Below are 72,089 nucleotides of genomic sequence, written 5' to 3' on the forward strand. Positions count from 1 at the left end.
TTGGCATTGCATGCTAGTTGTTATGATAGTCTGAGAGTGGTTATGCATGCTAGTTGTTATAATAGCTAGTTAGATCTGTAGGACTACATGTGATATGGTGTAACGATCGAAAAATTCCAACCAAATTAAAATTTTCAAAAACAACCCTATCCCTAGCCTATCACTAGCATGTTGTTCTAACAAAGCTCAAAAACAAATATCATGTATGGTATTTTGCGGGTTACTTACTGGCTCCGGCTGATCGTACCACCGCGTCCTCCTTTACTCATTTTGAAAACCATTTTAAATTCTCTTTTGAAAACTCTCCTCGATTTGAGACGGGAGTCACACGAGTGTTCCTCCAATTCAATCAAACCAAGGCTCTGATACCAACTTGTAACGACCAAAAAATTCCAACCAAATTAAATTTTTCAAAAACAACCCGATTCCATTAAAGTTATTACAAAAAGGTTTTCAATACAAATTATTTAAAGTATTCCCAGAATCACATCACGACAAAACATGAGGAGCGGTACGATCACGCCTTCGCCTTGCCACGGTCTCCTAAAGAACCTGAAAAACATTAAACCACAACTGTAAGCCCGAAAGCTTAGTGAGATATCCCCAAAATACCAACCACATATACCATACACGCATAACATGCCATATCATATCCGATCACAGAACAGCCATGCACTTCGGGTCTATTGTGTGACTGGTCCGCCGCACCGGCCAACAGTCCACCTGGTCCACCCTCCGAGTCTAGCCATATACCTCGAGTCTGCAGTGTGATTGGTCCGCCCGCACCGGGCCTTCAATCCACCTGGTCCACTCTCCGAATCTAGCCACATACATCGAGTCTGCAGTGTGATTGGTCCGCCCGCACCGGGCCTTCAATCCACCTGGTCCACTCTCTGAGTCTATAGTATGGCTGGTCTGCCCGCACCGGGTCTTCAGTCGGCCTGGTCCACTCTCCGAGCCTCGGCACGTCTGGTCCGCCCTCTTGGGGCCTACAGCCTATCCGGACCGTTTGCTGGGCCTTCGGGACAACTGGTCCACCCTGGGTATCTTGGCCTACAGCACAAAGCAGGACCCGCCTCAACCCAACTCCAGTCCAAACAACCATGTACACATAAACATACAATCATATAAAAATTCACAGTCAACAAACCAATCAACAAATCACATAACATATCATCATCCTAACCAGGATACCGACCTAACCGGTCACTAGCATAGCATCACCCTACATCTCAGGATAACGATCTCAACCAGGTCTCTAACATATACCATCCTAGCTACCAGGATGCAACATATCAAAGCAATAACATACAACAAATACCCGGATCTCAATCCGATAAAGGGCCGGCCTTGGTGCCTTAGACCTTGTTGATATAGTGAGGATAACTCACCTCGAAACTGCCGACTGAACAGATAACCCAAGCTGCTCCGATCACTAATACGATCTCCACCACTGGACAACCACCAAGGCACTAAACTCAAAACAATATCCAACAATTACCAAAATGCCCCTAGAATCACTGGTCAACCCTTGGTCAAAGTCAAAGTCAAAGTCAACCCCTGACTGACTCTACTCGCCGAGTCAACCCGATGACTCGCCGAGTCCCCATGCTCAAAAGTTCCCCAATCCACGACTCAACTCGCCGAGTCACCCCGAGACTCACCGAGTTCAACCATTATGAGTCCACTCGCGCACAACTCACCGAGTCATCCCTTGACTCACCCATTCTCGGCTCAACCAGAAAAGATTGGGACCTCACGACCAGACTCGCCGAGTCCAAGAACAGACTCGCCGTGTCTAAGGCTATCTTCAACCTACTCGTCGAGTTGTTCTTCCAACTCGCCGAGTTCCAGCCTATCTTCAAGCAACTCGCCGAGTTCACCTTTGTGACTCGCCGAGTGCCTCTCGATCTCATTCCATACAGAAGCATTCCAGGCCATGCAATTGATCCAAAACGTAGATCTACCCTTCCTAACGCCATCCATCACGTAAAGTGGCAAACTTTACGTGAATCCAAGGAGATCTAGGCATTTTCACTCTAGGGTTTGGGTTTGGGACAAGATAGCTCCTTCAATCACTCATAAACAGGGACTTTTATTCATTCTAACCCTTTTCCATTCCAGATCTGAGGTAGCAACCTCAGATCTAACCTCTAAGCTCCAATACATCAAAAGATATGATCTCTAACACCTCCAAAATGATGTATCTTAGTATCTATATGAATAACAGCCCAAGAACGAGATAATACCTCAAAAGGAAGCCCCAATAGCAATGAAACCCGAATCTAAGCAAAGCCCCAGGCTCCAAGCCTCCTAACCTTCAAGATTTCCTCAACAATCAATTCTTCAAGCCTCCAAATGCACTTGATCCTCTCACACACGACAACTAGGGTTTCTGGACTTAAGAGAGAGTAGAGAGGCTGGGGGGAAAAGGATGTTATGTTCTTTATATAAGGCTTAACCCCGAGAAATAAGGTTTTCTCCACTCAGCGCCTACTCGCCGAGTCCATCCGCTGACTCGCCGAGTCGGCCACTTAACACGCGACCAAAGTCGCGACCCTACTCGCCGAGTCCACCCATGGACTCGTCGAGTTTCCCTTCCCAATTTACTCTTTTAGCCCTTCAACTTTACTCTTGATATTCCGGGATGTTACATATGGCCTGATTATCTGTATGCATAGTTAGTATTATATGTCGACATGTTATGTGGGTAGGGTTGAGGTTGCAACGCTCTGTGCAGTGACCAACAAACCCTGGAGTATGCCAAATATGATCTGAGGGCCAGGGAGAGCATGCCAGACTCATACTGAGGACTCCTAAGCATTCCAGATGTGAGCTGATGGCCAGGAGCGCATACTAGACTCGCACTGAGGGCTAGTCATTTCATTACAGTCCAAGGACTGAGGGAGCAAGCCAGATATGAGTTGTGGGCCTGTAGGGCAAGCCAGAATCATATTGTGGGCTCAGGGGTGATCCAGTTTGTAGAGCTGTGGACCCATTACATGTTGTTATTATATGTGCTATTTGTTATGTATTTGTAACACCTGATTCCTGGTATGTATCTTATTTAAGTAATTTTGCATTTTTGGCCTGGGACTCGACGAGTTGAAGGCCCAACTCATCGAGTTGGGTCCCAGACTCGACGAGTAGGCTCTGACTGGACAAAACCCTAATCTGAGGGTTTGCACCCTATTTAAACAACCTTATACAGCCTCCATCGCCGCTTTATGCTCCCATAAACCCTCCATAGAAAACCCTAAGTGTTTTGGTGCAATATCTAAGGCTTTTGAGTGATTTTTGTGGGTTTTGACCTCAAGGAAGAAGGAAGAGCATAGAAGGATTAAGAGGATAGTGAAGGATTCGAGTTTGGTTCATCATTTGCAATCTTTGAAAGGTATAAAGTTTGTACCTTACTTGCTTGTTTGTTAGATCCCTTTTTGGGAAGGATTTAGGGCTTTTTAAGCCATATGAGGTAGCCAACCATGATTGCAAACATGGTTGGGGGTCAAGACTTCGTATCTAGCACTTGGGGAGGGTCACAAGGCAGATTTGGGTTGCTTTTGCACCCAAGGAAGGCCCCTTGCAACAAAAGAGCCATTTTAGAGCCTTTTTGGCTCAAAAATCCCATGCATGCACGTAAAGTTTGTAACTTTTCATGCTAGATCGAGCTTAGGGGCTTGGATCTATCATTTGGACAAGTGTTGTACATCAGAAATCGAGGATTTAGGGTGTGGACGACATCGACTCGGCGGGTCCGTTCTTGGGACTCAACGAGTCCAAGGCTTTGAGTCCCATATCTGTTGAGGGTCAAAGGACTCAACTGGGTGTTAGAAGAGTTGTAGCAGGATAGAGAGAGTGACCCAATGCATTGGACTTAGTTTTAGACCTGGATTTCATGGGACTCGAGGAGTGCTAGAACAGACTCGGCGAGTCCAAGGAAGTCTTCTTATGTTTGAAGATGAACTCGACGAGTTGTTCATACAACTAAGCGAGTCAAGGTTAGGACTTGTTCATCAGATGAAGGTGAACTCGATGAGTGTTCATCCGACTCGGCGAGTCGGAAGAAGGTTCATTGATGTTCGTAAAGGAGGGGAACTCGTCAAGTTGTTGCCAAACACAACGAGTCAAGTCGTGGATAAGGACGAGTAAAGGAAAGGGACTCGACGAGTTGATGGCCCAACTCGGCGAGTCGGGTCATCTGGAAGTTGACTTTGACTTGGACTTGGTTGGGGGTAAAATAGTCATTTTACCCTAAGAGTAGATATCAGTTTCTAACTGAGTGTTCTGTGGGGATTGTAGCCGGAGGATTTCCGGAGCAGCAGCAGACAGAGGTTTCTCGCACAGATTATCAGCAGCTACTCGTACGAGGTGAGTTACCTTCCAGTAGTGGTGGGTCTACGGCCACAACGCCGGCCCACCAGTAGGAGTTGTATGATTAGATGATTGTCTTTGTGATATCATCTAGGTTTGCTACTACCTGATATGTTATATGCTGACATGATATGTTATATGTGATAGTAGTAGAGTTCGGTTGTTAGGACCGAAGGGTAGGTTAGACACCCCAGATATGTCTAACAGTATGTGATGATATGTTTATATGCTAGCATGATACGTTATATGTGATAGTGGTAGTAGGAAGGGAATAGTCCCCAAGTTCGGTTGTTAGGACCGAAGGGTAGTTCGGACACCCCATATATGTATGATAGTATGTTTACGTTATGATATATGTGATAGTAGCAGTAGGGGGTGGAATAGTCCTCGAGGGTCGGTTGTTAGGACCGACGGGTAGGTCAACACCCCAAAATGGCTTGACATGGGTAGGACGGCACCCCAGAATGGCCGTACGGGTGGGTCGGCACCCCATAATGGCCGTACAGGTAGGTCGGCACCCCAGAATGGCCCGACAGTATGTATGTTATGTGATTGTATGGTATGTGGTACGATGGGGGAACTCACTAAGCTTCGTGCTTACAGTTTACAGTTTTTGGTTTCAGGTACCTCTTCAGCGAACGGGAAGGAGCTAGCGCGGTAGCGGCACATCATACACACACTCTTTGTTTTTCCGCACTATGGATATTCTGGGATTGTACTCTGACATGTTACTACTTTTATGACTTGGGTTTTCAGACATGATACATTGTTTTATGAAACGATGTGATTTCACAGTATTTTCTTATGAATGTTTTATGAGTCAGCTAAACAAAAATGAAATTTTTGGACTTGAAAATTGGGTCGTTACAAGTTAGGATCAGAGCCCTGGTTTGAGGGATTCGAACACACCCTTGGGGGTTTCTGGACTCAAATCGAGGGATTAAAAGATTTTTACAAGAAAAATGGTTTCCTAAAAGCTAAGATAAAAGAGTTTTGGGAAAGAATAAAGTGTGTGTTGTGCGCGACCGGTCGAGTTCAAGTAAGTGTTACCAAAAGTACCCATACAAGTTATATTATGTTTATCAGTTTCAGTAGAACACCATGCTACAATAGGACTAAGGATCTAGGAATGATGCCTTATGTGCTCCAACTTATGAGAATTGCATGCTAGTATTGAGTAGACAGTAGTAGGATAGCCTGTTTAGGTTATGCCTGGTAGTATGAGCTCAACATTGTATGCTGGTACAGTTTCTCGTTAGGAGAATAGAGTTGCTTGAGTAGTTTCCTGTGTCCGAATGTTACTTGCTTCGTGCTTGTAGGGCTCTGAATGATGGGAGTTAGCCATTAGGTGAGTACATCGCGTCACATGTGATTAGGGTTGAATAATCTCAGAGTGGTGGATTTGGCCCTATTGCGCAGCTCTTGTTTGAGTCTAACCGTTGTAGGGACGAGTCTTTTACTTGAAGGATTATATGAGCCTCGTTACATGTGATGGTATTCAGGTGATGGATAGTTGGCATCACAAGGAATCCTTTAGCAGCTGAGGACCGGTTTGGGAGGAGTCAGAGGTTCCCTAGGGTAAGCCTAGGATGAGAGTAGCAGAGATCATCAGTGGTAAAAGGGACTAGGTGGAGTCAAGGCAGTCCTTAAGGAAAGTACGGATAGATGTGGAAGGTAGTATGTGATGGGTTTGAGCCATAAGAACATTCCTATGTGCACATGCAAACCCTAATGTGTGGATCTAGGTTTCTCTAATGAACATGTTTTTCATCCAAGACTTACAAACCCTAGATCTATGATATACAATTCGAAATTGACAAGACAAAGTAGATCTATATGATTACCTCTTTCTTGGAAGCTTGAATCTTGTTATCCTTGGAGCTTAGAGTCATAATTGTCACTCCTCTAATGGCTTACAAACACCAAGAAGCAAGAGGATGATATGGAGAGAGGTTGAGGGCACAAAATCGTCTCTAGGAACTCCTTAGGGTTTCTGGTGGTCGATTTCTGTAGCCCTGGGTCCTTTAAATACATAAGCTGCTAGGGTTACAGCCTGAAACCCTAATTGGATTACTTAGGCCCTAAGCAGTCCTAGGATCCTTCTAGATTAGGGATTGGATGATTTCAAGGAGCCCATGCACCTTATTTTCGTCCACCCCATAATCCATAAGGATCCACAGCCCAAAACCAACTATCACACAATTGACAGTTCTAGTCCCATTTATTTAATTAATCTCTTTTAGCCACACAATTAATTCTTGTCTAATATTAATTAAACTATATGATTTCTCTTTTAATATATTAATCATATAATATATTAATAAATCATAATAAACTATTTATTTATAAATCATCTTATCATGTTGCTCTGGTGAAGGCAACCCAAAAGGACCATGCACAACTGGGTCAATTGCTTACCAAATATAGTTACAGGCTTAGACACTAATCCAACAGTCTCGCAGTTGGATAAGTCTAGTAACTATAATGTAAGTATATTCGGATTAGCAATCGTAGCTCTCAAAGACGTTGTCGAAATCTGATCTTATCAGTAACCTGTCCTTTAGATATGGGATCGTACAGTCCTCTGTTCTAGATATCGTGCGGACAATCACATGGAACATAGTCATACTTATTGTCCAGAAGTTTTTTTTTCTCAATCTCAGATTCATTTGACATAGAACTTAATTGAACACATCAATTCAGTCCTGACCGGGCCCGACACATAAGTCAAATCAAATCATCGAAGGGCCCTGATATCGCTTTAACCCTCTTAGAATTGAGGAAGGATGAGGCAAGACCAAGGAACTTGTGATGGATGTGATCCCTCTAGATGTACCAGTATCACTAACGATTGTCATGATGTATTGCAGAATGGTGGTACTACATTCGAGGCCAGTAGTTGGTAGCTCAGGAGAGGGATCGGGTTTGGGATCAGGCTCCGAACCAGTGGATGAGAAGCTACGCGAGTTCATCACGTCTGAGATCACTCGAGGCATCCTTGATGTGACCCCAGTCATCTTTGGGTCGATCAAGGAAGGGATTGTCGAGTTGATGGAGGATCGCCTTAGGGCGTTCAGGAGTGACATGGCGACCAGCCAGTCAGGATCCCACACACTATCCTTTAAGGACTTCAGGGGCAGTGGCACGCCGGACTTCCACGGGGCGAAGGACCCCATTGCTGCCAGATAATGGATTGCGGGCATTGACTCTGCACAGTTTACCAGCTTTTGCCCCGAGGGGTTGAATGTGAGATATGCAGCAGGGTGCTTGAGAGACAGAGCTAGAGATTGGTGGGAGTCTGTTGGTGACTCATTGGGAGCCTTGGCTGTTGAGGCTATGACCTGGTCAGACTTTGTGACCAGATTTAGGGCGGAGTTTGCACCAGTTGTAGAGCTTCAGCAGCTGGCCAGAAAATTTTTGGACATGAGACAGACTACGGAGACTGTGGCAGAGATCACCGCCAAGTTCTGGGAGAGGGCGTTGCTGGTGCTCCAGTATGCGGGAGATGAGGGCATGAGGAGGACCCACTATCATGACGTGCTGCAAGCCGACATTCGGGAGCATGTTAGTTTTTCAGATTGCCCTACCCTGGAGTCCATGATTGCCAGGGCAAGGGAGAAGGAGATCTATCTGGAGCATGTCCGGAAAAGGAAGGTAGAGGAGGGGCAGACGACTGGGGCTTTGGGGAAGAAGCCTAAGGGATCAGATGGTAGGCCAAAAGGCCAGAAAGGACCAGGCCGTTGTAGGAAATGCAGTAGGTCACATGAGGGGGCGTGTAGATTGGGATCGTCGGGTTGCTACAAGTGCGGCAAGATGGGGCACTTCAGCAGGGATTGCACCACCCCTGTGCCGGTTATTCAGACATCTGAGTTCCTGTGTTTCCACTGCAACCAGAGGGGCCACAAGAAGGCCAACTCAGTTGACAGCAACAGCGCCAGTGAAGGCGCCAACTCCAGTGACCTTGCGGATTACTGATGGCCGGCAGGCCAAGGCTGAGGCTCCAGTGGTGAGGAGCCGGGCCTTCCAGTTGACTACCGAGGAGGCACGCGCTGCACCCGATGTGGTGACGAGTATGACTTCTTATTTATTCTATTATGATATGTTGCTGTGATTTTGATATGTTATGTATGTGCTATGTTTAGGATCGTTCCATGTGAACGGTATCCCAGTTCATGTATTTTTTGATTCGGGCGCTACCCGATCATTTGTCTCTCTTGCGCTTAGCAAGAAGTTTCCTGAGTCTTCGGGAATGTTGGATTTCCCTTTAGAGGTCGAGATTGCGGATAACCGGTCGGTGTGAGCATCAGAGTCTTCTAAGATTGTGTTTTGAGATTGTTCGAGGAGCGTTACCTGGCAGACTTGGTTCCCATACCCTTGCGGGGGAACAATGTTATTATCAGCATGGATTGGCTAAGCCCCAATGGGGCAGTGATAGATTGCGCACCGCAGTTGGTGCGAGTCAGGACCCCAGGAGGGGGAGAGTTAGTGATTCAGGGTGAGAGGCCACAACGAGGGCCAACTTTGTGTTTGGCAGCAAGGGCAAGGCGTTACCTTCAGCAGGGTTGCATAGGATATGTCGCTTATGTCATGGACACCCGGGAGGCGGGAAAGGCGACAGTGGGCGATGTGCCCGTGGTACGAGAGTTTGCGGATGTATTCCTCGAGGAGTTGCCTGGGATACCTCCGGAGTGACAGGTGGAGTTCAGGATCGACCTAGTCCCTGGTGCGACTCTGATAGCCAAGGCACCGTATCGGTTGGCTCCTCCTGAGATGCAGAAGTTGTCTACACAACTGCAGGAGCGGTTGGACAAGGGATTCATTAGACCGGGTAGTTCTCTCTGGGGAACCCCAATTTTGTTTGTGAAGAAGAAGGACGGGTCGTATCGGATGTGTATAGATTATCGGGAGCTAAATAAGGTAACGGTGAAGAACTGTTACCCACTCTCGAGGATTGATGACCTCTTTGACCAGCTACAGGGAGCATCTTAGTTCTCCAAGGTTGATATGCGTTCAGGATATCATCAGACGAGGGTCGGAGAGGAGGATGTACAGAAGACTACATTCCGGACGCGCTATGGCCACTATGAGTTCGTGGTGATGCCTTTCGGTGTCACCAATGCTCCTGCCGTGTTCATGGATCTCATGAACCGCATGTGCAGACCAATGTTGGATCGGTCTGTGATAGTTTTCATCGATGATATCTTGGTCTATTCCAAGACGCAGGAGGAGCACGAGGAGCATCTGCGACAAGTCCTGGAAACTTTGAAAAGGGAGAACTTGTATGCTAAGTTCTCCAAGTGTGAGTTTTGGTTGCGCGAGGTGCAGTTTCTTGGGCACCTTGTCAACCAGAACGGGATTTCGGTAGATCCGGCCAAAGTGGAGGCCGTGATGAGATGGGAGCTTCCGAGGTCTCCATCTGAGATTCGGAGTTTCCTAGGATTAGCCGGCTACTACCGGAGATTCATCCAAGATTTCTCCAAGATAGTCGTACCCCTGACCAGGCTAATGAGGAAGGCCATGGTCTTTCGTTGGGGGTCTGAGCAGCAGGCTGCATTCGAGACTTTGAGGCAGAGATTGTGCGAGGCGCCAATCTTAGCCCTGCCAGAGGGCATGGAGGATTTCGTCGTGTACTGTGACGCGTCCATCTCGGGATTGGGCGCAGTATTGATGCAGAGAGGGCATGTCATTGCTTACGCTTCGAGGCAGCTGAAGCCTCACAAGGCGAACTACCCGCCGCATTATTTGGAGCTGGGGGGTGTTGTGTTTACCCTCAAGATTTGGCGTCATTACCTATATGGGGTTCGTTGTATGATTTACACGAACCAAAAGAGCTTGAGGTATCTCATGGATCAGCCAAATCTGAATATGAGGCAGCGTCGGTGGCTTGATGTGGTAAAGGATTATGACTGTGAGATCCTCTACCACCCGGGGAAGGCCAATGTGGTGGCCGACGCGCATAGCCGCAAGGCAGCGCCGATCAGGGATATCTGCCTGAGGATGACAGTGGTGACTCCGTTGTTGGAGCGGATTCGGGAGGCCCATCAGGAGGCCATGAAGGAGGAACATCGGAAGAGCGAGCAGATTGTGGGGCAGGTTTCCTCCTTCAACTATGACACTCGAGGATTACTGACACTACACCGTAGGGTGTGGACTGTGGGTGCCATACCGCGGGGGTGTGCGCCAAGTTCTTATGGAGGAGGTGCACAAATATCGATTCTCTATTCATCCCGGGCGACAAAGATGTATAGGGATCTTCGTCTGGACTATTAGTGGCCCTACATGAAGCGGGAAGTAGCATTGTACGTGGAGCGGTGCTTGACCTGCAGGAAGGTCAAGGCCGAGCACCAGAGGCCACACGGCAAGATGCAGCCGTTGGATATCCTGCTGTGGAAATGGGAAGACGTTACGATGGATTTTATCACAAAGCTTCCCAGGACCGCGCGGGGAGTGGATTCGAATTGGGTCATCGTCGATCGATTGACCAAGAGCGCTCATTTTATTCCAATCCAGGAGGGCATTTTGGCAGAAAAGTTGGCCGACATCTATATCAGAGAGGTAGTGGCATGGCACGGGGTGCCAGTATCGGTGATTTCAGACAGGGATGTGCGGCTCATTTCCAGGTTTTGGAGGAAGTTTCATGACAAGCTGGGTACTCGTCTACATTTTAGCACCGCCTTTCACCCACTGACGGGTGGTCAGAGCAAGCGGACCATCCAAACATTAGAGGATATGCTGCGGGCATGTGTTTTAGACTTCGGAGGTAGCTGGGATACCTACCTTCCGTTGGCGGAGTTCTCATATAATAATAGCTATCATGCGAGTATTGACCGTCCTCCCTTCGAGATGTTATACGGGAGGAAGTGCAGAACCCTGATATGTTGGGGTGAGGTTGGCCAGAGGGTCATGGGGAACACCGAAGTGGTGCTCAAGATGAAAGAGAGGATTTAGCAAGTTCGGAGCAGACTTCAGACTACTCAGAGTCGACAGAAAAGTTATGCCGACAAGCGCCGATCGAACCTGGAGTTTCAGGTCGAGGATATGGTTCTCCTGAAGGTGTCGCCATGGAAGGGCGTCATCCGATTCAGGAAATGGGGCAAGTTGAGCCCCAGGTACATTGGACCGTTCAGGGTATTAGCCCGGGTGAGCAAGGTGGCATATAGGTTGGATCTGCCAGCCGAAATCAGCCAGATCCACAACACTTTCCACGCCTCCCAGCTGCGGAAGTGCCTGGTAGACGACTCAGCAGTGGTACCCTTAGAGGATATTTAGGTCAATGACAGCCTGAATTACATCGAGCGACCTGTGGCAATCCTCAACCGGAAGTCGAAGGATCTGAGGAAGAAGAGAGTGGAGCTCGTGAAGGTGCAATGGTAGCACCAGAAGGGCTCAGAATGGACTTGGGAGCTGGTGGATGAGATGATGGAGCATTACCCAGAGCTGTTCCGGGAACAAGCAGCAGACTTCGAGGACGAAGTCTAAAATAAGTGGGGGATTTTGTAACACCTGATTCTTGGTATGTATCTTATTTAAGTAATTTTGCATTTTTGGCCTGGGACTCGGCGAGTTGAAGGCCCAACTCGCCGAGTAGAAGCGGGATGAGACACGAGATTTAAATGATGGACTCATCGAGTCGGGTCCCGGACTCGACGAGTAGGCTCTGACTAGACAAAACCCTAATATGAGGGTTTGCACCCTATTTAAACAACCTTATACAGCCTCCATCGCCCCTTTAGGCTCCCATAAACCCTCCATAGCAAACCCTAAGTGTTTTGGTGCAAGATCTAAGGCTTTTGAGTGATTTTTGTGGGTTTTGACCTCAAGGAAGAAGGAAGAGCATAGAAGGATCAAGAGGATACTGAAGGATTCGAGTTTGGTTCATCATTTGCAGTCTTTGAAAGGTATAAAGTATGTACCTTGCTTGCTTGTTTGTTAGATCCCTTTTTGGGAAGGATTTAGGGCTTTTTAAGCCGTATGATCTAGCACTTGGGGAGGGTCACAAGGCAGATTTGGGTTGCTTTTGCACCCAAGGAAGGCCCCATGCAACAAAAGAGCCATTTTAGAGCCTTTTTGGCTCAAAAGTCCCATGCATGCACGTAAAGTTCGTAACTTTACGTGCTAGATTGAGCTTAGGGGCTTGGATCTATCATTTGGACAAGTGTTGTACATCAGAAATCGAGGATTTAGGGTGTGGACGTCATCGACTTGGCGGGTCCGTTCTTGGGACTCAACGAGTCCAAGGCTTTGAGTCCCATATCTGTTGAGGGTCAAAGGACTCAGTTGGGTGTTAGAAGGGTTGTAGCAGGACAGAGAAAGTGACCCAACGTATTGGACTTAGTTTTAGACCTCGAGTTCATGGGACTCGACGAGTGCTAGAACAGACTCGGCAAGTCCAAGGCAATCTTCTTATGTTTGAAGATGAACTCGACGAGTTGTTCATACAACTCAGCAAGTCAAGGTTCATTGATGTTTGTAAAGGGACTCGACCAGTGTTCATCCGACTCGGTGAGTCGGAAGAAGGTTCATTGATGTTTGTAAAGGAGGGGAACTCGTCGATTCGTTGCCAAACTCGACGAGTCGAGTCGTGGATAAGGACGAGTAAAGGAAAGGGACTCGACGAGTTTACGGCCCAACTCGATGAGTCGGGTCAGCTGGAAGTTGACTATGACTTGCACTTGGTTGGGGGTAAAATAGTCACTAAGCTTCGGGCTTACATTTTCATTTTTGGTTTCAGGTACATCCGATGACCGTGGGAAGGCGAATGTGTGATCGTACAGCTCCTCACATTTTATGATTTTGATTTCTGGGATACTCTGACATGAAAATATTTTGAAACCACTTTGTATTAATTAATGGTTTTTAATTGGTTGAAAAAGTTTTAAATTGGCTCAAATTTTATGGATGTTACTGACAATCCATGTAAATGTGAAATTACACTACATCTTAGATGGTGATAAGAATTTGGAATTGTGAATCGAGTGTTGTTGGAAGTAATGTCTAGTCGATCTGCTCATAAAGAAAGGACCATCGAGAGGCATAATATGCATGTTCATGACTGATGTTATCTAGTTTAAGTGGTTAGTGGACTACTTGAAACATTATACAATGAATAAAATTAATCATAATTTGTATGGTGATTAAATGGGTATGATACAATAGTTAATTAATTTATTATTGTGTTTCACTTTTCATGTTTTACTTCCCTAAGTAATTTTGATATTATTCAAAATTCCACAGTCATTCATACTTTTAGAAGTAAGTAGTGAGTTAAGACTATCATGAATTGATTGTAGATTGTTGATTGAGGTAAAGAAATTGCAATTGAAATTCCTACAATATTCATCAGTACTTTGAAAATATAAATTTTAAATATTTAATACATCCATGCTTAGAGATTACTTCATGGATTCAATCACAAGTAATTCTAAGACAATAATATATTCTATTCTTAAAACATAGATATATAGTTCATTGTCTACAGATCAGTTGTGCATTGGTTTGCTCAAACGTATCTCGTAACTGGATGTTATAAAGGGTTATTCCATGTATGATTTGATACGTAAATTGTATGACTATATAGTCAATGTAATTCATTCCTTTTACCAAAATAAGGAAAAGCAATATCTATGGGCCCCTCGGTGATTTGAGTTAATCTATGAAAAACTAGGCGCCTGGTCCGGTCTAAATTGATGTGTTTGATTTTGTAATCTAATTTGATCACAAATTGGGAAATTAGGTAACATAAAGAATGAACATGAGTTTGATCATTTAATCCATGACCCAGTTCATACGATATCTTGTAGAACGAATGGACAGAGTTGATTTGAATCAGAGTTTGGCAGTGGCTTTGGAAAACACTCTTTGCGGTTTAATTCAAGGTTTATACTTGAAATTGTAGCTACAGACTTATCCAAGTAGGAGACTGTTGCATTAAGGTGTCTAAGTCAATAACTAAATTGGTATGTTCTTGAATTAGAAGCAAAGTCCTTTTTGGGTTGCCCTCAAAACAAGTATTTGGATAGAATGACTTTTGGAGGAAGAGACTGAACTGATAATTTATTATATGATTAATAAATTGGAATAAATAGTTTATTAATATATTATATGATTAATATATTAATAATAAATAATAATAATTAATGTGAAATTAATCAGAAATTAATTGGAATTAATTTTGGGATTAATTGAATTGATTAAAAGTGAAGGGACTGTTTGGTTATTTATTGAAAGTTTAGGCAGAAAAACTCTAGAACCCCATGGGATGGGGTGAATGAAATTTGGCTAGGAATAACCTAAAATTTTCTTTTATGAGGCTTAAGATAAGGAGATAAGGCAACCTGATTATTATTTTATGTAATTTGGGCCTTATCCCAAAAACCCTAGCTTTAGCCTCAAGTTTCATTCAACTATATAAATACCTCCCTGGCTCTTATTATTTGGTCCAAAATATAGACTCTTTGAAGAGCCGAAATTCTCCTCTAGCCTCCTATCTTCTCAAGTCTTTTTGCTACTAAGGTTTTAGGTACAAGCCATTAGAGGCATCCATTCCTTTGGTGCTAGCTTTTCAAGATTTTGAAGAAGGATTCTGCTTTGATTATATGCAATAATAATCAAAATCTATGTAACCATAATTTTATGTAAATTTCGATTTCATAGCCTCTCTCCTAGGGTTTCTAGATATTCATAGTTAGTTGCTATTAATAGAGAAAACATAGATCCTTTCTAGGTTGCATGCGAACTTAAGGGTTAAGTGTTTTTCCGCTCTCATGTATTTTATAACCTAGAAATCCCATCAAATCATTCAATGTTATTGGATTAGCGAAAGATCTAGCCTTTGTTATCTGATTTCCATAGTTGCTGCTCAGTTATAACTTTATAGGTCGTTTTGTGTTCAGAGCGCCTGCTCGTTGGTTAGATTGTTGATAGTGTCTGGGTAGTTATTCGGGTGAGTTTTCTCACTATACTATATAATGCAATATGTGTCCTTGTATGCTAGGATGTGGTTATAATATAGTATGTTGTTAGGTAGGTAGACTTGTAGACTGTACTTGTGATGCTGAGTTGGCTGGTTATTTGTATTATGTGTATGTCGACATATTTGTAACAGGCTGATGTGTTCCACCTTTGTGCGGAAGGACAAAATACGGGAAAAATAGCTTTATGTTGAGGGCCAAGGGGTGAGTTGATGACAAGATCAACATTAAGCTATGTGAGTCTAGACACTCACAAGGAGGTGAGCTGATGACAAGATCAACTAAAGTGTTGTAAGCCTAGATACTCGATATTGTTCAAGCGGACTAGTTTTTAGCACAAAATCCTTGATTGTATACTTTTATGTGTATTGTTGTATATGGTATCTTTGGAAACTCACTAAGCTTTATCTTACAGTTTTTGATTAACTCTTTTTTAGATATTTCATTAGATCGGGAGGAAGGGCAATGCTTGACTACACACGCACATCGACATCATGTTTGAGATTTTTGCATGTTTTATTTATACTAAGATTTGAATAGTTATAAAAAACGCATCATAATCTTATCACGACTAAAAATTTCTTTTAAACACATTACTAAAACCATATTTATAAAAACCGCATCATAAGTCATAACATAATTTCCGGGTATTAATCCAAAACATAATCTTATTATCAGAGTAAACATTCTCAGGCTAACTGACTATGGTGTGTGCACTGCAATCCCTCCGAGCTCCTCTTTTGAAAACTGAGTACCTGAAACCAAAAACTGAAACCGTAAGCACGAAGCTTAGTGAGCTCCCCCAAACTATCACGTAACATACAATACATATAAATCACATACTAAGCCTTGCCCACTGCATCAGACCGAAGTCCGAAAACTGCATCGGACCGAAGTCCGGAACTGACTAGGACCTTGTCCCCTGCATCGGACCGGTGTCCGGAACTAGCTGCATCAGAACGAAGTCCGGAACTAACTACATCGGACCAAAGTCCGGAACTGACTGATCATAGTATAGCATAAACACATATCAACTAGCATAACACATATCATCTAGCATAAGCAGACTAACTGGGGCCTTGCCCCCTGCATCAGATCGGAGTCCGGAAACTGACTGGGACCTTGTCCCTTGCATCGGACCGAAGTCCGGAAGCTGACTGAACATAGCATAACATAAACATATCAACTAGCATGAACACATATACTGCATACTGCATCAGACCGAAGTCCGGAAACTACTGCTAGCTAAATGGGCCGGCATTGTGGCCTTAGACCCGTTCCTACTGGAAGGAAACTCACATGAACTGCTACGCTCTGCTGATAACCCTCTGGCTGTTAACCGACCACCTTCTGAGCCGCTGCTCCTCTAGCTCTCTGAGTTACCAATATCAAAATGATACTTAGTCTGACAGTCCTTCAAAAGTCAACTAAGTTAACTCTGGTCAAAGTCAAAGTCTTGGTCACAGTCAACCTTCCAGGTTGACCCTACTCGCTGAGTCAGCCTACTGACCCGCCGAGTTCATAAGCTCTGAAATCCCTTTCATTCGCGACTCGACTCGCTGAGTCAGACCATGACTCGCCGAGTCTACTGATTTCCGAGTCCTGACCTGTCCAACTCACTGGGTCCCCACTCAACTCACTGATCCGATTCTTAACTCGAAGGGTTGGGTTTCGCGACTTGACTCGCCGAGTCCAAGGCAATCTTCAACAGACTCGACGAGTTGTTCATCCAACTCGTCGTGTCCCTCCTAATCTTTATGCTACTCACCGAGTCCACTCGGAGGACTCGCCGAGTCTATTCAGTCCTTCATACATACAGAGGCTTTTTGAGTCATGCAGTGACTCCAAACTGCAGATCTACTCTTCCAAAGCCTATTCCCCATGAAAAGTTGCAACCTTTACGTGTAGCTAAGGAGATCTAGGCTCAAAACATTCTAGGGCTAGGTTTGAGATAGAAGGGCTTCACCAACTACTCAATAACTGATGCTTTACAACATTTAGGACCTTCCCAACACTAGATCTGAAGTGGCAACCTCATATCCAAGCCCCAAACCCGAAATGGATCTCAAACAACCATAAAACCCCCAAGTCTTATAACAAAAATGGACCTAGATGCAAAGGAGGGAAGATAACAGCTTAGTACCTCCAAGATGAGCACAAACTGAAATAGTTCACGGATTTACACATTTCCTTTGAAGCAACCCTCTTGATCTTCAAGTTCCTTTCAAAGATTCCCTCCTCCAAAGCTATTTTCTCTCAAATGATGGAAGCCCACACGAAATCCAGGATTTACAGGCTCTCTAGGATGATATAGAGGCTGAGGAAGGGACATAACATCCTTTATATAGGGTACAACTCCCAGAGTTAGGGTTTCTCTCTTCAGACTGGACTCGTCAAGTCCATTCTCCGACTCGCCGAGTCGGTCACTTACTCCTCGATCTGGATCCCGCTCGGACTCGTCGAGTCCCTTCCTGGACTCGACGAGTTGACCCTTTAACTTAGGGTTTTCATTCCTTTCTTATTTTGGTTGTTACATAAAATATGAGAGAAATTAAGGCCTTACGATGGAGGGGATACAATAAATAGCCTGATGGTTGATGATGGTGGTAAGGTGGTGGAGGAGCAGGAAAAGCGTGAAGAGCGTGGTGGCGACGAACAAAGTATCAATGGGTGGTCTGGTGGATCAAAGTTAGAGATAAATTTTCCCACATTAAAGGAGATATGCATATGCCTTAACGAGTTTGTATTCCTATAAATAGTGAAATCCCACCAAAGTAAACCCTCACCAACACCATCTTACGAATATGCATGGTTAGAAGTAGGAGCATTAACAACTCATCATAAAATTCTCTATGTTTCCATTGATCTCATAAAAGATTAGGTGGCTTGTCATAGGTCTAGTCAGAATACACTTGTAGGATCACATTCTTATTGAAACTTCTCTACAAAGTCAATGACACTCTCACGTACTTGTGATGTCCTTCACACGTAACCATATCATAGAGGGTGAGTGATGTATTTTTTTTACTGGTAGTGCTAGTTGTGTCGTATAATCAAGAGAGACAAGGGCACCATTTTTATTGGTAGTAGTGTCGGTGAACTCATTGTAGGTGATAAAGTGATAAAAAGGGATGGAGAAAGGAACGTTGGGTGGATGGGGTTGAAACTGTATTTTGTTAAAGGGAATATGACTTATTAAGGTAATTAACTTTTCGGTATGTTCACATCTGGGTAACTATTTTTTTTATACATATCTAGGTAACAAACTTGTTGGAAGTGTTCACATAAGACCATTATGACCTGCTATAGCAGGTTAAATCCTAGATGTGAACACTTTCAACAAGTTCGTTACCTAGATGTGTACAAAAAAAAATAGTTATCTAAATATGAACAACACGAAAAGTAAAAATTAAATTACACGAATGGTCCCTGTGGTTTGCGGTAATTTGTGTTTTTGGTCCCTAACTTATTTTTTTTAACTTGGATGATCCTTACTGTTTTTTTTGTTGCGTGTTTGGTCCCTGTCTTACCTAAAAAGACTATTGTGCCCTTATTAATTTATTTTTTAATTAAATTTCTTATTTATGTATTTATTTTTTACATATTTTAAAAACTTAACATACCACACATATTTGTATCTCCTCGGATGATCCATACTGTTTATTTTTAATTAATTTATTTTTTTTAACTCGGATGATCCCTACTGTTTATTTTTGTTACGCATTTGCTCTCTGTCTTACCTAAAAAGACTATTATTCTCATATTAATTTTTTTAATTAATGTTTTTATTAATGTATTTATTTTTAATATATTTAAAAATATTAACATACCCCACATATATGTATCTCCTCACCGTAAACCTGAAACAACATTTGAGAAATTTAATTTGGGTCTTACCCGTCACCATCTCATATCTCATTCTCCCCAACTTCTATTTCTTTTCCATCTTTAGTAACATCGACGTCTTCACCATCCTTCTTTTTGGTACTTCAACTCTGGCGAACCAACACCATAACCTACTGTCTCTTCATCTTTAGTGGGTTGTGGTGTTGATTCGACAAAGTTAAAGGACCGAAAAAAGAAGTGATGATGAAGACGTCGATATCACTAAAGATGAAAAATAAATAGAAGTTGAGAAGGATGAAAGATGAGATAGTGTCTACTAATTTTTCTTAAATATATAAAGCATAAGTACATAAACAAGAAAATTAATAAGGGCACAATAGTCTTTTTAGGTAAGACAGAGACCAAGTTCGTAACAAAGTTAAACAATAGGGACCATCCGAGTTAAAAAAAATAAATTAATTAAAAAATAAACAGTATGGATCATCCGAGAAGATACAAATATGTGTGGTCTATTAATTTTTTTAAATATGTAAAAAATAAATACATAAATAAGAAAATTAATTAAAAAATAAATAAATAAGGGCACAATAGTCTTTTTAGGTAAAACAGAGACCAAACGTGCAACAAAAATAAACACTAAGGACCATCCAAGTTAAAAAAATAAGTTAGGGACCAAAAACACAAATTCCCCTAAACCATAGGGACCATTCGTGTAATTTAATTTTTACTTTTCGTTTTGTTCATATTTGGGTAACTATTTTTTATACACATCTAGGTAACAAACTTGTTGAAAGCGTTAATATATAAGATTTCATATTCCTTTTGTTAAAACCATACGATCCACCCTTATTTTTTTAACTCAAGGACCAAAACTATGAACTAAAGGGGTCAAAATTTTAATCGACTCTATCTTTTACAAACATAGGACCAATTTAAAAAAGAAAAGAAAAAAAAAGGTCTTGCGGTTGCCACTCGTCAATCTTCTTTCAACAAACATATCAAATCCCCAATTTTCTTCCAAACAACACAGTCTGTCTCTCACCGATATCGATCTTCCCAAATCCCAACCGACTGCCTCTCACCATTGTGCGTATTAGATCTCACAGTTTGCTCGTTTTTCATACAAATTTGGAGCTTCACTGATTTTGCAAAATGAGCGTTTCGATTTTGTGATCTAGGTTGAATCTCTATGTATTTGAAGGATGATTTTGCGGAGTTCTTTCACCAGTTGGATGAATCGTTTACTTGATTGCATGGGGTAAGTACTCGATTCCTGTTTCCCCTTCTCTTATTTCAGCCCAAATGTTCCAAAGACACACTTACTAATGATTATGTTAAAATTCATGACAGCGATAAGCATAATTATTGGTATTAAGTTCGCAACTGAAACCAATTTTTACATTTGCATTACAAATCGATGTCTTCGACTTCAAATGTCAAATTGTATCTATTTTCTTTGTTTTAAGCGTAATTGTTTGTAACAGAGCAGTCTTTGCTGTTTCTGCTGTTCCAAATCGAGGCCAGTTATTGCTGTCGATGAACCATCAAAGGGGCTTAGAATTCAAGGACGAACAGTGACAAAACCTAGTCTCTCAGATGAGTTTTGGAGCACAACCACATGCGATTTAGATCATGGTGCTGCAATTCAGTCGCAGAAAACCACTTCATCTATCAGTATCAGTACATCGACTCATAGTCTCAGCCACTTTGGTGGCACTGGAAGCAACATCATCGAGCCTGAATTCATAAATCATGGCAAGTTTCTTACTTTTCTTGATTGATTATATTAAAAAGACATTGTTAATTGTTGTTTTCATTCTGACTCAATGATCCTAATGGGTACAGAAATTAAATCTAGTAAAGCTATATATACAAGGCTATGTCTTTCACTCATCATAAAGTACGATGTAGTTATCGATATTTTCTCACAAATTTGTAACAAATTCCATAGTAATACAATTTCTAATTGTAATTCATTATGCCATTTCTGAAAACAGGACTACTTCGGTGGACTCAATTGAGACGTCAATGGGTTGACCATAAAAAGTCAAAGCACAGAACAAAAGCTCAAGAACCCGTTTTAAGGTTTTAAATTGAGACTTCAATGGTTTTTCTTTCTTTTTCTCAAATATATATTTTAAACATTATTTATCGATTTTGTTTGTTAAAGAAGGAAGGTGACATACGAAAGCTTACTTGGCACTAGCAAAAACTTCCCTCGGTCCATTCCTCTATCCGTAAGTCGCTATTTTCACTACTTTTGTGAATTTCCAAATATGCCCCTAAACTATGGAAATCCACCTTCAGGAAATGGTTGGATTCTTGGTGGACATATGGGAGCGCGAAGGGTTGAATGCGTAAAATGTAAAAATACTAAATAGACTTTGCAAGTGGATTCTTGGTTGATGATCTTTTGATCAAAGAAAAACCGGGTTTTATGTTGATTTGATGTATGCAAATCTTTTTCTTCCTTCATGTACATAAGTTTTTTTGAATTTTAGCAAATTAAGTTTGAGAAAATGGAAGTGAAAAATAGGTAAATTTGAATGTGATTTGTAAATAAGTGTTCTTGTAATGATTTTCCTTTTACATTGAGAAGTGTTGAGGTATAGAATTATAGATTATCGTTACCTAATAGTTTATATTTATTTTTCATCTTTATATTACAAGAAATAAATGGGTGTTGCTAAATAATAAGTAAACCTCTTATGTGGGTATAAGTATAAACTACCTAATAAAATGAAATAGTTGTTAACGATAAAAAAAAAAAGTGAACAAGAAAGGTACGTTATACGAAAAATAATCATGTGTTTCACTTTTTGTGGAAAATAAGATATGTGCGTAGTATGATTTTGGTAAATAGATGGAGTAAAGCTTTATATATAATTAAGATATTTGTTAAAAAATATATGAAATAGATATTGATGTGTGAGTGAAATCACATATAAAAAATGTTGATATTGCACTTATGTCGGAACAATTATAAAAACGGATATGAGTATAATTCAAAACCCAATAACATTACAATGATGTGGGTGCTTTATATAGTATGGTTTTTATTAGTGAAACAAGAGGAGTTGTTTTATAAAGAAATAACTATGAAAATTAACTTGATGAATGATAGGTTTACACCATAATAATTCAATATCACAATTATTTGATTATATAGAACATTTTTATGATATTCATTGATAAAATGTAAAATAAAAACTTATTATACGATAAAACGATAGGTGTCGTTATTGTTATCGTTAATCTTTAAATTCATTGAGAAACAACATAATAATTCAATATCACAATTATTTGATTAGATAGAACATTTTTATGATATCAATTGATAAAATCTAAAATAAAAAATTATTATATTATAAGAGGATAGGTGTCTTTATTGTTATCGTTAATCTTTCATTGAGAAACAAGTGGTTTTTGTGAGTAAAACTGATCCACAACAAAGTGCAAATTGAAAGAGGAGAATGACCAAATTAAGTTCGAAAAAACGGATCAACAAAGTGCAACTTGGAAGAGGAGAATGACCAAATTAAGTTCATATTGGAAATATTATATTTTATATATAGAACAAAATTATGATATTCATTGTACATTTCATTTAACCAAATTTCCAACATTAAAGCACCCATCCACCCTACCCCCACCTACCACTCTCATGACATAATAATTAGTATATTTTTCTTTTAAATTGTTACGTGTCTATTTCAAAGGTTTGCCGTTTAAGCAATTAACCATTTGGACAAATGGCCGTTATTCGGAGTTAAAATAAATCTTTATTATAAACGTACCATATATTGATTTAAAATTAAATTAATTCGAACAATGAATACTTGAGAGTTAAAAATCCAAATATGTTTGATAGCTATAAAGATGAATAACTAAGGGATAATGTCATACTTATCGGTTTAAGTTTTAAATGGTCCTTGGTTTTTTATGGGTGCATTATAAGGGTGTAATGTTTCAAAATACTTCTAAAGAAGGTATTGCTTCCATTTTAAAACAGGTAGGTTCTCTTAATGGCATATCATAGATGATGTGGAATGAATTGTTCACATATACGCCAGATATATGTGATTAAATGGCCACAATGTTTAGCTTGTTAAAATAATCTAATGACAATGGTTTCAAATGCACACTTTGAGAATAATGTTCCCCTTGAAGGGAATTTCCATCGCGAATGATTCAATCCAGCCACAGGTTCTCTACGCCTATTGTAAAACCTTGGATCACCACTCAAGAATGTTGTGTTTTCATCCTCGGATCCTTTAAAAGCCAACAAGCTCCAGGTACGAGAAGACACCGCCGTTTGTAAATTCCCTCGCTTAATTAAGAAAGAGTGTAATGCCAGAAATATTGAGGAGGAATTGTTGAGAATAAACCTAATTCAAGTTGAACATGCGAGCTGGAGGAACCAACTCGGTGTGTTTAGGATGGAAGAATCGCGGGGATTAAATAAACCAACACTACAAGTTGAGGTGCCTCAACTCGGCGAGTTGGTGGCTGGGAAAGAAACCCTAATTTCTAGGGTGTTGCATCCTATTTAAATGCCTTAAGTCCCTTTGGCTGACCTCCTAATCAGCCTCCATCATTATCAAAACCTTAAATCGAGTTGTAGTCCCCATTGTCAAGCATTTAAGCCTTGGAAGAAAGTTTGGTGTTCATTTTGTGCTTGGTGAAGGAGTTAGAGGATCTTGAAGTTTCTAGCTTAGAGGAAGGAGTCTTAGATCCAAAACCACTACCCATTTTGCAAGGTGTTTGAGGTATCAAGTTCTTATCTTGATTGCTAGATGCTTAGATCTCTCTTTTAGGTTAAATTGTTATGTCTTAGTCATGGGTTGGATGAATGTGGGGATTAGGACGTCCTAAAATCCTTATTCTTTCAGATATGGGGTTTTTATGGATTCTTTTGGCATAAATGTGCCAACTTTATGGTTTTTTGGGCTTTATGCATTCTTTAAGTCCCTTATTAAGCCCTTCTTGAGCATTTGAGCTTCTCCTAGGCTTGCATGAATGTAAAGTTGGCAACTTTACGTGGTTTTCCAGCTTTAGGGTGTCTAATCTGCATTTTAAGGCTTTGCCTTTGTAGGTTAAGTGCTTTATGGTTAAGCCCTCACTCTGTTAAGCCTAAGGTTTGGGTTTTGGACCCATTTTGGTGGTTCCTAGGGGTAAAGTTGGAAACTTTACCGTTCTAGATGCCATTGTAGTTGAGATCTGAGTTTTAAAGCTCCTAGATTTGATAATGTCAACTTGATGTGTTAAGATGTTGGGTTTCTAGAGAACTCGACGAGTTTGTTGATAAACTCGACGAGTTGGCTCGGTTTTTCCCGACTTTGCAGTTAAAGGAGAAACACGGCTAGTTGAAGGACAACTCGGCGTGTTGGGTCAACTCGGTCTGTTGACCTTGACTTTTGACTTTGACCTTGACCATAAGTTGATTTGGATTGACCATTGGATATTTTGGGTCGTGTGGTATCATTTCGGGTATGGGCTACCGTTTGAATTTACAAATGATTTACAAAACATGTTAAGACACAATGGTTTTCACACCAACACTGAAACAAACTTATAAACTATAATAGGTATAGTTTATGGAACAAATATACTATTTTACAAAGTACAGGTTAACATATAAACAAAAAGGGTTTTCAGTCATTACTTGTAAACACGTTGAAGAAATTTGTGAGAGTCTTCGTGTACTTATCTAAGTACAGGTAAAAGTCCTGACTTATAGCCAGAATCTCTTGTAGGGAGAGTGAGATATTTGTGTATAGATCTATTTGGGACTGACAATCCCACACCTCGACTGTTAGCTACAGTCAGGCCGGAAGGCCTGGGGTGACAAATGTTGTTAACATTCCGACGTCTGAAGAACGTCGTGATCATGCCGACTGGGTTAGTATGGTTATAAGAACTCACAAGGAGAAAACAACGACATATTTACAAATAATATATTTTCAAATAATTTTATTTGAATATTAACTTTACATTCGGATATCAGGGCAAATATACTTTCAAGGGCTTTATTTAAATAATAAAGCAATATTACATTATTTTCGAGTACTATTGAAAGCAGAGGACCTGTACCCAAACCAATGTTATACTTGAAAGCTTGGAGGAGGACCGGTGTGGAAAGATCCCCTATTTGGGCATGCTGATCATTATGGTTTACGGCATTGCAGTTCAGTATGGTGATGACACGATTTGGAGCGGGGGGATCAGGATCGGGATCGGGATCTGGATCCGGGGCTGGGTCAAGTGACACCACCGAGGTCATCGACGAGAGGCTACGTGAGCTTATTGCAACAGAGGTTACCAAGGGCATCCTTAACGCTACCCCAATTATCTTTGGGACGGTCAAGGAGGGTATGATGGAGATTATGAAAGAGGGGCTCAGGGCATTCAGAGCTGAGATTGTTGCGGACCAAGTCGGGGCCCAAACTCCCTCGTTCAGGAAGCTCAAGGCGTGTGGAGCCCCGGAGTTTTTTTGGGTTAGGGACCCCATTGTTAAACGATGTTGGGTGGCGGATATCGAGAACGCCTAGCACACGAGTTCTTGCTCGGATGCGGCAAAGGTGGGATTTGCTTCCTGTATGTTGAGAGACAGAGCCCGAGACTGGTGGGGCGAGGTGACCAGTCAGGTGGGAGCAGCCGAGGTGGCTGAGATGACATGGACCGAGTTTGTTCGGCGATTTGATTTGGATTTTGCACCAGCCATTGAGGTGGAATGGATGGTTAGGGAGTTTCAGGAGCTCCAACAGACCACCGAGACTGTGGCGAAGATCACCACCAAGTTTCTTGAGTGAGCGTTGTTGATCCCACAATACGCTACTGATGAGTATATGAGGAGGATACGATATCATTCCATGTTAAGGGATGATATCTGGGAGTTCGTGAGCTTCATAGGGTGCAAAATCATGAATGAAATGGTGGAGAAGGTCCGCGAGCAGGAGATAGAGTTGGACTTTCGCACCAAGCGGAAGTTAAGCAGGCACAAACAACAGTAGGTCAGGATAAAAAGCCTAAGACCTTGGATTCCTCCAGTAGGGGCCAGCAGGGACAGGGCCGGTGTGCCAAGTGCGGTAAGCCGCACGGTGGAGCTTGTCGGATAATAGACTCAGGATGCTACATATGTGGCAAACAGGGATACTTGAGCAGGGATTGCCCCAAGTAAGGCTTGATTTGCTTTCATTGCAACCAGATTGGCCATAAACGGGTCAATTGCCCAAGGTTGCGGTAAGAGGGAGGAGCAGTGGTGGCGCATGTGCCTGCCTCGATGAGGATTATCGATGGCCGCCCTGCTAAGGCACTATGAGTTTGTGGTATCCGCCTTACCGATTCTCCGTCTCAGGGTCTCAAAAGCCATATAATTTCTCCAAGATTGTTGTGCCTTTGACTCGCTTGACCAAGAAGAATGTGACATTTCGGTGGGGCACAGATCATCAGATGGCTTTTGAGACCTTGAGACGGAGACTATACGAGGCTTCGATTCTAGTGCTACCTGAGGGGTTAGATGATTTGGTGGTGTACTGTGATGCATCAATTTCAGGGTTAGGCATGGTGTGGATGCAGAGAGGGCATGTGATAGTTTACGCCTCGAGGCAGTTGAAGCCTCACGAGGCGAATTACCCCACTCACGACCTGGAATTGGGAGCAGTGGTGTTTTCCTTCAAGATTTGGAGGCACTATCTGTATGGAGTGCGGTGCACCATTTATACTAATCACAAGAGTTTGAAGTACTTGATGGATCAGCAAAACCTCAACATGCGGCAGAGGAGGTGGTTGGATGTGCTAAAAGATTACGACTGTGAGATCTTGTACCATCTCGGGAAGGCCAACATGGTGGTCGATGCTTTGAGCCTCAAGGTGGCAGGTTCCTCGATTGGGAATGTTTGTCTAAGGATGAAGGTGATCTCTCCCTTTCTAGATATGATCAAGGAGTCCCATGTCGAGGGTGTGAAGAAGGAAAATTGGAAGATTGAGCGAATTCGGGGACAGTATCCTTTGTTTGTTAAGGATAGCTGAGGTCTTCTGACACAGTGTGGCTGGGTATGGGTACCAGTGACTGGAGGGGTGAGGCAGAAGATATTGGAGGAGGCATACAAGTCCAAGTTCTGTATACACCTAGGAGCTACGAAAATGTATAGAGAATTGAGACTGAGTTATTGGTGGCCCTGCATGAAGCGGGAGATCGCCTGGTTTGTGGAGCGATGCTTGACCTGCAAGAAGGTCAAGGCCGAGCATCAGCGACCTCATGGAAAGGTTCAACCACTACCCATTCCTATGTGAAAGTGGGAAGAGATCACTATGGACTTCATCACGAAGTTACCGAGGATGGCGAGGGGTGTGGACGCCATATAGGTGATTGTGGACAAATTGACGAAGAGTTCCCACTTTATTCCGATCTCTGAGAGTATATCCGCTGAGAAGTTGGCGGATATTTATGTGCGAGGGGTGGTGGCTAGACACGGGGTACCAGTGTCGGTAGTCTCTAACGTGGATGTTCGGTTTACATCTAGGTTCTGGAAGAAGTTCCACGAGGAACCGGGCACTTAGCTGCATTTTAGCACAACGTACCACCCCAGACCGATGGCCAAAGCGAGAGGACGATCTTGGAGAACATGCTTCGAGCATGCGTGTTGGATTTTGGAGGGAGTTGGGATACATACCTCCCTTTGGCAGAGTTTTCATACAACAACAATTACCATGCCAGTATTGACCGACTGCCATTCGAGATGCTGTATGGTAGGAGATGCAGGACCCCGGTTTGTTAGGGCAAAGTTGGGCACCGGGTCATGGGGAGCACTGAGGTAGTGCTCAAGACCACCGGGCTGATTCAGCAGGTACGCGATCGGCTGCGGGTCGTGCAGATCCGTCAGAAAAGTTATGTTGACCGACGGCGATTGGATCTTGAGTGCCAGGTGGGGAACTTTGTGTTACTGAAAGTCTCACCATGGAAGGGGGTCATCAAGTTTTGGAAGAGGGGTAAGCTAGGACCCCGATATATAGGCCCGTTTAGGATCACGACTCGGGTGGGCAAGGTGGCATATCGTTTGGATCTGTCGGATGAGCTTAGTCAGATCCACAACACTTTCCACGTGTCACAGCTTCGGAAATGTGTCACCAATGAGGCTGCAGTCCTTTCGCTGGACGACATTCAGGTGGATGAGAGCCTGAATTACATTGAGAGGCCGGTTGCCATCTTAGATAGGAAGACTAAGGTTCTTTGGAACAAGGAAGTGAAGTTGGTGAAGGTGCAATGACAGCACCGCAGGGGCTCCGAATGGACTTGGGAGCCGGAGGACGAGATGCGAGGTCACTACCCGGATTTGTTTGGATCAGCAGACTTCGAGGACGAAGTCTAGTTCAAGTAGGCGAGACTTGTAACACCTGTTCTAGGTATTACTTGATTTATTTAATTTTTAGGTTTTGGTGCATGGACTCGGCGAGTTGGGAGTCCAACTCGTCGAGTAGAGGTATTATTTATGGACGCGAGATCGAGACCTACTCGAGTCGGAAGGCCTCGACTCGGCGACCAGGAGTTGTAAAGTGAAACCCTAATTTTCAGGGGTTTGTACCCTATTTAAAGGACTTATGGATCATTTGTAGCCTCCTTTATCATTCTTGTAACCCATAAAGGAACCCTAGCCGGTTGTTGAGCTTCCTTGAGTGTGTGTGAGCCATTTTGGAATATTTGTGAAGGATTTGAAGCTTAAAGAGGAAGAAGTAAGGAGAGGAACAGTAGATCCAACATTTACTTCGTATTAGCCATCATCCTGAGTTATAAAGTTGTCACCTTGAGCTTTAGTTGATTAGATCCCTTCTCTTTCAAGTATATGACCATTTTTGGGGCAAAATGGAGTCCAAACTCGGATCTGGACCTATCACAAGGATATGGTTCCAGATCTGGACCCTTTTAGGTCCCCAATGACATAAAGTTGCTCACTTTGTGTAGTCTAGCCACTTTCCATACACAAAAACCTTGTAAGAAGCCTAGTTTTGAATATACAGCCTTAGAAGACCTTGCATGCACGTAAAGTTTGCAACTTTACGTGGTATCTGCACTAGGAGAGCTTGGATCTAGAGTTTGGGACCTTAGATCCCACTGAAAAGGACTGAACATGAGAGGGACTGAAGGAACTCGTCGAGTTCCTTATCTGACTCGGTGAGTCGAGAGGGTTTTTCCCGTTTTCGGGCTTTAGAGTGTTTTCGGTGGAGAACTCGGATTCCGGCCATATGAGTGTTCGGTCTGAGTAAATTTTTCGGTCGGACTGAGTTTTCGGTTCAGTATTCACGAGTTTTCGGGGGGACTCGGCGAGTTACACAGGTAACTCGGCGAGTGGATGAATTACTCAGAAAACTCGACGAGTTGCTGGATGCACTCGATGAGTAGAGGTCAACATGGACTATTGACCTTGACTGTTAACCAAGTTTGATTTTGAGGGTATCTATGGGATTTGACGAGTTAATCACATGATGATTATAGGCGGTTTATTTGGAGCAGCTCGTGGGGATTAGCTAATCTAATCCTGTCAGTTCTACATTCACGAGAGGTGAGTTTTCGGTTCAGTATTCACAAGTTTTCGGGGGGACTCGGTGAGTTACACAGGTAACTCGGCGAGTGGATGAATTACTCATAAAACTCGACGAGTTGCTAGATGCACTCAACGAGTAGAGGTCAACATGGACTGTTGACCAGGTTTGACTTTGAGGGTATCTACGGGATTTGACAAGTTAATCACATGATGATTATAGGCGGTTGATTTGGAGCAACACGTGGGGATTAGCTAATCTAAGCATGTAAATTCTACATTCACGAAAGGTGAGTCTTCTCACCACACCAATGGGTCTAAGGCACCAAGCTCGGCACATTTCATGATAGATGGTATACTTGTTGTGTAGAGATATGTGATATGCTTGTTGTAGAGATGTGTGGTATGATAGTTAGATATGTTTGGTAATATGCTAGCTATATATGTGATACTTATAGGGAAAGACCATGGGGGAGCCCATGACACTTGGATGTAAGACCATGTAGGGAGCCCATGACTTTTTAAGCAAGACCATGGGGGGGGGGGAGCCCATGACACTTGGATATAAGACCATGTGGGGGAGCCCATGGCTTCCAACTAAAGACCATGAGGGGAGCCCATGACACTTAAGTGTAAGACCATGTGGGGGAGCTCATGACATCCTAGAGTAAGACCTTGGGAGGAGCCCACGACATCCTTATATGTTTGTATGCATGACTTATGTGGTAGAGATTGATTTAATAGCTCATATGATATATGTTATGTGAATTGTGTGTGGGGTATGCTCTGGGGAACTCACTAAGTGTTAGCTTACAATTTTTGGATTTGTTTTAGGTACATCCGAGCCTAAGGTCAAGGGTAAAGCTTGATGGTGCGACGTGTACTCTCTCTCTTTCTCTCTCTCTCTCTCTCTCTCAGGCATTTTATGGGACACTGTGATGTTTTGAAATAAATTGTAATGGTTATGAATTTTGGAAACAGTTGTATTTGGAAATCTCATGGTTTGTGAAATATTTTAGTTAATTAAAAATGAAAATTTTCTTTTGAAAGATCGGGCTGTTACATCAGCATTCAAGTATGTTTTTCTAAATTGTGATTCTTGTAATACATTTATTTTAATTTTGTTTGTTTCGATTATATATTTCATTGTTGATCGTACGCTTCTGTCATATTACTATCACTGAATCTATAAATTATCACACCATTAATCATAACAATATTAATGAAATTATAATTAGAAGCAAACAAATATTGTAGTACAAATTTATCCTTCCACACATACCGTAGCGACAAAGAAAAACTAAAAATGATTGGTCACATTTGTCTTGACATGGGAAATAATTCACAGATTAGTTCTTTCAAGATTGTGATAGTAAAGAGGAGGTTGACAAAGTTTTTTTTTTTCGTAAGCTCGATTTAATGAATTCATTTTTAGCTATTTTGTAGTACAAATTTATCCTACCACACATACTAACCTACCAAGAAAAACTAAAAACGATTGGTCACATTTTTCTTGACATGGGAAATAAGGGATAATGACTTAAAATGGTAATATATTTTTTGATTTGTACACATTTAGTCACTGAGTTTTTTTTCGTCAACATTTACCCCTTCAACTTATTAAACTGTACACATTAGTCCTTATGACCGGCTACTCTAGGTTAGCCGGTAAAAATGACTTAATAAGGTAATATATTTATCACTTTGTACACATTTAGTCCTTAATATTTATGTACACATTTAGTCCTTAATATTTTTTTATTGCAAAATAAGTCATTTTGGTTTTTTTTATTAATTCAGTACTTATGAATGATTTCTTTAGGTTTTTCTCACGACATCTTATGTGGGATAACCATATGGTGGTGGGATAGTTTAAGGTGGTCCTACTATATGTTGTAGGCCAAGATACTTGGTGCGGGCCGACTATAAGTTGTAGGCACGAAGACTCGATAAGAGCGGTTGGATTAAGGCGTTATGCCAACAAACCCTGGGTATTCCAGTCCGATGACTGATTGGACCTGTGGCATGTTGGCATTCCAGTCCGATGACTGATTGGGCCAATGTATACCATTCTAATGGGTGTGGGTCCGTTATGCATGATAATACGTTTGTTGTGTTGGGTATTTTGGGGGAAACTCACTAAACTTTGTGCTTACCCAGTTGTGTATGTTTTCAGGTTCTATCGTTGGTCGTGAGAAGGCGAATACATGAATGTACTTATGTACACACCCATCAACATTATTGAGGATTACTCATTTCTTATATTACTCTAATTTTCGATAAATGTATTTTGGAATAAACGTTTTTTTTTGTTAATAATGGATTTATAATTATGGAGTTTTGCCTTATTTAAAAATGAATTTTTTTGGTTGTGAAAATGATACATTACACATAAACATCAATAGCCTCACACACTTCATCAATTATTGTCCCACGTAAGATGTGAGAAAAACCTAAAGAAAACATTCATAAGTACTGAATGTGTATAAAAACAAAAATGACTTATTTTGAAACAAAAAAATATTAAGGACTAAATGTGTACAAAATATTAATGATTAAATGTGTACAAAATGAAAAATATATTACCCTATTAAATGATTTTTCCCGGCTAACCCGGAGTAACCGATCATAAAGACTGAATGTGTACAGTTCAACAAGTTGAAGAGGTAAATGTGGACGAAAAAAAACTCAGTGACCAAATGTATACAAATCGAAAAATATATTACCATTTTAAGTCATTATCACTGGAAAATAATTCTTAGATTAGTTTTTTCAAGATTATGATAGTAAAGAGGATGTTGACAAAGTTTTTATTTTTATTTTTATTTTTTCGTGAACTTGATTTAATGAACTCATGTTGACAAAGTTTTTATTTTTTATTTTTAATTTTTTCTAGAACTCGATTTAATGAACTTATTTTTAGCTGTTCGAGGTTGATAATCATAATGCGTAAATTGTAATAATAGAAAGGGTGAAACAAATGCACCAAACAAAAGGTCAATATGAAAACTATTTCAAAATGTGTTCGGAACGTACCATATTCTGTTCGAAATGTACGAAGTCAGTCCCGAACATTTCATCCCTTCTTTGTGGCGGTTTCAAAATATGTTTATGTCACGTCTCACCAACCTTTTTTCAACTCCAGAACATACATTAATACTCAAGTAATGGTGTTTTAGTGTAAATGGTCATTTTATGAATATGAGAAAAGCTAGATCATTTTTGTTACTCTTTTTCGTGATGGTAAGTTTTGTTAATGTTGTGTTATTATTTTTTGGATACAACGTTTCATCCTAATCATGAAACATAATTATTTCAAACCTACAAATGGGAACACTACGGAAAATGAAAATAAAATAAAATCATTGGGCTCCTAGTGTTGGTACAAGTTGTCATGCCACAGAAACAACCGGAAACAATATGAATTCTTTAAAGATTCAATGAATGTATATGCAACATGCATTTAACATCTTCTGCGATGGTTTAGGGGGAGATGCAGGCAATGTATTTGTAGACTAAACCTCACTTTTACATACATGCACCCCCATATATATGTACATATATATAGCCCAGAAAACCTGTAACACAATTAAGTATATGCTCTTCAACAAATTCACAATTTAGGTTAAACGCAATAAAATCTTGAAAAAAAATCAATCAAGTACTACACTTTTTTGATAATTTCTTTGTGCTTTTCGGTGGAATATCAGACTCTCTTGGTGGGTTATTCCCAGAAGTTACAAAGATGCCTACTTTGTTTAATTACTGTGGTAAGTTGCCCTAAATTTCTTGTTCTTGAAATTTTCCAATTGGGGGTTTCTTGGTTTCTAGGTCAAAGATTGAAATTTTTAGTTAGATCTTGATGGGTTTTTTTAATTGGGATGGTTTTCATTTCTGGGTATTTCTTAAATTTCTGAATTATGTGTTTTTTCATCCATTTTTGTTTGTTTATGTTGGTTAAAATTGAATGGGGGAATTGAGAATTGACATTATGAACCTAAATATTTTTTAACTTTGAAGCAGTTTTTAGGGTTTATCTTAGTAGAATAGACATAAAAGATTTAATAAACTATTCTGTAGGGTTTTGTGATTATCTATTTGTAACCCTAGATTGTAGTTATAGTTTAAGTACAAAGCATTAACGTTTTAGGGACCATTCTTGATTCTTCAACTATAAATACATGTAAATCTTGAAATTTGCTATGATGAGTAGCATAATCGTTGAATATGAAACTTGGTACATTGAATGTTCTTTTGAGGATCTAAATGGAAGGACTGATTCTATTTAGGGCTGATTTCCGATTGGATGAACAAAGACTCTTTTTTGCACCGAACCCGTCTGAATGACCATTTTACCCTTTGTCTGGATTTTGGAATCTGATGGCTGTATAGATAAATAATGTCTGTCCGGATAAAGGATAAAGTATAATGTTTATTTTGTGCACCGAATGACCTGTCTGAATGAATGTAAATGACCATTTTACCCTTTGTCTTAAATCTAGTTTCTGATGATCTTTGTGTTTGGATTTATAGGTGATGATAAACATCATACAGGAGGATCATTATGTTCCATGAATTCAAACCGTTTATTTTCCATTCTTGATGTTTATAACCACCCTTGCAAACGTTCACGAATCAATGATTCATATAGCCTTTTTTCCAATAACAAAAACAATCCATCAATCGAAATCCTCCCGGATGAATGTCTTTACGAGATCTTCCGGCGGTTATCTGGCGGCAAAGGGAGGAGTGTCGCCGCCTGTGTCTCACTCCGGTGGCTTACTCTCATAAGTAATCTCAAAACCTCAGAAATTATTGATAAAGTCAAAGTCAAAGTCAACAACGAGTTTTCATTTGATGATGAACAAGAGAACGATGGGTATCTCACAAGGTCTTTAGAAGGAAAGAAAGCAACCGATACAAGACTTGCTGCCATTGCGGTTGGAACATCTGCCCGAGGTGGATTGGGCAAGCTTTCGGTCAGGGGAAGTGATAAAGTGACAAGTGTTGGATTTTCAGCGATTGCCCGAGGCTGCCCGAATCTTAGGGTTCTTTCTTTATGGAATGTTCCCATGATTGGAGACGAATCTTTAATCGAAATCTCCAAATGCCACTTTTTAGAAAGTCTTGATCTTTGTCATTGCCCTTTAATTTCCAACACGGGTATAATTTCAATCGCCAACAACTGCCCAAATCTGTCTTCTTTGACAATCGAATCTTGTAAAAACATTGGAAACAAAAGCCTTCAAGCCGTTGCCCGGTGCTGCCCGAATCTACAATCGGTCACCATCAAAGACTGCCCGAATGTTGGTGACCAAGGTGTTGCTACTCTTTTTTCATCATCTTTGGTTCTTACAAAGGTAAAGTTTCAATCTTTAGATATATCGGACTTATCACTAGCGGTGATCGGGCGATACGGGAAGTCAATTACCAATCTTGCCCTCACAAACCTTCGAAACGTGAGCCAAAAAGGTTTTTGGGCGATGGGTAATGCGGGAAATCTTGAATCTTTGATGTCCTTAACGGTAATTTCATGTTGTGGGATCACGGATTTGAGCCTTGAAGTGATAGGAAAAGGTTGTCATGCTTTGAAACATTTGGTTCTTAAAAAGTGTTGGTTTTTATCCGATAAAGGGTTGATTTCGTTTGCCCGAGCTGCCCGGTTTCTTGAAAGCTTGCAATTAGAAGAGTGTAATCGGGTAACCCAACAAGGGATTTTGGGTACTTTGTCGAATCAAAACTCAAAGATGAAATCTTTTTCGGTTGTAAAATGTATGGGGGTTATAGATTTAGACGAAAAAGCCATTGACTTTTTCGAAAAAAATCAATCTTTACATTCTTTAACAATCAAGAATTGCATTGGGTTCGGAAACAAGAACTTGGAACTGATCGGGAAGTTATCTCCAAATTTACATAATCTTGATCTAACCGGGCTTTCCGGAATCACCGATTCCGGCCTTTTCGAGCTTCTCAAAACCCACACCGCCGGACTTAAAAAAATCAACCTTACCGATTGCATAAACTTGACTGACAAAGTGGTGGTGGATTTGGTCAAGATCCATGGCGGAACCCTAGAAGTACTCAATCTTGGCGGGTGCCGGAAAATCACCGACGAAAGCATGGCGGCAATCGGAAGAAATTGCGGGCTTCTCAAAGATCTTGATGTTTCAAAGAGCGGAATCACGGATTCCGGTGTTTCTTGGCTGTGTTGTGAAGGGAATATGAGATTGCGGGTTCTTTCTTTATCGGGTTGTATGGTTTCAAATGAAAGTATGTTGTCTTTTGAGAAAATGGGAGAAACCCTTGTGGGGTTGAACCTCCAAAGGTGTAATTTGATTAGTAGGAGTGCGATTGAGTCACTTGTGATTAATCTTTGGAGATGTGATATACTTTCTTGAGTGAACCGGTTGGGGTTATGGTCCGGTTTTTTTGTTTTTTGGCTCATTTTGGGGTTGGTCAAACGTGAGATGGTTGACTTTTTGTACGGTCAAAATCAAAGAAACAATTGGGGTTGATTTTGGTTAGGTAAAACCCCATGTTGTTTAATTGGATTTAAGTATCTTATTTCCCAATTTTTTGTGTTACACTTTATTGTATGTTATGTTAATGATATTTATTTATAATACTTATTTTATTTTTCGATATCGTTATCGCAATTCGCAAAGAATTAAAGTACACATTCCAATAAATCATCAACAATTCAAATGAATAAAAGACATTTAATTTTGAAGTAAAAGAATATCAACGATTCAAATAAATAAAATATAATTTTAAGTAAAAAAAGAAACACGTAAGGTTATATAAAAGTCATAAGACATGTCTAAAATACATTAGAACGTCATTTTTACATATTTACAATGTTAAAGAAACTAATTCCAACTTAACCTTTATTCCAAATAATCTCTAGAACAAGTTACCACAAAGATTGATCCATTTGGGCATCTAATCCCTTTATCAACTTTTGTCCAATTCCTTGCCTTTTCACAAAGTTCTCCTAACCTTATATTAACATACCTTTGCCACTTTCCATACCCACAAAAATGGAATCCCACAAATCTTTATTTTTGTGGGTTTCTATGATCGTTTTCATACTACATTCCAAAACATTATCGGTTCGAGGGCTTGGGGTTAATTGGGGTACGCGTGCATCACATCCTTTGTCACCTAATATTGTGGTGAAGTTAATGAAGGATAATGGGTTCGATAAAGTTAAACTGTTTGAAGCCGAGCCTGGGGTTTTGGATGCGCTTAGAAATTCAGGACTTCAGGTTATGCTCGGGATTCCTAATGATTTCTTAGCTCCATTGGCTAGTGGTGTTAGGGTTGCTGAAGACTGGGTGGCAAAAAATGTATCTGCTTATGTTTCACGTGGAGTTGATATAAGGTTAGTTATATGTTAAAGTACGGAAATTTTATTTTTTATCTATTAGCGTTTAAAAGTTGGACTTGCATTGTTGTATCGAATGCGTCGATCAAATCAATATTTTAATGATCAATCATTTTCAGTAGTATGTCCATATATTAAAAAATATATTAAAATTACGGATAAATTTCTTCGACCTTTTACTTATCATTTTTTTTTTATATTATGATCAGAACACTTGTATTTTGTGACTAAATGGAATTAGAAACAAATGTATAACTTTTCTGTAATAGAACTTTATATGTTATGATGCTTCTTAATATTTAACTAATTATTCATATAATTTACTTATTTATATGAAATCATTTTAAGTATTAAAGGTGAATAACAATTAATCCAATCATACTAGACAAGGTGACGTATCTATTTTTTGAATAACAATAAAAATTGTTTTCTATTTTGAAAATATTGTTATGATATAATAAGATGAATAAAACAAATAAAAATAAGATTCTAAAATAAATAAACAAATGATGAAAATAGTCGAGTCGAATACATTACTATTTCTTGGATTAATCTAATATAAGATGATTAAATAAAAAATAAAATAAGATTCTAAAATAAAAATTGTGTCTAATTTGAAAATTTTGATTTTTGATTTTTGTTAGGTATGTAGCAGTTGGGAACGAACCCTTTCTCAAGACCTACAAAAATATGTTCACAAACGCAACTCTCCCGGCCCTCCAAAACATCCAAGCCGCCTTAATAAAAGCCGGTCTAGGCCGTCAAGTCAAAATAACAGTACCACTAAACGCCGACGTTTACGAAAGCAGCTCTGGCGTCCCATCAGAAGGCAATTTCCGGTCAGACATCCACAGCCTCATGATCTCCATCATCCAATTTCTAAGCGACAACGCAGCACCACTCACCATCAACATCTACCCTTTCCTCAGCCTCTACGCCGACCCACATTTTCCAATTGACTTTGCATTCTTCGCCGGAACAAATGCTCCGGTGGTTGATGGAACAATTTCATACACAAATGTATTTGATGCTAATTACGATACCCTTGTGTGGGCCCTTGAAAAGAACGGTTTTCCAGGGATGCCGGTGATCGTCGGAGAGATCGGGTGGCCAACTGACGGTGACCAGAATGCGAATTTAGGGTATGCACGGAAGTTTAACCAAGGGTTGATAAGCCGGATAATTCAAGGACAAGGGACACCGAAAAGGAAAACACCGCCAGATGTTTACATTTTCGGGCTTATCGATGAGGATCGGAAAAGCATAGACCCTGGTAATTTTGAACGACATTGGGGAGTTTTTAATTATGATGGCACAATCAAGTATAAACTTGACCTAGGAAGTAATAATAGGACGCTTGTGTCAGCTAAAGGGGTCCGATACTTATCTCGACAGTGGTGCGTTATGGCAGAGGGGGCAAGTGAATCAGACCCTAATTTAGCTGACAGTGTGAAGTATGCGTGTACTTATGCGGATTGTACGAGTTTAGGTTATGGTTCTTCGTGTAATGGTTTGGATGCGCGGGGTAATGCGTCGTACGCGTTTAATCAATATTTTCAAACGTTTAATCAGCAAAAAGGGACGTGTAATTTTCATAATTTGTCTGTTGTTACGAAAATTCAGCCAACAACAGGGATGTCGGATTGTAAATATGAAATTATGATTGATATTGGGAAGCATGAAAAGCCGCGGAAACCGGTGACGTCTGTGGCAGCGCTAGGGTGGAGATTGCAAGATTTGAGTTACTCCGGTGTGGTGGCGGTTATATTGTCGTTTATCGTTAGTTGGGTTTCATGAGGAGTTTTAGTTTTGAACCTTGTACGTTGTATTTCTACTTTATGTTTCACGTGATTTATTTTATCAAAAGATGAATAATGATTTCTGTCGCATTTCTAATTGTTTATTGGTTTATTTAAGTTTCACTAAATCATTCACGTCCCTACTGTTTCAACACCGAATGGTTCGGTTTCTACCAAAAAGCCCTTAAATTATATTTAATCACCAAAAATGTATTTAAATGACTAAAATAGATTATTATTTTAATAGTATAGTTTTGCAACCATATAATACATTCAAATAATGGATCAAGAACATCAACAAAAGTCACCCTAACACACCCATTTAAGAAATCCAACAAGCCTATTTCATCATCTCTGCTATATTATAACTAATTACATGGGAACATATTATAACTCTGTTTTTTTTTTCCTTGACTTAATATAAAAGGAAATGGAAGATTTTGACTTAACAAGTCATAGTTCTAAGTAGAGAAGAATTCTCCATACCTTCTTTTGGTTTCCAAATAATGTGGTCCAATTTGTTACAAAAGTTCTTGTAAAACTGCATTCATATTTAACCCAATAATTATTTATAATATTATTTATGTATTTTTAAAATGGAAGAAAGATAGATGTTGCTTGCCTTGTGGTATTCAAGGGTATCTCCAGCAGCTTTTCGAACATCCACCATAAAAAGAGATGCTGCAACTTCAAATACCTTAATAAAAAGATTATTAAATTAATATAATCAATTCTTTGTAAAATAAGTTTCTTAAAAAAAAATATTTCAAGTGTAATAAAAAAGAAAATGAAATGAAAAAGTTTTAACTTTTACCTCTAAAACAACCGCAAATTGCCCCACTCGATTCACGGAAGCTCCTTCAAGACGCATCTGTAGATTCATTTATGGAATTTAAGTTATAATAAAAAAATATATTAGAAAAAAGAAAATGATGGAAATTTAAATTTTGTATAACCTTGTAGCCATGTGTTTGGACTTTGAAACCCAATAATTCCGCAACCACTTCAATTGTTGAAATTATATCTTTTGCTGGCTTACGTGACACAAATCGAGTTTGTCTCTTTACACGATCCTTTAAAAAATAAAAAAAAAATTAAAAAACATAAATTTACATTTGAGACAAAACAAAACAATCAGGTATCTATCTGACATTGGACTGTGACTGTGACTGTGACTGATGTACCTGATGTCTGTCAAATAAGGCAGACAGGTTTAGGCCTTGAGACAGGGTGATCATTTCAAATGCATTCATTAGTAAAGGGCCAGTTTTTTCTTCCGATTTTTCAGTTACGTATTGATCCTGTTAAATAAACCACAGGAATTATATAAAGTTGAAATTTTAATAATTTGTTTTTTAATATAATTTAAAAGTAATTTCTGGATTATGATTAAACCTCTATCCCATTAAAAACTGCATGGACATCGTCTAAACTGACATCACTGTCTTCTCCATGGCTGATAGATGTGTAGTTTATTTGGAACCATGGGTGTTTCTTTACCCCATCAATCCCAATTCGCTGCATGGGCAAAATGGTCATTTTACATGTAAAATGAATATAATAATTAAATCAACTCCATTATAACATATAGTTGTATAAATCTATAAGCTTACAGTTTTAGGGTTTGGATCCAGTATCCTATTTATTAATGACTTTGCATTATCTGGGAACCAAAAAGGATATGAAAACTCAGCAGCATTAACCTGCACGTTACTCCAAATAAAAAGATTCTTAACTTTAGTTTATTATAATTTATAACAGAGTGCAGATGCAATAAACCTTTAATTTTTATGAGCCTATAAATAAATATAGTGGAAAGTACAGAAAAGCAATTCTACTTGCGCTATTTAATTGATTTGACCTAATATTTTCTGTAGTGATTCAACCATTATACCTTTTTTGACAACTTCAGCCAATAAATATATAACATGTGACGAAATTATAATTATTTGATGATTTAGTGTTAACCTTTTTATACAAACTTGGCAAGTCTGATTCCTCAAATGGAAGGTATCCAGCCAAAATGACATAAAGAATGACTCCACATGACCAGATATCAGCAGCACCACCATCATATCCTTTGTTACTTAAAACCTGAACCCAAAATAAAGAATTTATATAAAATTTACCCAAAAAAATAATAAGAAGAATCTGGTAAAGATGAGATATATATATATATATATATATATATATATATATATATATAATGTACCTCAGGTGCAATATAATTTGGGGTTCCACAAGTGGTATAAAGAAGTTCAACACCCTGAAAAAGAATTTAAAGACAAAATCACATCAAGAGATGTGATGATGGAATGGAATGAACAAAGTAATGGGAATGGGTGATTCCCATTCCATTCCCTCTTCAATTACCATATACCAACTACCAAACACTACCTAATTCTGCTTACTTGTTGTGGCAATGCACTGAGTCCAAAATCAGAAACCTTCAGCTTTCCTTCAGAATCAAGAAGAAGATTTTCAGGCTACATATTACAAAAAAGACTGTTAGCAGAAAATAATAACAATAATAATAAATCTTTTCACCATAAAAGAATTCTATTCTAAAGTCTAAACCTTTTTTTCTCACCTTTAAATCTCTATGATACACACCCTTTTCATGGCAATATGCAACAGCATCAATAAGCTGTTGAAAGTACTCTCTAGCTTCCTTCTCAGAAAGCTTTCCTTTGTGCACCTGCAACCAAGGGTATAAAAGGAAGAGGGACAAAAATTGATTTCCTGTATGATGTCTATTGATTAACACATATCAGTGTTCTATCAAATGGAGTAATGGACCTTACAATTCTATCAAAAAGCTCTCCTCCATTGATGAATTCCAGTATTATATATATCTTTGTGTGGCTTGATAAAACCTAACCAAAGGAAAAACATGGCATCATTGGAAAATTCTTCTATAAAGAAATGTAATATAGGATCAAATATATTGCATAAGTTTTAAATATATACCTCATGGAGTCTAACAATATTAGGATGCCTCATCATCTTTGTTATAGAGATCTCTCTTTTAATCTGCAAGTCAGCTGAGAGAAATGAGAATATTTGCAAATACAACAAGAAATAACTACAAAAGCAATATAAGTCAGCATTAAGTGAATAACAAGATAAAGCTATAATATTTATATAGATAAGTGAAGGACACTTTAAATTGGTACTAAATATGTAAAACATACAAAGCCAAACCTGATCCACCATTTTGTTCTTGAGTATTGTGCTTTTAGCAAGAACTTTAATGGCAACTGCCTCACCAGTCTCTGTATTTTTTGCAAATTTAACCTTTGCAAATGTACCTTCACCAATGGTTCTACCAATCTCATATTTTCCAACCTTCTTTGTCACTCTTTTCATCTTTCCCACAAGGCTTGCAACATTCAAAGTTTCTATCTCCACTGATTTGATAGCTAGCTACATGGAATCACAAATAGTTTAAGAAGTACAAGTATGAAGTATTAGTTTGTGTAATCACCTAACAGAATTAAATGTATTCGACCATTAGAAACAATGAAAATTCTCCTAGCGAGATGTGATAAATAACAGAAATTTAGCAAAAAATCATACCACAATTGTAATCAATAACAAGACCTAAATACTCGTTTCCAAGCAGCGAGATTAAAAAATGATATCATCAGCGAATAGAATCCCCATATACAGGTAATTTGCAATAGACATACATGGATAGTGTAATCACAAGGAATTCTAGAAATTGAGTAAAACGCACTTACATTTTAGGCGCAAATCAAGCAACAATTGTATAGTTAGAGATCCGAGAACAATACAAATCACCAAAACGCTCAACTCTCCGTCAAATGACTACAATTGTTAGAAAAAGAGATGATTAATTGAAATTGAAATTCTCCTAGGCGATAGAAACACAATTTCAACAAAAAAAAAATCATATTAAAATTCTAATAGAAACAGTTGAAATAATCACCTTATAACTTCCTAACTACGCATATACATAGTTTAATGCTAACGGATTTCAGAAACGGTACAAAACGTCGTACATGGATGAGCACGAAAGGAGATGCAGCGGAATTGGAATCGGCGGTTACTGTGTAGAGCTCCGGCGAAACGAGTAAACGAGCTGTTAGCTACAACATGGAAATCGAGCCGACAAATTTAATTTGATGAAAGTCGCCGGAAAATGAGATACATGTTCAATGGAGTTTATAAAATCTTTAATATAGTAGAACTACAAGAAATGGCTTTTGAATTAATAGTTTTTTTTTCTCTTTTTGAAATTAATATAATACTGCTCCAACAAAAATTTTTTTTTTAATTTTAATTTAGACAACTTAAAAGCACATAAAAAGTTTACCAATTGTGGAAGGATTTCATAATGATCATAATTAGCAATCATACTACTTTTAAATCAACAACTATCTTTACTATTGAAGAACAAAAAGGACATGACCAAGCTTTTGATTAGCAAATAGTAATACTAAAAGTAAGGTGTGTTGTCCTATATCTGCAAACCTCTGCAATAAAAGAGGTGGATCAAACATCTAAAATCTGAAATAAGAAGATTATTTTTTTTTTTAAACATTGTAGGGTGTTAGAATAAACTAAAATATAATTAAATTGATTTAAAAAAAACTAAAAGAGTTTTTTTTTTATATAATTTTATGACTTTATTGTAGATAATTAACAGATATAGATTAACTTATATGCATTATTATATAAAAAGTGAAAATAAAATGGCAACAATTATCGTATATATTTGATAAAAATCAACTAACTTTGATCGTAAAGTTATACTTAAACATTATAATTGGTGATAAAATATTTTAAGACATAATATGAATGGAAATAAACTTTGATTTTAAGTGAAAATTTTCAAAGTTTTTATTTTACTTTTTCAATTAAATCAATTAAAAACTTACAATAAATATTTTTCCCAATAAATGAACGATATTGCATTAAATAATATTTTATAAAATTTTACACAAAAAATATAAGACAATATTATGATTTGTCACAAAGGTTATGATTGTGTTATCAACCTTTTTTTTCTTTAAATATTGTAACATTTTTTCCAATATCATAGATAAAGTTTGAATAAATTCAAGTTAAAAAACAAAGTATATATATTTTTTAGGTTAGAAGATGTCTGAAAAGGTTTGAAGACTTTGGTTCACATCTATGACAAGAAGATCTGCAATCTTATAAAAAAAAAGAAAAAAAAAAAAAAAAAAAACAACAACGGTCTGTAAAGCCTAATGTATGTGCGTGGTCTGCAAGATGCAGACAAAAAATGTCAAAAGATCTACAGACAAAACACAAACAACACCTAAATAACAAGACAAAAACACACAAACATCTTTTTTTTATTTTATAAAAGTTACCCTTCTAAGGCTTGACGGTGTCGTTGAAAAAATATCGTCGATAAGCTTAGGTGGCAGTCTATACGGTAATGCCACCCATCAACCAAATTTATTGGTGATGTAACTGTCACCGATCTCTTTTTTTTCTTACTAATGGAAACAATTTGTATGTGTTAGGCAGCTGCATTAATATGTTGTACTTTCATGTATTAGGAAAATACATAAAAGTGGGAGTTCTTTATAGCCAACGAGGAATAAACGAGTAAACATAATATTTTCATTTAACATCGTTCTTTTTATTTGTATAGATAAAAGTTTTATATTGGTAAAGGAATAAACGAGTAAACATAATATTTTCATTTAACATCGTTCTTTTTATTTGTATAGATAAAAGTTTTATATTGGTAAAAAAAACTATCATACCCCACTCATAAGCAAATTATGGTAAAAATGGTAAAAACTTATGTGGCGCCTATGTGACATATTTTTACAATTGGTAAAAGCATCACCATGCCATTTAGCCTAATATAATTAAGTTGGATGGGATGAGTATTCAAAAATCGGTGAGTACTGTAAGGATAATTTTAGCCATACAATTGAAAAAATAAAAATGAATAAGATTTAATTTTATTTATCATCAAAATTTTATAAAGATGATATGACATTTTGATAATTATTTATAAGATTTTGGCAATTTTCGGCGAATGTTAGATGTTTGGATGGTTAAAATGGAAAAGAAATAGTAAAAATTATAAAAAATAAAAAATAAAAAAAAAATCGAAATTTCGCCAAGTCCACATGTAACACGTTTCAAACAAAATTTTCATTTTAAAATCACATAATTCTTGTAACACATTACACAAAAATCTCATTGATTTAATTTACAAAACGCAACTCCATAATTTATCGATTAATAATCCAGGATCCTCAAAACATGACTCTTTCTCTGACGTGTGCAATCAAGTTGGTGCCTTCCCGTGATCCCGAGAAAACCTGAAACACATATCACATAAAACGGTAAACACGAAACTTAGTGAGTTCCCCAAAATACCACACACAACTCATTGGCCACTCGAGGCTATAACACAGTAAGACCCTCCGGTCAATGTGTCTCAGTGGGACCCTCCGGTCCCATAATTCGAGTGGACCCTCTGGTCCTAACTCAATAAGCACAGAATAATACACAACATAAATCATATAGACATAATGTAGGAGATCACAGTACTCAATATAAACACATAAGACCCTCCGGTCATGCATAGATACCACTCATGGTAAAGTATAATGAGAAGACTCACCTTGCAAGCCAGTAAACAAATATCCTCGAACTCGAACCTCGAATTAGCCACCGCCTAACACATAGGGTAAATATTTCTAATTAGTACTTGATTCTCGAATCTAAGTAACCAAATGTTATTCTTTTCTCTCTAACTCTTCAATTGGGTAAAAGACCATTTTACCCCTCCATGGTCTCCATTACTCATGTTGACCAACCCTAAAGTCAACAGAAGTCAAACTCGATTCAACAGTCCATGTTTGACCCGACTCGTCGAGTCCCCTCGTTTCCTCAGAAGTCTCAAGAAGGTCCAGCCCAACTCGTCGAGTTGACCCCCAACTCGTCGATTTATCGCACAATCAAACCCATCGGGACAAACCCTCACCGACTCGTTGAGTCAGGCTATGGACTCGGCAAGTCCCTTCGATCTAGTCCCTCATTCAGACGATTTCAAACAGATCTATCACTCCAAACACTAGATCTGTTATCTCAAGGCTCAATAAGCACGTAAAGCTTCGCTCTTTACGTTCATTGTAACATCCTAAAATTTAAGACCAGATTCTTAAATTAATACGGATAAATAAATAATAGGAGAATTATTTAAATAAATAATCAAGGGATAATCATATCATTAGTCAATATGAAGCTTGCAAAGTTAAAGGCTGAGATGTTAACATTTCAAAGTTAAGGGACCCAAAGTGTCAATTTGGAAAAAGTATGTTTGACCAAGAATTGACTCACCAAGGTTAAATGGATGAGGAATGTTAAGAATTGGATGGTAAAGGACTCATTATGTCAACCTTTTAAGCAAATGTGAAAGTAGTTGAAGTAATGGTAATTTGACAAAAGTCGTAAAGTTGAAGACTAGTTTCGACAAATAGAAAAATTTATGTCTAATGTTAACATAGTCGTTTGACTAATTAGATAAAAATGAATAATTTTGGGGTCAAAGTGTGAAAAATATATGTTTCCTTTTAGTTATTGATCAAATGGTGTTAAATATGAGAACAATGTAGGTTAGGGGTCATTTGTGCCAATTGTCGAAAGTAGTCACTAGTTAGATGGGGTTCTCTTCACTTGAGGAGAGGAGAAACATGATTGAGAGAAAGGAGGAAGGAAATGGCGATTTTTTATGAAACAAATGAATATTTAGAGTGGTTATTGAGGACTAAAGCTAGGAATTGAAAATATGAAGCAACATTAAGCTTGAGAGGTATAATTTCTCATCCCCTAACTCTATATTTCGAATTCAAGGTTTGGGGATGTGACAAACCGAAAATTTCTAGCTTACATTCTTCATTTCTTATCAAAGTTAAACTCGTTTTTTACTATTTTCTAGCACTGTTTGGAGTCAAATAGAGTGTTTAAAGCTTAGTATAAGCAGGGTAGGAGTCGTGGGATAAGTATTATGGGTGTATTGCCTTGCAATTGAGCCAATCACACCAACGCAAGGTGTGTGCGGCCACACACCCATCCCAACCGCACACTCCCTCCTATATATTCAACACTTAGCCATTTGGAACACTTTCTACACTTCCACAAAGCTAGGACCCGAAAATCCTCTCAAGTATCATCCAAATCTCCTTGAGGATCTTCATAAAAGGTAGCATCTTTAGCCAAGAACACCAAGAACACTAGGTGTACGGCCGCACACCTGGCCGCACACTCACATATAGTGTGTATTTTGGCCCTACACTCCTTTGTAAAGCCATATACCCCCTTCATACAATCATATATGGTTGTAACACTTCAATATAAGTGTTTACTAGTCCCTAAGGTGGTCCTAATTCAATAATTAGTTGTTTTAAACACTAATTATATTCATATATGTATCGTTATATGTTAAATAGGATCCGCATGTGTGTTCAAGTCTCGGCTTGACACTTAGCAGCCTATCCAACACTTTTATCCAAACCACTCACTACAGGTGAGTTCATACCACCTTAATTGATCTTTTATATGTTTTTAAATGCTTTTATGAAGGGGGGGAATACAAGTTGAACAATTATAGTTATTATATCAATCACATGTGATTAATAACTACCAAACAAGTGGTTTTATTACTTGTTAAACTGTTTACCAAACTGTTTTACCTCAAACTGTTTTACAAACTCTTTTACTTGTCAAATACTTTTACTTAAACTCTTTTATACATATATATTGTCAAATGCCTGCCGCCTATATATGTATAGTTATATAAGAAATGTTTAAAAGACTTAGGAAGGCTAGCTCGTTTTAATTCCTTTTCCTTGTTTGGATGTGGCTTTAAGGCATCGGCTATCCGTCCGAAGGTAGTTTAAATATTAATTGTATATCATGTATACATATATAGTCATAAAAGTTCTTTCATTCAGATCCATACCTTTGGGTAGCAAAGGTATTCAAACATGATCATACATTGGTAGTAAACTACTATAGGTCTAGTTTAGGAAAATACTAATGCTAATACTAGAACAATGAAACATACAATGAGTCAGTTCATACATGAGTCAAGAGATACAATGCCCTTGGGTAGCAAGGGTATACAAACATGTTAACACTATGATGAGAAACAAACAATAGACACTATGACGAGAAACAAACATACAGGCTAGACAGAGAAAGAACACACAATACAACTAGCACACATATACATTACATATACATTAACAAAGTTATGTGAGCCATTAAATAGGGCATGGCACTACCTGCCATGACTGTTTTTGTATCAGAATCTCCTTAATTGGGGAGCGTATGAGTTTGCGTATAGATCTATACTGGATTGACTATCCTACACCTTGCTGTTTGCTACAGTGGGACTTGCAAGTCTACGGGTGCCAAACGTCATTTTTACGGCATCTTACATTGTCGTTTTACTATTGAGTCGATAGCAAGATACAGGCCGATCACATGTTACCTTAAAAATTACAATTGATTAAGGTAGTTAGTACAACAATAGTTACTTAATACAACACTACAGTACTATAATATTTTTCCGATTACATTCACTTCGTGAACATGCACACGATGCACGATAATGTAAAAGCTGTATTTTTTGTTAATGATAGTCGGATTTGGGAAAATACACACTCTTACATGAGACACACACACATATACTAGATGCCTTGGTAGAAGGCTACTTTTAGTAGAAAACATAGGGTTTTCTAGGAGAGTTCAAACAAATACAAACTTCACAAAACTTATACATCACATCTTACAAATGCTTTCATACAAACACAGGCACTAATATACTTATGATCTCACCAGCTTTAAAGCTGATAAACTCTTTCAAAATAACTTGTATTCTCAGGTCAACAGTAGACAGATACAGGTGCCAGGTTTTGAGAAGTTGGAGCTCGTTCAAGACTCCTCTTTTATTTTTTATGTATATTTTTGGTGTCTACATAACTTTACAGAACACACTTGTATGAAATTATATTATTAATGCAATGGATGATGTTGTTGCTTGTTTACTACTTTGCATTGTTGTGATACTGTACATGACGTCCTCCACCCCAGAACGTTTCCGCCGTTCATCGATTTTGGGGGTGTGACAGGGGAAAACCCCAATGTCGAAATTAGTTTGCTTCATTGATTAGGGTTTGGTTTTCTAACCTCCCTTGAGTTGTTTTGATGATCTCAATCTCAATCCATTCATCCCATTGATGGATTTGAGGATTTGGGTGAAAACCCTTATGAACCTTAGAAATTAAAATTAAGGATTTCATGTTTATATGATTAGAATTGATTCAATGACCTAGATGTTGTTTGAAGGCAATGAATCTAAGTGGAATGATCAAACACATCCATGATGGTAGAATCATGTATAAGCTTGGATTGATATGGATTTGGGGACAATATGATGAAAACAATGGAATCCATAATTGTCGAACTTTTGAGGAGTAAAGGAAGTTCATAAGTATGAATGGATACTTTTAGAATGATTGAAATTAAAATCATAAGGTGATTTCTTGATTCCTTTATTGACATATTGAATTATTGGCCATAAGGGTATTTTGGGAAATCTATGGATAACTATATGATGATTGACATATTGTAAGTGAATGACATTCATGAACATGAATTGACACTTTAGAGATGGAATTGGAACATAAACATGAAGGATCTCTTGAGCTATAAGTGGTTCTAGTGGTTGTTTTAGCCTAAAGGGAAATTTGGGAAACATGGAATAGAATTGAGGATTCCATGGTTAGTTTTTGTACTTACAATGAGATTAATTAAGGTTTTATGCGCTTGACAACATTTATTCGAGTGTTCAATAAGTTAGGAATAAGCCTTATGAGCTTTAGAATGTTGAAGTGAAAAATGGACTAGTTTACCCTTCTTTTAAACACTTGAGGATCATCATGATCTAAAGGTTTCAATGAGCACCTATTGGATTAAGTGGAGTGTTTTCAGATGATAAAACACCTCCTAAACATGTGTGAGAACCTAAATAAATGGTACAAAGTGAATAGGAAAAGGGTCTTCAATAACTATGCAAAGTAGGGTGTTATTTTGAGAAAAATCGAGTTTTGGGTGTTTCCAGACATGAAAATGATGAGTTTTAACCATAAGAACTTTCCTATGTGCGCATGCAAAACCCTAATGCTCGGATCTAGGCTTTCTAATAAACATGCTTTGAATCCAAGACTTCTAATTACTAATTAGGTTAAATAACAACATTGAAACAGATCTAGAATCATACCTTTGAGTTCCTTGTTGATCTTGAGGTCTTGGAGCTTCTAGAGTCACAAATGTCACTCCTCTAATGGCTTACAAACACCAAAGCAAGGAGGATGATTTGGGAGAGAGGAGAGGGGAGGAATTTCGACCAGAGTTCTCTTACTTTTGGAGATATGTCGAATTCCTTATGCCATGGGGTCTATTTATACTTGTAGACTCCTTAAGGGTTACAACCTAAACCCTAATTGGATAATCTTCTCTCAAGGCTATCCAAATCCATTCCATAGATAAGCATATGGACGATTTTAGCTATCCAAAAGCTCTTAGAATTCGTCCATACCATATCCAAATGGATTTACAGTCTAAAGCTTAACTATCAAACAATTGATAGTTTATACCCCTTTATTTAATTAATCTCTTTAAGTCACCAAATTAATTCTAATTAATTCTATGACTTATATTAATCAAATAACAAATATATTATTCATTATATTATTCTCATAATATATTAATAATATTTACTCTCTCTTAATAAATCATCCTATCAAGTTGCTATGGTGAAGGCAACCCAAAAGGACCATGCACAACCGGATCAAATACTTGTCTAATATAGTTGCAGCCTTAGACACTATTCCAACAGTCTCCCACTTGGATAAGTCTAGTAACTATATGCACAAGTACAATTCGGTTTGCAATCGTAGCTCTCAAGGACGCTGTCAACTCTGATCTAATCAATCTTGTCCTTTAGATAAGGGAACGTACAGTCCTCTGTTAGATATCATGCTGAAAATCCTATGGAATGGTTAGTCAAGCATTTAGGTTTCTCGATCTTTGATTTATTTGACATAGAACTTAATCAAACACATCAATTCAGTTCTGACCGGGCCCAGCACATAAGTCAAATCAAATCATCGAGCGGCCGAGATATCGCTTTTACCTTCTTAGATAAAAGTTACAGATAAACTTCGACTTATATGCATTTACTTATTTATTTACCAACTATACACAACAATACGTTTTATAACACCAAGTTACTGATGCGTTTTCGTATTATCAATGTACAATCAATTAACAAATAATAAACCATATATCTAGGTTTTAAGACTATATGATATTATCGTCTTGCGATCACCTTTTATATCGTATTCCATAAGGTGATTCCAGCAAGCGCGGGTTTATTCCAATGCTCAAAACTAGTTCATAAGCACTCATGAATGTTGTAGCAATCCTTTGCTATGTCTAACACCATTTAGACATTCTACACACCAATTCATGACAATCTTCATTCATATCTACTCCCAACATATGAACGATTGTGGACCATTTGAACAATTCGATTATTCCTAATAAACTCAATTATTCTGGAAGTCAAAACATGCAAAGTGAAACAATAGCTAAACGATTAACATAAGATAGTAACATCACTCATAAATAAAACTCCTTTATTTAATCATCAAATGTCAATTACATTTATCTATTACACGTTTCTAATACTATCTAATCTATGCTAATATCATCCTTCAGCCCAATGCTCCTAGCATGCTGCAAGTGCTTAACCCTACTCAGTCCCTTCGTAAGCGGATCTGCTGGGTTATCTTCTGATGATATCCTCTTCACTACGAGTTGTCCTTCTTCTACACGATGTCTAATGAAGTGATACTTTCTGTCGATATGTCTTGATCTACCATGATCCCTCGGTTCCTTGGTCAAGGCAACCGCACCTTCGTTATCACAGAAAATCTCCATTGGCTCCTTTATGGCAGGTACAACTCCAAGATCACCGATGAAGTTCTTTAGCCATATTGCCTCCTTCGACGCTTTGCTCGCTGCAATGTACTCTAATTCACACGTTGAATTAGCTACGGTTTCTTGTTTGGAACTCTTCCATGTCACTGCTCCTCCATTTAGGGTAAAGACCCAGCCCGACTGCGAACGGTAGTTGTCCCTATCGGTCTGAAAACTGGCGTCACTATACCCTCGCACCTTCAAGTCATCGCTCCCTCCGAGGACTAAGAACCATTCCTTCGTCCTCCGAAGGTACTTAAGGATGTTTTTCACCGCAATCCAATGTGCTTTGCCAGGATTCCCTTGATATCTGCTAACCATGCTCAAAGCGAAGGTTACATCAGGGCGAGTACAAGTCATAGCGTACATGATTGAGCCAACTGCGGAAGCGTATGGTACTCGGCTCATTTCTGCTATCTCAGCTTCGGTACTCGGACTTTGAGTCTTACTCAATTTGGCATTACTTTGTATCGGTAGTTCTCCCTTCTTTGAGTTTTCCATACTAAAACGTTTTAGTACCTTCTCTAAGTAAGTATTCTGACTAAGTCCAATTAGTCTCTTACTTCTTTCTCTTACTATCCTTATTCCCAAAATGTAAGAAGCCTCTCCGAGGTCCTTCATAGCGAAGCACTTCCCGAGCCAGGACTTAACTTCCTGCAGAGTCGGGATGTCGTTTCCTATGAGTAATATGTCATCGACATATAGAACGAGGAAGCTTACTATACTCCCACTGGCTTTGACATATACACAAGATTCGTCTTCACTTCGTACAAATCCAAACTCTTTGACTTTCTCATCGAAGCAAAGATTCCATCTGCGAGACGCTTGTTTAAGTCCATAAATGGACTTCTCAAGCTTACACACTCTATTCGGATGCTTCGGATCCACAAACCCCTCTGGCTGAGCCATGTAAACATCCTCAGCCAACTTTCCGTTAAGGAAGGCGGTCTTGACATCCATTTGCCAAATCTCATAATCATGAAATGCGGCAATTGCTAGCATTACTCTAATAGATTTAATCTTCGCAACTGGTGAGAAGGTCTCATCATAGTCAACTCCGGGAGTTTGAGTAAAGCCCTTCGCGACCAATCGCGCTTTATATGTGTGTACGTTCCCATCCACGTCGGTCTTCTTCTTGAAGATCCATTTGCACCCAACGGTCTTACATTCGGGCACATAATCAACCAAATTCCAAACTTGGTTATCATACATGGATTGGATCTCGCTATCCATTGCCTCTTTCCACTTTACAGACTCCGGGCCTGCCATGGCTTCCTTATAGCTATTAGGTTCATCAAGGTTTACTAGTGTACCATCACTAATATACGTGTCCCCTTCGGTAGTAATATGAAAGCCATAAAACTGGGGATGAACTCTAACTCTATCGGAACGTCTAAGAGGTAGGGATTCGTCAATCGGTTCAACCGGAGTTTCCTCCTCGGGTTGAATGCCAGCGGTAGAGGTTCCTTCATCTATCGACTCTTGAATCTCTTCAAGTTCGATTTGCCTCCCACTGTCTCCTTGGCTTATGAGTTCTCGCTCTCGGAAAACTCCTCTCCTCACAACGAAGACAACATTGTCCTTCGGTCTATAGAAGAGATATCCAAAGGATGTCTGCGGGTAGCCGATGAAAATACATCGCTCACTTCGAGGTTCAAGCTTGTCGTGAGTATCTCGTCTTACGAAAACCTCGCAACCCCAAACCTTGATATGTGCCAACGAGGGAGCTTTCCCTGTCCACATCTCGTGAGGTGTTTTGGCAACCTTCTTAGTAGGGACTCGGTTAAGGATTTGGGCGGCAGTCTCTAAGGCATACCCCCAAAAAGAGATTGGTAGCGAAGCACGACGCATCATAGAGCGAACCATATCCAATAAGGTTCGATTACGCCTTTCTGCCACACCATTTAACTGCGGTGTCCTAGGAGGCGTCAATTGTGAAACTATTCCACACTCCTTGAGATAATCGTGGAATTCAAGACTTAGGTACTCTCCTCCTCGATCGGATCGAAACATCTTGATTTTCCTGCCCAATTGATTCTCCACTTCATTCTTGAACTCTTTGAACTTTTCAAAGGTGTCTGACTTTTGCTTGATTAAGTAGATATACCCATATCTACTATAGTCATCGGTAAAGGTCACATAGAAGCGGTTCCCATCCTTCGTGGTTGATCTAAACGGTCCACATACATCGGTCTGTATTAGGTCCAATAGACCCTCGCCCCTTTCACATGTACTCGTGAAGGGTGACTTAGTCATCTTTCCAAGTAAACAAGACTCGCATGTGTCATCTTCCCTAAGGTCAAATGACTCCAACACTCCATCTTTTTGGAGTTGGGCTATGCGTTTCTTATTGACATGTCCAAGACGACAATGCCACAAGGATGCTTTATCCATACTAGTGGAAGAATCAATATTCAAAACATCATTTCCTGAGTTATCAACAATCATAACGGTTTCATATATTCCATTACATGGTATAGCTTCAAAGTAAAAGACACCATTTAGATAAGCTAAAATAGAACCATTCTCATTATTAAAAGAAAATCTAAATCCTTGTCTATATAAACCATGAAATGAAATGATGTTTCTAGCCATTTCTGGCGAATAGCAACAATTGTTCAAATCTAAAACCAAACTATTCCTAAGCACTAAAGAATACACTCCAATCTTGGTCACAGGCGACGATCTTCTGTTCCCCATGATTAGATTTATTTTTCCTTGCTCCACATCCCTACTTCTTCTTAGTCCCTGCACATTAGAACAAATGTGATAACCACAACCAGTATCAAGAACCCAAGAAATAGCATGATTAGAATCGTTAGATTTGATTGTGTATATACCTGCGAAAGATGGCTTGATCTTTCCTTCTTTGATTGCTTGCAGGTAATCCGGGCAGCTTCTCTTCCAATGTCCTATCTTGTGGCAGTGGTGGCACTCTGCCTCCTTCGGGTTAGAGCAGGGCTTAGCGGGATCAACTTTGGTCCCACTAGAAGAGGCACCATCTCAGGCTTTCACCTTGCGATAGTTCTTCGATGAAGCTTTCCTCTTCTTTCCCTTCCCTTGTCCAATAGCCAAGACAGGAGCAGCGGGCAGATTGGGAGTAGGTGCAACAGACTTGTCTTTGAAGTTGCTCTCAGCAACCCTCAAGAGACCTTGGAGCTTGCTTAGGGTGACCTCTTCTTTGTTCATGTGGTAGGTCATCCTAAATTGATTGTACATCGGAGGCAAAGAGTGAAGCACCATGTCGATCGCCAAGTCCTCACCAAAGTCAACATTTAACTTACGAAGGCGGTCGACATACCTTTGCATCTTTTGCAAGTACACGGTAAGAGATTCTCCATGACCCATCTTCGCGGAAATCATGTTAGTGAAAATCTCATACCTCTCTTGTCTCGCGTTTTGGTGGTACCTCTCCAATAAGTCTTGGTGCATCTCGTACGAGTACATGTCCTCGTAGGACTTTTGGAATTCGGAGTTCATGGTGGCGATCATGATGCAATGTACCTTCGTTGCATCTCGCTCATGAGTTTCAAAGGCGGTGATTTCGGCGGGAGTAGCGATTTCGGTGTTGATTTTCTCGAGCTTCTCATCAAGGACATACTCCTTGTCCTCATAGCGAGCAATGGTGCGAATGTATCTTATCCATTCGCTAAAGTTCGTTCCATCGAAGGTGACCTTTTGGCAAAGGCTCATCAATGTGAAAGAACTAGCAGCAACGTTGTTTGCGTTCGACATCTTCAATTAGAAAAAGGACAAAGATAGATTAGAATAAGAATCCCTAATTATCACCCAATAAGAAAATTAGGGCTAGGATCCAACAATAACATTTACATACTAGAAAAGGGATGCCGTAATCTAACATGCAAATAAATTGAAGGTAAGTGAATGACGATTCACTAATTCCCCATCACAAAAACTTAAACTATTAGTCCTAAGTGTTTTTGAGAATTCTTAGGTTCAGATGAGATTCATTGAAACTATTCAATGGCATGTTTAAATCTCGATATGCCCCTCTCGTTTGTGACTGGGATGCTGAGGATCACAAAGTGGGTGTGAATTACCATGCAAATTCACATGTGCCTTCATTGTAACAATCACCTATTCGATGTGCCGGTAAACCACACACGCTCCATCGAACTATGATAAACAATGAATCACCCTTTGCCACCTTCGCTTAGAACCAATTAGTGTGCCGGTAAACCACACACGCTCCACTAACATCTTAGCAAGGTGCAAAGTGTAATTTCATGGGATTGCATCAATTCACTTTTCCTAAAGTAACTAGGATTGGGAAATTTTAAAATATGTGTAGTTACTTTGTATTTCTTATTATACTTTTAATGAGAGGATGAGGTTGCCCTATCCTACCTGTTCGGCTAACGACCCTCCACCGATCAAGCAAGCGGTGGGTGTAAGTGTACACCCATTAAGCGCCATTTTATAGGCCGCAACCTTATACCCACCTTATAGATCGGCTTCGTGAATGAGGCCTACTAACGGTAAGACTAGCATTTAGTTATATATATTATTCTAGTAATATCATATTAGTATAGGGTTGTATTTTAAAACTTTTTAAATCTAGGGTTTGAAATTTAAGTTGTCTAAATTAAAACTTTTTCATTACAAATATAAATTTCAAAACTTGAGGGTAAGTTTTAAACATTTAAAACATGGAGGATCAAATAACAAATAATTCCAATTAACAATTAATATCCTAATTATCTATATTTGATTTATTCAAGATTTCTTTGAAAGATAATCACCAAAATAATTAAAATGATTAATTAATTATCATATAAGGAAATGAAATATTTAATTAGTTGATAAATATCTTTTGCTAGATCAAGATAATAGTCATATATATCATAAAATCGGATTTAGATTGATCTATTATGATTAAGGTAAGTTTCCATAAGATAAACACAAAGAAATCCCGAATCTGGTCATTCCTGACGCCTGGACTCGCCGAGTGCACAAGGGGACTCGCCGAGTCAGGCCTACTCGCCGAGTCCACCTTGGGACTCGCCGAGTCAGTGACTCAGAAACCTAAAAATCGAATTTTGCAGGTTTGTTTCAGTTAATCAAGCAACAATTTAAAGAAAACCAAGCTAGGCTCTGATACCACTGATGGGTTTTAGCCATAAGAACTTTCCTATGTGCGCATGCAAAACCCTAATGCTCGGATCTAGGCTTTCTAATAAACATGATTTGAATCCAAGACTTCTAATTACTAATTAGGTTAAATAACAACATTGAAACAGATCTAGAATCATACCTTTGAGTTCCTTGTTGATATTGAGGTCTTGGAGCTTCTAGAGTCACAAATGTCACTCCTCTAATGGCTTACAAACACCAAAGCAAGGAGGATGATTTGGGAGAGAGGAGAGGGGAGGAATTTCGACCAGAGTTCTCTTACTTTTGGAGATATGTCGAATTCCTTATGCCATGGGGTCTATTTATACTTGTAGACTCCTTAAGGGTTACAACCTAAACCCTAATTGGATAATCTTCTCTCAAGGCTATCCAAATCCATTCCATAGATAAGCATATGGACGATTTTAGCTATCCAAAAGCTCTTAGAATTCGTCCATACCATATCCAAATGGATTTACAGTCTAAAGCTTAACTATCAAACAATTGACAGTTTATACCCCTTTATTTAATTAATCTCTTTAAGTCACCAAATTAATTCTAATTAATTCTATGACTTATATTAATCAAATAACAAATGTATTATTCATTATATTATTCTCATAATATATTAATAATATTTACTCTCTCTTAATAAATCATCCTATCAAGTTGCTATGGTGAAGGCAACCCAAAAGGACCATGCACAACCGGATCAAATACTTGCCTAATATAGTTGCAGCCTTAGACACTATTCCAACAGAAAACACGGCCCACGTAAATGCATGTTTTAATTTACACGGCTCGTGTAAATCTCTGATTTGGAGATTTTCTTGTTTTCTTCATAACTTTTGCATACGAACTCGGATTTACGCAAGGTTTTCGCCTACATTCATATTTTTGGATGCATAATGATTTGAAACAATAAAATTTAGTATTGGAACCTTTGAGGGGTATTTTGGTCATTTTAATGACTTATGTCCATATATGGCGTATGTAGTGTTTGAAGAGGATTGCTATAGGGAAAGGAACTAGAAGAGCACTAGCTAACCTATGTGTGATTAGGTGAGTATGTGTTGGCATCTTTCCCACTTTGAGGTAAATGGAAAAATGATTTTATGATAATGAAATAAAATGCTTTGATATATGTAATGTTTTGAAACGAAAGCGTTAAATGTTTTTAGAAATGGTATTTTGAAAGAGTGCCTTAAAGGCAAGAATGTTTTTGAAAGGAAAGAATGTTTTGAAAATATGATTGAAATGTTTTGAAATATGAATATTTTACTTTTGAAATGATTTTATGATACTAATGTATGAAATGTGTAAATCATGGAAAGTAATGAAAAGAAATGTAAAGTAATGAAAAGGAATAGAAAGTAATGAAAGGAATTGGAAAGTAATGAAATGAAAACTGCTCGGGCCATGATACCTCGTGAGAGGCACTAGAGGAATCTATCAGGGTGGCGCCTCGCCTTCGTGAGATAGATGTCCTATTATGATACCTTGGTGGATTGATTTGCTCTTTCCACCTTGGCCTTGGAAATGATGCTTTGGTGGATTGATTTGTTCTTTCCACCTTGGTCTAGACTTGGGATTGGTTCCTTCATTGGACGTAGACCCTAAGTATAAAAATGGCAACGGTTTAATACCGGAATTAGCCCTTAATGATAAAAGAAAATGAAATATGGAAATATGGCTCTTGAAATGAAATGAAAGGAAATAAAATGATTAGATATGAATTGATATTTATGACATGTATGAAATAAGTTTTTCTTGAAAATGCTTGAAAATGTTTTATGGTCAAAAACTATGTTTTGCAAAGATGAAACGTTTTTGATGAAAATGTGATAAATGTTTTGGGTCTCAAATCCATGTAGCTCACGAGACATTATTGCCGTACGTACCTCTTTTTAATGCCATGTATCTCAGGTTACACTTAAGGAGAGAGAATGATAGATGGAAGTTAGAAGTCAAGTGATAGAGAATGGAGTGGAACTTGTTAAGTTCCTTATTAATTGTATTGATGTAATTCTTATTTGCTTGCTATGGTTGTAACGATGCTTAATGGTAACACCCACTATTTTAAATTTGTAAATGTTTTTATGGGACCGGTTTTTTCTGGTTAATGTGGTTATAATACTCGAATGTTTTTAAAACTATAGCATATTAAAGTTTGAAAAAGTTTTGAAAAAATTGGGGTGTTACATTCATGCATGATGTTATTGCTCCAAAATGCTAATACAAGCCCTTCATGAAAGATTAAGCCCAAAAACCCTCATATGGATGAATAAAGTTGGGACACCTAGACTCTAAGGACCTCACAAGGTCTAGATCTGAGGTCTAGACTCTTTGATAATTCGTGCTACTAAAAAACCCAAACAAAAGATGGCAAGAAGCCCTAAAACTCCATAGATGTGAGATCTATCCAAAATAAGGAGAAAGGTGAAGACTTCATACCTTCCTCAGGAGCTTCTGGACAAGAAATCACTGGATCCAACAGCCTCACCTCCAGCTCCTTGCTTGATAACCTCATCGTCTTCCTCAAATGATGCACAAGAACCACGATATGAGCTTCTCTCTCTCTCTCTCTCTCACACACACACACACTCTAGCTCAAATAGCAATTAGGGTTTGCTTCCAGGGGTGTAGAGTAACTGATGAGACGAAATGGAGGCTATAAGTGTCCTTAAATAGGCCACAGGCCCAAGAATTTAGGGTTTCCCTCAACAGTGTTGACTCGGCGAGTCGGCTCACAGAATCGTCGAGTCAAGTCAATAATCCACATCACCAGCCGCGACTCTACTCGACGAGTTGAGGCACCAACTCATCGAGTCACCCATGCAAACTCATATAGAAATGTTATACCTCGGAACGAGGATGTTACACCATGCGCCCTTCCTCACTCTCCCTGACTCTCACGTCACTTGTCAACCCTTTATTAGATGAGTTTTTCTCCATCCATTTCGTTTTTTGGCCATAAGTTTTTTTTCTTTGAAAAAAAAATCTAAAAATTCAAAGTTTATAAATTTTAGTTCTCTAAAATGAACATAATCATGAAATTTTGAAGAATTTTTCTTTGTGTTTTAATATTTTATAAAAAAACCTTGAAAAAAGATCTCCAAAAATCATGAAAATTTAAAGGATACTTCTACTAAGACCCTGTTTGTTTACCTCTTAATTGAAAAATTAAAAAGTAACCTCTTAAAAATTAACACATGGCTTGTTTGGATACTTCAAAGCGCATCTGAAAAAAAAAAGACGGAAGTACCCTAGTCTTCTTGATATCACGCCTTCGTTGTTTTCTTCTCATCGACACACACACACATAACACGTTCATCCCCAATTAACTGAACCTCTGTTCCCTCCCCTCCATCGCAGTTGTCAGCGTCCTCTCCGCCTCCGGCTTCGACGGTTGCGCCACATCGACTCTAACTCCACCGCCGACGACCGTCATCGGAAGCAAAGCCATCCGGTTCCCTCATTAAAACGCCACTCTTGGTAAGATTTTTTTTTCCCTAAAACTCGATTATTTTCGCTGGAATGGTTGTGATGTTGGTAGAAATCAGATTCTTTGCTTGAAATCATATTTTTTGCCCTAATGTTCTTGCTATGGCTGTTCTTTTTTCCAGTCACATATCATCGTTCTCATCCTTTCTGATTTTGGATTTCTTATTTATGGGTCTTTATTTTCTATTGCTTTTTTGTTCAATAGCCCAGATGCCCCGATGAAGGATTAGATTCAGATTAGGTAATTGTTTTGTTTAAGATTTTGTTATTGCTCTTGTGATTTGCAGGTTTCGTGTGTGGATCGGTGGTGGGATGAAGTAAGAATGAATGATCTACATTGATAGAAAATTAGCTAATTATGGTCTCAAGCATGGTTTTCTTGTTTCTGAATTAATTAATGTTGTACTTTAATAGAAAATTAGTTTTTGTACTTTGATAGAAAATTAGTTGAAGCATGAACGAAGTGTTGTGAGTCAAATCTGGTGCTTATGTGAATCCGACACATTTTTATGTGAATATGAAGGTTGTTGTATGATTTTGTGACTTTTGTGAAGTAAATGTTTGTTTGATTTTGTTATTTTTGGGAAGTAAATGTATTTTTCATTTTTGTGAAGTAATGTATGTTTGATTCTTTGATAGTTGAGAAAAATGGTTATAGTTTTCAATTTACCATGTCTTGATAAGGAAAATATTGAAAGTTTAATGTTCTAATTGAAAGTAGAATGCTAGTAATTGAAATAAATGAGACATAAAGGTAAAATTGTCATTTTTATTATTCAACATAATAATTTAGAGGTTCAACCAAACAATATGTTAGAAATTTAGATTTTAAAAATTCAGATTCTCTTATAAATTTAAATCTCTTAAAAATTCAGATCTTAAAAGTTTAGATCCTACAAAACAACTCATAATTATATTAGTGACTTTATAAAAAGAATTTTAAAAAAATAAGTTTTTAAAATGTTTATTTTTAATTTTAAAAAATATTAGTTTTTCTATAAAAATGTTGAACATAATATGATCCAAAATGTGATAATTCAAAATATTTATGATTCAAAAAAAAACTTTTGATTCAACTTGTTTATGATACTTAATTAGTTATGATCTAAAAATATTTAGATTTAAATATTTTATAATACTTAATTATATCTTTTATGATTCAAAATATATAATGATCCATAATTTTTTTTTGTAACAAAAAATTCATTTTTTTTTTGAACCGGCAAATCTAATCTACTCCTAAGCTAACAACACCTATTCCACCTATGTCCACGACGGGCTTGAACCCTCGACCTCAAAGAGGGAGGACACCACCTGATACCACTGGGCTACAAGTCCGTTGGTAACAAAAAATTCATTTAACTCGATCCAAAATCATATATTTAAATTAGCTACAACATGAAAAATCGAGCCGACAATTTAATTTGATGAAAGTCGCCGGAAAATGAAATACATGCTTAATGGAGTTAATAAAATCTTTAATATAGTATGATTATTATAAGTTTTTTTTTTTTTTTTTTTTTTTTTTTTTTTTTTTTTTTTAATTTAATTTAATTTTGACAACTTAAAAGCACATAAAAAGTTTACCAGTTGTGGAAGGATTTCATAATGATCGTAATTAGCAATCATAATCTTTAATCAACACGTATCTTTAACTTTTGAAATTTTTTATTGAAGAACAAATGGAGCTATTCTCTTTTTACTTTTTCTTTTTCCACAAGACCAAACTTTTGATTAGGTACACTAAAATAAATGACAAGACAAAAGCACACAAACATTTTTTTTATATTTTATAAAAGTTACCCTTCTAATATGTTGGATCGGATGGTATTCAAAAATTGGTTGCGAGGATAATTTTTAGCTTTACGATTAAAAAAATAAACGGATAAGATTTAATTTTGTTTATGGTCAAAATCTCATAAGATAATATGACATTTTGATAATTATTTACAAGATTTTGGCAATTTTCAGCGAAGGTTAAATGTTTGGACAGTTAAAATGGAAAAAAAAATTAGAAAAAAAAATCAGAATTTCCCATGTCCATGCCCTCTCTTACTCTCCCGATTCTCATGTTACTTGTCACCCTTTATTAGATGAGATTTTTTTCCATCCACTTCGTTTTTTGACAATAAATTTTTTTTTTAAAAAGAAAAATCTAAAAATTCAAAGTTTTTAAAATTTAATTCCTTACAAAATAAGCATAATCATGATTTTTTTTTAATATTTAAAAAAAAACTCAGAAACAACCGAAAATCATGAAAATTTAATGGATACTTCTAGTAATTATACTAGTGACTTTGTAAAAAGAATTCTTCAAAAATAAGTTTTTGAAGTGTTTATTTTTAATTTTGAAAAATATTAGTTTCTCTAAAAAAAATTTTGAATGTATGATCTAAAATGTAATGATTAAAAATATTTATGATTTAAAAAAAAACTTTTGATTCAACTTGTCTATCATCCTTAATTAGTTATGATCTAAAAATATTTTGATTCAAATATTTTATAATACTTAATTATATATTTTATGATTCAAAATATAATGATCCACAATTTTTCTTTTAACAAAAACTTCATTTGTGTGAATATATTATCGATCCCAAATCATATGATTCAAAATGATATGATCCAAAATGCTATGATTCAAAATCATGAAAATTTAACTACTTCTTGTAATTATACTAGTGACTTTGTAAAAAGAATTCTTCAAAAATAAGTTTTTGAAGTGTTTATTTTTAATTTTATGAAATATTAGTTTCTATAAAATAAATGTTGAACATATGATCTAAAATGTGATGATTCAAAATATTTATGAATCAAAAAAAAACTTTTGATTCAACTTGTTTATGATCTTTAATTAGTTATGATCTAAAAATATTTTGATTCATATATTTTATAATACTTAATTATATATTTTATGATTCAAAATATATAATGATCCATAATTTTTCTTTTAACAAAAACTTCATTTATGTGAATATATTATCGATCCAAAATCATATGATTCAAAAATGATATGATCCAAAATACTATGATTCAAAATAATTTGATTCCAAATATTTTGATCAAAAAATAATGTGATTCAAAAATAGTATGAACTGCATGCTCCCCAAAGGAGTCCAAGCATGCCTTGCGACAAACATGTCAAGTCTCGTCAACCAGAAATAAAGGGATCATAAGGCGATACTTGAGGATGACACGATACTCAACTGGCGATATATGTTGGCGAAGACCGTCAACAGGAATAGTCATAAGAAAATCCTAAGCATGTGGGGCCCTTAGACACTCAAAAATTGCTTTCTGCGTAATCGTCATGTGGAATTGAACTTCCATGTCTTGGACAATTTTACTAAAAATGGCACTCGCCAATGAATGTTGGGCTTTTGGAGGGGCGGTGTCCTTATTATTGAAACCGCTGAAATCAAAGCCCGAAATCGTATCACGAAGACAAGCCAAACCATAAACATAATCTGCATCCATACCACATATGCCACTATTTTGTAAGATGTGGTCTTGTAACACCCACGATTGAGCTCGTGAGGCCACAAAAGTATAGGAGGAACTCTCTACTGCTGAGTACAACCCCAAACCACCGAGCCTAATTGGTAACGAAGGCAGTCGCTATTGAAGGTCCCCAAATAATGGACCCCCGCAAACCACAATGTCCTAAATCGACCAACGTAATCCTTTATCAAAACAAAAAACCACATCTTCCATGTGAACGGGGTGACACGTTCTCAGTCCAAAGAAAAGTTTGGCGATGCCCATGCAAGATCGAAGCAAAAGGAGTTCACTCTGGGGGGTCATGTAATTATGGTAGAAGAGACATCAAATCAACAGCCTTGTCAGCCCTCTTCATGGATGTGACATCCCCATTTTCACGGCAAGAAAATACCGATTTGTTTATGCTTTATTAAAATCAGAGTACTTCTTTTAATAAAAATATTGCAGAATTTGTTCCCAGAAAAACATGATAAATGTATTATCAAAGCATTTACGAAGAAATGTATTTTATTCAATTTAAAACTTTAGGATGTCATCGTCAATACAAAAACATAAGCATAAACAGAACTTACATTCATTTACACTAGTGATCTACATCTCTTATAAATCTCTCAGTGTAAAGTAGCTTCATACCGACACATTTGATACAAATAAGCTTGAGTGGGTCAGGTTGGGAAACCTGGTGAGTACATAGGGTTTCCAACCCATAATAATATAATTATTATGTTTAAACATCAAAAAAATCAACCCAATTACCTGTCCCCATTATCTTCTTTATTCTACTCTAAGAATCAGCTATTCCTCGTTCATTTATTCCTAAGGGATATCCTAAGGAATAGACACGAAATCCATCGTTTCCAGGATTTACTCAACAGGCGCTAACTCCATAGGCATCGAGGTTTATCTCGTTTATTGACAATATCGTTTTCGAGAGTCCACTCGCAATACATGTCAATGGGTTTTTAGAGTACACCAATGAACACATCATTCACAACACCTACAGGTTGCGAACCTGCTGGTGTTCCACTGGACTATTTAGAATAGTCTGTGGTTGTCATCTATACTCTGCTAGATTGCGGGGCCATCGTTTGGGTCATCATTTTGGCTCATCGTTTTGGCTCATCGTTTTGGCTCATCGTTTTGGGCCATCGCTTAGGTTATCGCTTATCACCATATTTTACCACTTATATATCATCGCTCATCATTCATCTCATCTCCCATCACTCCATTTATCTCATCTTTAATCTACCCATGTTCTACCCAACACATTTCGTAGATATATAATACTTATACAGTTTAAATTATTTAAAACTTGTATAAAATCGCTCATCCAGCATAGACAACAAGTATTCAGGTAATATGCACACATAACACGTTGTTTATATAAAATACTTCATATCTATGTGTATGGTGAAAATAACTATGCACTCACCTGAGAAGGTGGTGACTCGGTACTCGGACAACTTTTCGGTTACTTAAAACAATTTTCCTTCGATAAAACCTAGTATCATTACCACTAGAGTTTAGTCTATTATTCACCGAGACTAATTAATAGTCTAACTATTATTACTATTATATAAGCGTTAAATAATACTCTTCACCCATTATGTACAGACAGGGGCCAGACATGAAACACCGGAGGGTAGGACCATTTTGGCATATAACACTTCTGAAATCCAACAACCCAAGCGACCCTTCAAACCAGATTCCCCGTACCACGAATGGTTAAAAAGATATTATAACGACACTTATAACTCATAATAATAGCCCAAATATTTATTATAAGATCCTAATAACATTACTATATTTAAATAAAAGCTATATTTAAAATAACGTAGGCGTAGCTCACTGTCACACCCCCAAACCAGAACGGCAGAAACGTTCGGAGGCGGATGACGTCATGCTCAGTATCATAACCATAGTGAAGAAAGTGACACACAACCATCATAGATATAATTTAAAAGATTACATTGTTTCCAAAATACAAGTTTCCAAAAATACATGTTTTTAATTAAATTACATATGATGATATAATGTAGCAAAATAATCTACGCCTTAGCGTCTTGACTTCAGAAGTCTTGCGGTTACCTGTATTACTGATTACCTGAGAATACAAGTTGTTTTGAAAAGAGAGTATCAACATAAAGCTGGTGAGCTCACAAGTATTTTATAAAAATAAATGTTGTTTCCTTAACGTTTGTTACAAGTTTGTTTCCAGAAAATCCAATATTTTCTAAAAGATTTGTTGTAAACTGAATTGAAACAAGGCCTAGTATGTGTAAGTAAATCATCATACTTATGTGTGTGTTTTATATTTAAATAAAACTCCTTTGTATAAAGCCTTGGAATTCCGAGAATTCTATGCTGTGTTAATATTCCATGCGAGATGTTATAATCATACTAACGACTAGATGGCCTTAAATGCGACGTTCTTCAGGCGTCGGAAAGTTATGACACTTGTCACCACAGACTTGCCGGTCTAGCTGTTACAAGCAGCTCAGGTGCGGGTTTGTCGGACCCAGTATAGATCTATACACAACTATCACGTTCTCACTCCAAGAGATTCTGATTATAACTAAAGGACTTTTTTGTGGTACTTGGAGTACCCCGAAGGAGAATGTCTCACAAGTATTCATTAACGAGTTCACGTAGTGTGTAGTGAAAGTTCGTTTTGTAAATCGATAATGTTATTGTTTTCTTTTGTTAAACGAAGTGTTCAAAACTATACCTATTATAGTTTATCAGAAGTGTAGTGTGATGGTATGAAACCTTGTTACGCATGTATATGTATTTCAAATAAAGGATATTGGAAATACTAAGTGTAAATCTTACACACCTTGCTTAACATGTTACAAGGTGTGAATAACTCTTAAATATGTATTTGACAGTTTTACCCTTAACTGTCACTGTTTTTTGAGTATTATAGAAAAATCATCGTAAGTCAAAAACTGAATCCGCAAACTCTGGGTATTTGGAAAAGTGTCTACTATGTTCATAAATTTTCCCATAATCTTTGGTGGTCTTAAACTAGTGTGAAAATGTTCATATTCACAACCTGGTCTGATTTCATTGCTGCAGTGATAGGCAGTTTTGTAAAAATCATCATACATTGTAGAAAAATCGTATGGAGATGTGCAAGTATTCATTTTAAAGGTATAAACCTGAACTACTTGCTTATTAAACAGTTTTGAAAAATATTAAGTTTAAGTTGGGTAAAACAGTTCGTGAACAGGTCACAACTTTTCTGTTGTAAGCTGTCAAGTTGAGTTTTGAATATATTTTGGTATTTTAACTTGTATTCCCCCCCCCCCCCCCCTAAAAACTGAAGAAAAGTAGAAAATGTAAGGGTATGAACTCACCTTGAGTGATGACTTGAAGAGTGGAAGGTCGAAGACGGGGAGTATCAAGTCAAGAACACTTGATGAACACGTGAGAGTTTTGGATGATCCTAAGAACGATTTTTGGGTGTTAAGATATGAGTCAATGATCCAAGAGTGTTATGAAATTATGGAATGACACTTGAGTTTAGATGGAAAACTTACCAAAAAGTGTTGTAGCAACTCAAGAACACTTGCACAAGGTGGTGGAAAGTAGAGAAAAAGAAGCTTTCTTTAGTGGTGATATGAGAAGTGTGTATGTTTGAAATGAGCAAGTAACTCAAGAAATCCTCCATGGATTTCCTTATATGGAAGGTTGCTGGAGTAACTTTTAAGGTTGAAGTGATGTGTGCATTGGTTTGTGTGATGTTGATAAGGTGGCAAGTGAGAGGGTGACACATGGAAGACAAGTGGGCACACTTGACCCACTTGTGGGGTTAATATCTTCTTAATATAAACTAATGATTTTTAATTAATAAACTCTTGAGAAATAAATAAAATAAGAGTCCTGGGGGTTAAAAATGATAAAATATGGATTTTGGTGAAAACCCCATGTCAAAATCATGAAAAACGGGCTTAAAATGAAGTTATGGTCGAAAACCGGGGTGAAAAAGAGGGAAATCCGAAGTCAGGCTTGGTCACTGAAGTGGATCCGAAGGGAAGAAAGAATCGCGGTTCGGAGGCTGCGCTTGTTGGCTGCGGTTTGCTTGACTGCGGTCTGGGGGCTGCGGCTAGGTGGCTGCGGTCTTCAGCAGCCTCGGTCCTCAGTAGTCCCACTCCTTAGTCATTGCGGTCCGATGGTATGGCTACATAAGGGGACTCCGGTCCAAGTAAGGTTTGGTCCCTATAGAGGGACTTCGGCCCTAAGATGCTATTTTCCAATATATCTTCCCGTTTCGCATGGTTTTTCACCAAGTCAAGTGTTGGGATGCCCCAAATGATTACAAAAAGATCAAAAGAGGTTTTGAGAGAGATTTCACATACTTAGAGAGATTTGGCATACTTGGATAGATTTGGGAGAGATTTCACATACTTGGAGAGATTTGGCATATTTAGAGAGATTTGAGAGACATTTCACATACTTGGAGAGATTTGGCATATTTAGAGAGATTTGGGAGAGATTTCACATACTTGGAGAGATTTGGCATATTTAGAGAGATTTGGGAGAGATTTCACATACTTGGAGAGATTTGGCATTTTTAGAGAGATTTGGGAGAGATTTCACATACTTTGAGAGATTTGGCATATTTAGAGAGATTTCACATACTTGGAGAAATCTGGCATATTTAGAGAAATTTCACATACTTGGAGAGATTTGGGAGAGGTTTAATCTTAGCCATTATTATCGTATAATCTCGTAATGCAAGGTTCGCGAACCCCGTTATGTTTCATTTATGATTGTTTGAAGTCCCCGAAAGGGTCCTTAGTCGTGTTTTGATGCGTTTAACTCCCTTTTTAGGGTTTTTACACTATTATCACATAGATTTTTCGAGACACTAGAATTTTTGACATACAAATGCACCTTTTTATTCATAGAATAACTTCTAACATACAGGCACTAATTAAATTCGTCCAGTTTGACTTGTTTGACTTTGACTAGAATTTGACAGTTGTCACACTCACTTACAACGGGTTTTATTAAAAACCGGGCTTCGCTGAAGCAGAGTTTCCGAGTCGTAAAGCTATTTTTCTCGGAGCCGTCGGGCGCTCCGGGGCTTCCTTCTAGTGCTAGGGAGGTTCCTTATACTTGGGAGGGGTTTATGGAGGCTAGATAGAAGTTAGAGAGAGAGAAAGAAAGTGTAACAGCCCGGAATCTCAGGTATTATTAAAATTATGTTTTTGGGGTGATTTAAAAGGGGACTCGGCGAGTTGGAGCCTAGACTCGCCGAGTAGGATCGCGGACTTGGTCGCGGGTCCGCGACTGGACTCGACGAGTCCAGATATGGACTCGGCGAGTCGACGCTGTTCAGCAGAAACGCTAACCGTTCAGGGTTGGGACGTATAAAAGGGGTTCATTGGCCGTCATTGTTCGTTTTTGCCTTCTGAGAAGAACCCTAAATCGATTAAGTGCAGCAGGAGCAAGGATCTTAGGCCATTGTTGGTTATAGAAGAGTGGGTGTGCAAGGAAGAGGGAGGATTGGCTAAAAGAGCAGCAAGGGGGTCACATTCTGAGGTTGGGAATACAGAGAACACATCATCCAGGTAAGAATTCGTGTTTGCTCTGTTATTTTGATGTATTTATGAAATTAGGGTTTATAGAACCCATTTAGTGATTTGATGAAGTAATGCCTTGTTACCCCACGATTATAGTCTTGTATTAGGACCTTTAGAGGTCCAGAAGGTCCCATGCATGTGTATTTCGGGACGAGACCTATCCCAGGAAGCAGTTACTCGTCTGCATGGCATGGACTCGCCGAGTTGTTCTTCAGACTCGGCGAGTAGCTTGAAGATGTGCAGGGACTCGCCGAGTTGTTCATCAGACTCGGCGAGTGGAGTCGGGGTGGCCCCGCGATTCTTCCACGAGGACCTCGTCGAGTCGAGAGGTATACTCGACGAGTGGAAAGGGAATATTCAGGAATCTGTGAGGACGACTAGACTCGCCGAGTCGCCATGGTACTCGCCGAGTCCAGTCGAGTTGACCGTTGACCGTTGACCAGAGTTGACCTAAGTCTGACTTCTTAGGGATAGTCACACTTAGCTGATATGAGTGTTAATGAGTTATGTAATGTTATAGGAGGATTGTAGCTCATTGGTTTGTGCGCGAGTGATTTCAGGAGTTGCTAGCTTTCAGCACTTACGAGGTGAGTCTTCTCACTATACTCCACCCGGAAGGGTTTGACTGTGTGACCGGAAGGTCAAGTATGTTATGTATTATGTTTATATGCTATAAGTGGTAAGTCAAGTGTTATATGGATATGTATGCTATAAGTGGTAAGTTAAGTGTGATATGGATATGTATGCTATATGTGGTAAGTTAAGTGTTATATGTACTATGTGTGATATGTGGGCCGGAAGGCAATATGTTATGGGCCGGAAGGCGATTATGTTATGGGCCGGAAGGCGTTGTAATGAGGACCAGAAGGTCATGGCCTGGAAAGGCGTATGTGTGTAAGTGTATATTGGGGAACTCACTAAGCATTTATGCTTACAGTTGTTGTGTATGTATGTATTTCAGGTACTAGCGAGGACCGTGGGAAGGCGCCGGCATGATCGATACACACTGAAGATTGTATTAGGATCTTGGGAGTTTGAATAATTGTATTGACCGAATAATTAAACTATTTATGCCTTGTATTAATGGAAAATACTATGTTTTAAAAATGAAAAATTTGTTTGAAAAATTTGAGTTGTTACAATTGGTATCAGAGCCTTGGTTTGAGGGATTCGGGTGCACCTTCGGGGGTAACTGAACTCAAACCGAGGATTTGAGGAAACTTTTCAAATAAAGGCATAAACTTTTGTAAATGGTTTTGTGGTAAGCAAGAAAGAAGCAGTGTGTACGATCAGTCAGCGCCCGAACGGTAAAAGATCCCCAAAATACCTTACAATATTATATGATATGAATTGTTATGCATGCTAGAAGACTAGGTATTCATGATAAGACTAGAGTGGCCTGATTTGTGATGCCTTAGTCTAGGGAAGTTGCCTATATGTGATGCTTTGCTAGTATGCGGGTAGATAGAGCGTATCAGAAGTAGAGTACTCACTATCTGGAGTTTGGGGAGGAGGACTTGGGATGAACATTGATGCGGTGTGGTCGGTAGTATTGGGCCCGTACTACCGAGGACACCGGGTCAGTGGGAGGCCCAAGTAAGAATCCCTGGATATCTGGGACTGAGTAGGGTTGCGTGTCGAGTACGATTATACTCGGTAGAATCTCTGATAGTTTTATGTTGTATTTCAGAGATATCATGGTTAGACCGCGGCACGGGGCGAGTACGAGCGGTGTGAGTGACGAGGCTATTCGTCAGATGATTCAGGAGGAGGTGGCGGCGGCGATCCGGGCTGAGATCCCGGAGATGTTTGGGTCTATCAAGACCACCCTTATGGAGACGTTTGACGAGCGGTACGCCGCATTGACTGAGGCTGCAACCGCTGCAGCTACCGCAGCTGTGGCCGCTGCTAGGCCACAGGGGGGTGATTCATTGCTGTTCCGAGAGTTCAGCAACACGAAGCCACCAGAGTTCGATGGGACGCAGGATCCGATTGCTGCGATGAGGTGGATCGCAGATATAGAGGGGTGCTTCTACACTTGTTCATGCCCGGAGCACCTGAGGGTACGGTTCGCTTGAAACCAGCTCCGTCTGGGAGCCAAGGACTGGTGGAAGTTCGTGACGGCGAACTTCACTTTAGCAGAGACTGCGGCAGTGACATGGGAGGGGTTCACTACCATGTTCAGGGATGAGTATGTTCCCCCGGTGGAGCGGGAACGATTGGTTCAGGAGTTCTTAGCCCTCAAGCAGGGTACTGATTCGGTGGCGGCGATCACGCGGAAGTTCCACGAGAGGGCGATGTTTTGCCCCGAGCTAGTGGCCACAGAGCAGGCTCGGATGAGCCGGTACTTGGGCGTTCTAAGGAGGGAGATCCGGGAG

The 72,089-nt window shown here is 38.6% G+C and overlaps 4 protein-coding genes across 7 annotated transcripts; 3 read left to right on the top strand and 1 right to left on the bottom strand.

Moving 5' to 3' along the window:
• Positions 1 to 20,119: 20,119 nt before the first annotated feature.
• On the top strand, positions 20,120 to 21,817 carry LOC111893351 (uncharacterized). 2 transcript variants are annotated; one of them, XM_023889417.3, is made up of 6 exons: positions 20,120 to 20,273; positions 20,366 to 20,445; positions 20,677 to 20,942; positions 21,185 to 21,272; positions 21,358 to 21,424; positions 21,495 to 21,817. In XM_023889417.3, the coding sequence occupies exons 2-6, from the start codon at positions 20,390 to 20,392 to the stop codon at positions 21,546 to 21,548; spliced, it is 531 nt and encodes a 176-aa protein (XP_023745185.1). In that variant the 5' UTR covers positions 20,120 to 20,273; positions 20,366 to 20,389; the 3' UTR covers positions 21,549 to 21,817. The 2 variants fall into 2 exon arrangements, with proteins under 2 accessions (XP_023745185.1, XP_023745186.1); XM_023889418.2 differs by having other exon boundaries at positions 20,129 to 20,445; positions 21,361 to 21,424.
• Positions 21,818 to 33,176: 11,359 nt separating this feature from the next.
• LOC111893352 (EIN3-binding F-box protein 2) lies at positions 33,177 to 36,367 on the top strand. The gene is made up of 2 exons (XM_023889419.3): positions 33,177 to 33,495; positions 34,259 to 36,367. Exons 1-2 carry the CDS (start codon positions 33,471 to 33,473, stop codon positions 36,121 to 36,123), a joined length of 1,890 nt encoding a protein of 629 aa, XP_023745187.1. The 5' UTR covers positions 33,177 to 33,470; the 3' UTR covers positions 36,124 to 36,367.
• A 382-nt stretch (positions 36,368 to 36,749) lies between these two features.
• On the top strand, positions 36,750 to 39,001 carry LOC111893330 (glucan endo-1,3-beta-glucosidase 5). Its single transcript, XM_023889390.3, has 2 exons — positions 36,750 to 37,109; positions 37,757 to 39,001. The coding sequence occupies exons 1-2, from the start codon at positions 36,766 to 36,768 to the stop codon at positions 38,907 to 38,909; spliced, it is 1,497 nt and encodes a 498-aa protein (XP_023745158.1). The 5' UTR covers positions 36,750 to 36,765; the 3' UTR covers positions 38,910 to 39,001.
• A 123-nt stretch (positions 39,002 to 39,124) lies between these two features.
• LOC111893332 (CBL-interacting serine/threonine-protein kinase 24) lies at positions 39,125 to 43,125 on the bottom strand. 3 transcript variants are annotated; one of them, XM_023889392.3, is made up of 16 exons: positions 42,864 to 43,125; positions 42,655 to 42,742; positions 42,116 to 42,333; positions 41,882 to 41,944; positions 41,716 to 41,787; positions 41,502 to 41,609; positions 41,323 to 41,397; positions 41,124 to 41,177; positions 40,880 to 41,005; positions 40,525 to 40,614; positions 40,307 to 40,429; positions 40,096 to 40,212; positions 39,868 to 39,984; positions 39,726 to 39,782; positions 39,534 to 39,608; positions 39,125 to 39,452 (listed from the first exon to the last, which is right to left on the bottom strand). In XM_023889392.3, the coding sequence occupies exons 3-16, from the start codon at positions 42,278 to 42,280 to the stop codon at positions 39,357 to 39,359; spliced, it is 1,338 nt and encodes a 445-aa protein (XP_023745160.1). In that variant the 5' UTR covers positions 42,281 to 42,333; positions 42,655 to 42,742; positions 42,864 to 43,125; the 3' UTR covers positions 39,125 to 39,356. The 3 variants fall into 3 exon arrangements, with proteins under 3 accessions (XP_023745160.1, XP_023745162.1, XP_023745159.1); XM_023889394.3 differs by having other exon boundaries at positions 42,116 to 42,337; positions 42,937 to 43,124; XM_023889391.3 differs by having other exon boundaries at positions 42,116 to 42,337; positions 42,864 to 43,124.
• Between the last annotated feature and the right edge of the window lie 28,964 nt (positions 43,126 to 72,089).

The sequence above is a fragment of the Lactuca sativa genome, chromosome 7, assembly GCF_002870075.4.
Source record: "Lactuca sativa cultivar Salinas chromosome 7, Lsat_Salinas_v11, whole genome shotgun sequence".
Lineage (NCBI taxonomy): Eukaryota > Viridiplantae > Streptophyta > Magnoliopsida > Asterales > Asteraceae > Lactuca > Lactuca sativa.

What these genes read in the sequence shown, in the direction of transcription:
- LOC111893351 (XM_023889417.3), top strand. Translation starts at nt 20,390, where the DNA reads ATGATTTTGCGGAGTTCTTTCACCAGTTGGATGAATCGTTTACTTGAT. An exon ending in CGTTTACTTGATTGCATGGG is followed by an intron (nt 20,446 to 20,676) that starts GTAAGTACTCGA and finishes GTAACAGAGCAG; the next exon opens with TCTTTGCTGTTTCTGCTGTT. An exon ending in CTCGGTCCATTCCTCTATCC is followed by an intron (nt 21,425 to 21,494) that starts GTAAGTCGCTAT and finishes ATCCACCTTCAG; the next exon opens with GAAATGGTTGGATTCTTGGT.
- LOC111893352 (XM_023889419.3), top strand. Translation starts at nt 33,471, where the DNA reads ATGCCTACTTTGTTTAATTACTGTG. An exon ending in TACTTTGTTTAATTACTGTG is followed by an intron (nt 33,496 to 34,258) that starts GTAAGTTGCCCT and finishes TTGGATTTATAG; the next exon opens with GTGATGATAAACATCATACA.
- LOC111893332 (XM_023889392.3), bottom strand. Translation starts at nt 42,280, where the DNA reads ATGAAAAGAGTGACAAAGAAGGTTGGAAAATATGAGATTGGTAGAACC. An exon ending in TGCCAAGTTTGTATAAAAAG is followed by an intron (nt 40,615 to 40,879) that starts GTTAACACTAAA and finishes AGTAACGTGCAG; the next exon opens with GTTAATGCTGCTGAGTTTTC. An exon ending in AATTTGCGGTTGTTTTAGAG is followed by an intron (nt 39,609 to 39,725) that starts GTAAAAGTTAAA and finishes CTTTTTATTAAG; the next exon opens with GTATTTGAAGTTGCAGCATC.
- LOC111893330 (XM_023889390.3), top strand. Translation starts at nt 36,766, where the DNA reads ATGGAATCCCACAAATCTTTATTTTTGTGGGTTTCTATGATCGTTTTC. An exon ending in TCACGTGGAGTTGATATAAG is followed by an intron (nt 37,110 to 37,756) that starts GTTAGTTATATG and finishes GATTTTTGTTAG; the next exon opens with GTATGTAGCAGTTGGGAACG.